At 37.8% G+C, this 72,089-nt stretch overlaps 2 protein-coding genes and 2 long non-coding RNA genes across 7 annotated transcripts; all 4 read right to left on the bottom strand.

Annotated features, from left to right (window-relative positions):
• Positions 1-23,008: 23,008 nt before the first annotated feature.
• Positions 23,009-26,883, bottom strand: LOC110912679 (probable ribosomal RNA small subunit methyltransferase B). 3 transcript variants are annotated; one of them, XM_022157459.2, is made up of 15 exons: positions 26,684-26,883; positions 26,507-26,584; positions 26,272-26,426; positions 26,053-26,166; positions 25,925-25,990; positions 25,761-25,844; positions 25,564-25,650; positions 25,122-25,213; positions 24,926-25,046; positions 24,786-24,846; positions 24,155-24,262; positions 23,970-24,088; positions 23,692-23,763; positions 23,537-23,622; positions 23,009-23,464 (listed from the first exon to the last, which is right to left on the bottom strand). In XM_022157459.2, exons 1-15 carry the CDS (start codon positions 26,796-26,798, stop codon positions 23,398-23,400), a joined length of 1,425 nt encoding a protein of 474 aa, XP_022013151.1. In that variant the 5' UTR covers positions 26,799-26,883; the 3' UTR covers positions 23,009-23,397. The 3 variants fall into 3 exon arrangements, with proteins under 3 accessions (XP_022013151.1, XP_022013150.1, XP_035830476.1); XM_022157458.2 differs by having other exon boundaries at positions 23,009-23,445; XM_035974583.1 differs by having other exon boundaries at positions 23,009-23,445; positions 24,926-25,037.
• Positions 26,884-34,633: 7,750 nt separating this feature from the next.
• Positions 34,634-39,368, bottom strand: LOC118479795. Its single transcript, XR_004860850.1, has 2 exons — positions 38,828-39,368; positions 34,634-37,525 (listed from the first exon to the last, which is right to left on the bottom strand). It is a non-coding gene; the product is annotated as an uncharacterized LOC118479795 (long non-coding RNA).
• Positions 39,369-42,007: 2,639 nt separating this feature from the next.
• On the bottom strand, positions 42,008-45,087 carry LOC110912680 (transcription initiation factor TFIID subunit 6). Of its 2 annotated transcripts, none has more exons than XM_022157461.2 (12): positions 44,785-45,087; positions 44,626-44,712; positions 44,428-44,529; positions 44,244-44,352; positions 44,079-44,170; positions 43,865-44,002; positions 43,671-43,766; positions 43,479-43,603; positions 42,934-43,066; positions 42,698-42,823; positions 42,511-42,625; positions 42,008-42,435 (listed from the first exon to the last, which is right to left on the bottom strand). In XM_022157461.2, exons 1-12 carry the CDS (start codon positions 44,908-44,910, stop codon positions 42,098-42,100), a joined length of 1,587 nt encoding a protein of 528 aa, XP_022013153.1. In that variant the 5' UTR covers positions 44,911-45,087; the 3' UTR covers positions 42,008-42,097. The 2 variants fall into 2 exon arrangements, with proteins under 2 accessions (XP_022013153.1, XP_022013152.1); XM_022157460.2 differs by having other exon boundaries at positions 44,428-44,532; positions 44,785-45,068.
• A 23,837-nt stretch (positions 45,088-68,924) lies between these two features.
• Positions 68,925-70,636, bottom strand: LOC110910630. The gene is made up of 4 exons (XR_002576332.2): positions 70,295-70,636; positions 69,852-70,214; positions 69,518-69,762; positions 68,925-69,385 (listed from the first exon to the last, which is right to left on the bottom strand). It is a non-coding gene; the product is annotated as an uncharacterized LOC110910630 (long non-coding RNA).
• Positions 70,637-72,089: the final 1,453 nt, after the last annotated feature.

The following is a 72,089-nucleotide window of genomic DNA, read 5'->3' as shown; positions in this document are numbered from 1 at the left end:
AGTTATTTTTGATGATCAAACTGATTGCATGTCATCTACATTACCATTTATGCTATATTTCGCAAAAACGATTTCTGTTGACTTTTTAAGAACATCTTTGACTCGACAAATAGCATGCTTAGAGTGGGAATCAGAGAATACCCTTTTGAGGGTTTGTTTCCCACATAAATACCAACTTATAAGTGGTTTCAATTTGAGAAATGACAGAGCCAATTTCGTTTAATCGAAAAGTCAAACTTTATGAACAACGGTTTGACTCTTAACTAATAATCTATGCTAGAACGGACTTGAGGATGATATGAATGCTTACAAAGGTCCTAATGAAGCCTAGAGAACACTTGGAGGCTGCCTTGTCAATCAGATTGCTCCTGGAAAGCCTTGAGAGTTCTTGCAAGTTGTGGGTGTTCTTGTTACTATCACAAGTGCCTCAAAAAATGGAGAAATGAGCTGATTTATAAAGGAAATCAGATGTTGTAAGGAGTCTACAGGTGCCTATACTTGCATGTCCATCCATTGGTGCATTTAGGAGGTGATCCCAGCTGTTTCCCACAAAAAAATGGACTAAACAGCCCCTGATTCGCAAAAAGCTGCACCTGGGCTGCCAAACTTGGATTAAAAATGGCAGCTTTGGTCCCTGTCTTTGCACGCGAGGTTTCGGCTATTTATTTTTGACTCGTAAACCCTCAAATCTGGTTTTTAAGTACCTTGGGACATTTACCAACATGGTAATGTCCTCGGATAACTTTGCGCTCACCCGAAAAGCCATGAAATTCGACGTTGACGCTTTTAACCCCTCAAGTACGGTTTTGGCCATAACTTTCTCATACGATAACGAAACTTCATGAAATTTTTACCACATATTCTAGTGAGTATATTTTAGCATCACAAAGCTTCAGGTCTGCCAAAAGTTCACTCAGAGGTATAAATTCAACATGTTGACACTTTTAGCCCCTATAGTTTGTAATTCCTCACTTTTGTGCAATTTCCGCTTCGTATGATCCATGATCCATCCGTTTAAGGTTATAAACATTATGTAGGGTTATTATAGAGTCTTATTATCCATTGTTGACACTTTGGACCCTTACGTTCCATAGTTTCCACCGTTTGTCAACTTTAGTCCCTCTAAAGTTTGTTTTTGCATATGCAAAGTCTATGACACGTGTCAATGCATCATTGGACGTAAATTTTCGAGGTGTTACATCCTCACCCCCTTAAAAGAAATCTCGACCTCGAGATTTACTGAAACAAATGAGGATATTTCTCTTTCATCGTGGATTCCACTTCCCTCGTGTATTCGGGACCTCTACGGGCATCCCATTTGACCTTAACAATAGGCACGTGCTTCCTTCGAAGCTTCTTCACTTGTCGATCCTCAATCGATAAAGGTTTTTCCACGAACTTCAAACTCTCATCTATGTGCATATCTGTGTGCGGTATATCCAGTGATCCGTCAGCGAAACACTTCTTCAAATTACAGATGTGGAACACATTATGAATAGCGCTAAGTTCTTCAGGCAAGTTCAACTTATAATCGACTGACCCGACACGTTCGACAAATCTCGAAAGGTCCTTTGTATCTCGAGCTTAGCTTGCCTTTCTTACCAAATCGCATCACCTCTTTCCAGGGCGATACCTTAAGTAACACTTTTCCACCTACTTTGACGTGAAAATCTTTGCGCCTTGGCTCCGCATTCGATATGGGTTTATCATTATATCACAAGTCTTCCAACCGTTATGTGATAGTGCTTCTTGACTTATTGGCGAAACATATCCCTTCATCCTTAGGGTGTAATACATTGCGAGCTCCACCAAGCTCCTTAAATAGGTTTTAGCTCATAAGTTATTTGATCTTTATATATTCGATTACTTCGAATGGTTTTATATATTCAGAGCTTACTAGCCTGACAATTAACAGATTGGCACACCTTTCCAGGGTGATATCTATTGTTGAACCTTATTTCTTAACAAGAACTTAGGAGGTTTGCTATTTCCATGAATCCTTGATTCTCTGCCGAATACTGGCAACTTATAGATGGCTATGGATTTGCTCGATCTTATTCGTTGTTTCCAAGGCAACTTTTAGATCCTGATAATTGGACTTACCAATTTTCTGTCTGGCAATAGATGTTTAATATCTTATCTATACAAGGTCTCCCAAGGAGCAGCCTTGACACTTATATCCACTTTTATCGAAAATCTTATCATAAGGTGAGGTGGTTATTCGAACCACTGCTTAAAGCTAATTTTAAGGAAATAGCTAATCCCTTCAGTTAGTCGAACAAATCGACGATCCTGGGCAACTGATAGAATTTCTTAATTGTTGCCTAATTAGGGTTGCGGTAATCAAATGTATAAGCAAATGAACCGTCTTTCTTACTTAACCGAATCAAATATCAGGATATCGAGTTAGGCTATATGAATCCTCTATCTTAAAACTTAGTAAATCAGGGTTCGATTCATCCAGTGACGGTACCAGCCGTCTTGGAGAGTTCATAATAATATGGCCTTAAATGGGATATAAATCTTAATTCTACCTGCCTCTTAGGGTAAACAAGGAAATCTTAGGAGAAGATCGTCACGATACGAGGAGGTTACAGAGATTTCCATATCTCAGACTCCAGTTCACCCATCATTGCTCGTGTCAATTAAGTGACACAATTATGTTATGAGTCCTCATATTCCATTATCAGGGAATATTTATTGGGATAACTCTATTCTGGATATCTTCTTCGAATACTACTAGTCAACTCTAGTACAATACGATCATTGGGATATCTTAGGGGTTCCATGTATTAAACCTCCATACTGATCAGGCATGGAAGTAATCCATGGGACACACTAAAATACGCCAATCCTCATATGGCACTTTTATCAAACATAGTTTGGCATTCGCAGGCGATATAAAACAATGAGAAGAAAAAAAAAGAGAAGAAAAAAAAATATAATTAAAATAACATATGTTGTCGTATTCTATGCGAAGAAAGAGTACTCTTAGATCTTTCGGAAGGATCCCTTGCCGATACTAGAAGAATCGGTTACTAAGATTTCCTTGGTAATTTATACCTTGTGGCTAATATAAAAGTTTACTAGGCTTATGGTTTATGAAGGTTTATTATTATACATGTGCTTATATTTAATCAAAATGGAAGTTTTCACAAACTAGGCGCCTAGCTCGGTTGGCTATGCGCGCGAAAGGGTGCGGCCTAGACCCAGATTCGATTCCGGGGACGGCCGATTCTACCATTTTTGCGACTTATCGATTTCTTACAGGAATGGAAAATAGTCCTGGTAAATTTTCTACTTGTAAGTTTTACCTTACACTTAATATATATATATATATATATATAGTCCTTATGAAGAGTTTTAAAAAACATTTATTATACTTATAGTTTATGAAGGATTTACTAGTATCCGAACCAAAATAACACTCTTAGCATTTAAATTACTGATAAAATGACAAGGAATGTACCTGATGTCATTATTTATGGGCTAGCTTAGGCATTTTAGGCGCTTTCAATTTTTGGCTTTACTTCCTCCGCCGCATTTCCTTTGACATATTTAGGGCGCGTAGTCTTGATGTGGCCTTTCTCATTACAGCCAAAACAAACTGCATTCTTCATGTCCTTACAGTCCAATGTTTTATGTCCCTTAGACCTGCAGATCCCACAAGCCCTGGGCTGCGATTTGGATTTTGGTTCGAACCTGCATTTCCCATAGTGGCGCTTCTTGCAGGTCTCACATACTGGTTTCTTGTCAGACTTTTGTTTGTTCTTTTTCTTAGAACTCTGGGAGTTATCTACCTCCCTTTTCCTTTTTAGTTCATCCTTTGCATTCGAGGCATGAACGAGATCCTCCTTAAGAGTAAGGAAATGTGGTCCTAGATAAAACTTGGACCGAGCAGCATGGGGCTCCTTTAACTTTTTCACAGCCTTCTTCACAGCTTTTCCAACGGCTGCGTCTATCATAGTCTGAAGAACATCTTTGGAAATTCTAAGGTTTACAATTTCAGCATCATTAGCATGCGTCGCGTCATCAATGGCGCGATTGACTGTTATCTTACCCGAGTTTTCCATACTCGATATTGGTTCCTAATATCAATAAAACTATTTCTTAGTTGAAATCCAACAACTGCTATTTTTCACCCTGATGGCCTTAATATATACTAACCATGGTGTCAATCACCTATACAGGCTATTATAGCACTAACATTATTAATGAACGGTTGTTTAAAATATATTAATATTACTTAGCCTAGGTCGCAAAAGACCATCAATGGCATTAAAGATTTGGACCTAGTCCATTACTTTTCTGACAGAGAATCAAAACGTCATATCTGTCTTTATTATATTAAAGAATTTAGGTAGCTTGAAAGCTTGCCATAGGAATATCAGAAAAGAGTGATTCCTATTTAGATATAAAATATCCATCTAAGGTTTGTTGGAGCATTTTCTAAAGTATCCTCGGCCAATTTCTACTTCGTATAAAATGACTGAAGTCCTACTAAGACGGAGACAACAGTTCTCAACAGTGATCGTTCATTATTGAATCACATGTGTCAGTATCAATTAAATTTCTGCATAAACTGCTTGATAAGGAAAAGTACCTGCTATATAGTTATCCTTCCTGGCATTCATCCGGAAGACTCATGCATTTGTTTTCCTGGCCTCTCAGGCTTCTTTATAAGCTTTGGGCAGTTGGTTTTGATGTGCCCTTCCTCGTTACAGTTGTAGCATGTGGCGTTCTTTAACCCCTTGCAGTCTAAGGTTTTGTGGCCCTTGGTCTTGCAAATTCCACACAATTTAGCGCGTGGGTCTATTGTACATTTTCCAAAATGCTGCTTTTTGCAGTTATTGCATTTGGGTCTGTTATCAGACTGACTCGAGTTCTTCCTAAACTCGGAATCTTTCCCACGCTCCGAGCTTCCCTTCTTCTTCTTGTTAGTTTGATGAGAGTTTTCCTCCTCTCTTTCTCTTCTTCTCTCGCCAGAAGCTTTAACAGACTTAATTCTGATTGCATCTAAGGTGAGAGATAAGGATAAGTCCACCGCGGACCTATATGTGGTTGGCCTAGATGCTTTAACATTCCCTTTTATCTCTGGTGCTAGGCCTCCAATGAAACGCGCTATGCGTTTAGGTTCAGGGGTGACTAGATAAGGAACTAGGCGGGACATAGTGTTGAAACTTGTCACATATGCCGGACAATTCAAATTCTCCATGACCAAAGTCAAGAAATCCGATTCTATCTTTTCTACTTCATGCTGAGGGCAATAGTTTTCCTTGACTAAAGCAACAAATTGACCCCAAGATAAGTTGTAGAGTAGAACTTTCCCCGTGGCTTGGAGCAATGATCTCCACCATGCCAACGCTTCTCCTTTAAATGATTGTGAAACAAATTTCACAACATCTTGCTCCGCACAACCGCTGATGTCAACAACAGCGTCCATCTCATCGAGCCATGTCATGCAATCGATGGCCCCATTTTCTCCTGTAAAGTCTCTGGGCTTGCAGGAGACAAAATATTTATATGAACAGGTCTTAACTGGTGCCTCTTGATGAAACACAACTTGTCTAGACGGAATACTCCTTTGATTTGACAAGTTATGGACATCGTCCTCCCTTGACTCATGTGTTTCAGGAGGGGGCTCACTACGAGCCATAGATAGAGTCTTGGAGTGGGTATCATTTGATTCATCATACTGTCGATCAAGAGCTCGAGTAACAGCATAATCTATTATTGCCTGCAGTTCTGCTCCAGTTACACTAATTCTGGTAGTATCATTGCTCTCCTTCAAGTGACTGTTAACCTCATCTAATCTAGCCATGTAGCTTGATTGCTACATAAATATTAACAATGATTTATTCAGAGATTATTATGGAATCATCATCTTTGACGATTTATCAACCATTGTAATATAAACCATATTGGTTGACTTGTTAGTTATATTTAATTAGTATTTTCCATTATAATTTATCCTAGTTATAAAACATTAAGGATATTAAAGTGGCGCATAAGGCCTAGTCACAAGGATAGTTCTAAATTTTTGTAAGCCATGATTTCAGAGAATCGATGCATTAAGGTTTGAATCACGTTCATTACCTTCTCTTGACAGGGAGTTGTAGACTTCAACTGTCGTTTGTCTTTTAGGACAATAGGTATAGCCCGTGGGCATTTCCCTTCTGAGGGGTGTTATTTTCCATTCATTTCATATTTCATGTTTAGAATGAAAACTTAATTTAATCAATCCATTATATGAAAATAAAAGTACAAAATTGACCTAAGCGGGTCTTTGAAGGGATAATGTGTCCTCGAAGGGACCGAAAGATAAATATGTCCTTATAAGGACTATTAAGGAAACGATCTTCAGCAAAAGGAGTTTCTTCTTCAAGTTATTTCTGAATGCTCTCTCCTTGGATGCTCGTTTCACCCCCGCCGCGCTACGAAGCTCAGCACTTAAAGGCTCCAGATTGTGGAGAATTTCTAATACAGCTTCTTCGCTTGGCGACGTATCCAAAAAAAAAATTTTTGGAAGTAGAATTTTCCAGATTAGGATTGGAAGTATTCCTATGTTAAGTCTAGACTCAGAAGATTTAGGAATGTGCAATTGTGTCATTGAGATTAAACACAAAAGCTAGTGTTTAATTCACTCAATGTTGGCTCTGATACCAACCTGTCACACCCCAATTTTTCACGTGTCACCGGTGGGCCCGGTGGGGAGTATAGTGACGTAGTTGGCATCATCATAGACAAACAACACAATATATAAATGCACAGCGGAAGCAAAAGATAAATATATTACATTCCGAATATAAGTAATGTCAAAGTATTACAACGGAAGGTAAAGGATCCACAGGCGGATCAATAAAAGAAAACTGTTCAATAGACTTTAGGCATCTAGAACTTGCAAGATTCCCTAGTGACGCCCCGAGCTCCCAGCCAATTACGCATAGTACCTGTCACTTAACCTTTTGGAAAATACGTCAGTTTACACTGGTAAATACAATTAACTGACTCAATTTGGAAAAAGAGTTTGAAAAGTGATTCGAGTGCAAACGGCACAAAATATCTTGACACATTGATTAAAATGCACAGAGGCAAGATTAATCTTTATACTTGGGACAATTTTATTAATAAAAATCTTGTATCCGATTTACATGGTTGTCCAACATTTAGGGCCGGTGATTATACAATACAAGCCGGACAAGATTAATCGACACACCACAAATATAATCTCACAAGAAGATACCCTTACGAGTGAGTATACGTTATACATATGCAACAGGAGGTGTTTTGCCTACACCTTGTGCTTACGTCGTGGCCATTCACTTTTTAAAATGAGCCAAGGATATCCAGGACACGGTCACTAACCCCCAATGTTATTTGTTATCAATCAATACAGATTAAAACGGGATTATGCAATTTAATCATCTCCGATTAAACGGTTTCTACACCCGACCAAGCGGTATTTTTATAATACCGTATCCCAAGCCCGTATAAGGGAAAATAGTTAAAAGTATTTACCTGAGCTAGCTCCTGTCTTAAATAGCAAGAATAATAACTCAGCCGTATTCACTTAAGTAAGCGTAGGTACAATTTACCGGAAGGCTCTATTCTGGAATAATGGTATAAATAACCAATTAGACGGCTAACGGGTCTTTAATTAAGCCTAAGCTTAGACGGTTAGTCTTAAAGAAATATACGGTTAAGACGCATGATTAAGCGAAAGACCGGATAGAATGTGATTTAGACCCGACAAGTTTGAATACTTGTATAATATGGGTATACTAAATACATTCTGGATTTTGAGATAAAAATGATAACGTTTGACCCGTTGCGGTCAATTTACGCAAACTAGTTACGTAAACCGAACCGAACGCAAAAAGGGCGTTACGGGTAACCAAAAGAGTCATGTGCAAGTTCCCTGAGATAATATGCTTTAAATATGATATAATATCAGCAAGTTATGTCCTATTATGCCCCGAATGTATTTAAACTCAATTTACGCCTTATAAGGGCATTTTGGTCATTTAAAAGATTATAAAAGAGTCAATTTGGAAATCTGAGTTACGGGTCTGAATTATACAGTAAATATAGTTAATTTGTCATGTTATAACAGTAGGGTATGACCCGTAGACAAAACTTATCATTTAAAATCAAACTATGCACCGTAGGGGTATTTTAGTAATTTCACAAGGGCTAAAAACGACAAAACTGGAAATCTGAGTTCAAAATCTTATACTTACTGTTATTATATGAAAATATGCTAAATACATCAGTAGGTATGAGTTTTATATGTTTAATTTGAGTATAACGCTTACAATGCGCTAAAAACGCTAAAAATGCGATTTAGAGCCGTTTCCGGGTTTTTAAAAGAAAGCTGAGATTTTTATATTTCCAGAATGCTCAAAATAATTTATTTAACAAATAAAATCAGTAGAAAAAGTTTGGGGTCAAAAGGATGTATAAAACTCATTTTATGGCTTAAACGGTCAAAACCGGCATTAACCGAATCGACTTAGCGACCTATGATGCGTTCAGCCAAAAATTAAATAAAAATCATAAAAAATCCCAAAATATTATATAACATCAGTGGGTAAAAAGTTTCATATCAAGAAGTGGCCTCAATTAGGTTATACGCTAAATGCGCCGTTTATTAAACATAAAGATATAGTTTTACGCTATCGGCCATAACTCAAAATCTGGACCACCAACTGATCTGAAATTTTCGGTGCAAGTTTATAAATTAATAATAAATATTTCTACTCTTTCACTTTTCCAAAAATCACGTTTTATATCAAAAAGGGCAAAATAGTCAACTTTTAAGCATAATCGGAAACATGCATATACATCGGTTAAGCATAGACTTCAAGATGCAAAAATTCCAGAGAGTTAAACTAAAATAAAAATGGTCAAAAATAAACTCTAATACAGATCTCAACCATGCATGCATGGATCCGAATCGAGAGTCAACGAAAAAGTCGTTTTACAAGACTTTCGGTTCCGATCCGAGTTTATACTAATGATTGTCGAGTTGATTATGATAAAACACATTCTTATATTCATTATAAGTTATTTTTGATGATCAAACTGATTGCATGTCATCTACATTACCATTTATGCTATATTTCGCAAAAACGATTTCTGTTGACTTTTTAAGAACATCTTTGACTCGACAAATAGCATGCTTAGAGTGGGAATCAGAGAATACCCTTTTGAGGGTTTGTTCCCCACATAAATACCAACTTATAAGTGGTTTCAATTTGAGAAATGACAGAGCCAATTTCGTTTAATCGAAAAGTCAAACTTTATGAACAACGGTTTGACTCTTAACTAATAATCTATGCTAGAACGGACTTGAGGATGATATGAATGCTTACAAAGGTCCTAATGAAGCCTAGAGAACACTTGGAGGCTGCCTTGTCGATCAGATTGCTCCTGGAAAGCCTTGAGAGTTCTTGCAAGTTGTGGGTGTTCTTGTTACTATCACAAGTGCCTCAAAAAATGGAGAAATGAGCTGATTTATAAAGGAAATCAGATGTTGTAAGGAGTCTGCAGGTGCCTATACTTGCATGTCCATCCATTGGTGCATTTAGGAGGTGATCCCAGCTGTTTCCCACAAAAAATGGACTAAACAGCCCCTGATTCGCAAAAAGCTGCACCTGGGCTGCCAAACTTGGATTAAAAATGGCAGCTTTGGTCCCTGTCTTTGCACGCGAGGTTTCGGCTATTTATTTTGACTCGTAAACCCTCAAATCTGGTTTTTAAGTACCTTGGGACATTTACCAACATGGTAATGTCCTCGGATAACTTTGCGCTCACCCGAAAAGCCATGAAATTCGACGTTGACGCTTTTAACCCCTCAAGTACGGTTTTGGCCATAACTTTCTCATACGATAACGAAACTTCATGAAATTTTTACCACATATTCTAGTGAGTATATTTTAGCATCACAAAGCTTCGGGTCTGCCAAAAGTTCACTCAGAGGTATAAATTCAACATGTTGACACTTTTAGCCCCTATAGTTTGTAATTCCTCACTTTTGTGCAATTTCCGCTTCGTATGATCCATGATCCATCCGTTTAAGGTTATAAACATTATGTAGGGTTATTATAGAGTCTTATTATCCATTGTTGACACTTTGGACCCTTACGTTCCATAGTTTCCACCGTTTGTCAACTTTAGTCCCTCTAAAGTTTGTTTTTGCATATGCAAAGTCTATGACACGTGTCAATGCATCATTGGACGTAAATTTTTGAGGTGTTACAATAATACCTACCTCACAAGTTCCAAACCAAAGCAAAACTTTGTTCCTCACTCAAGAATCCCTAAATTTCAAACCCTAATTCAAAAAAAAATGGCCGAAGTAAACCTCAACATCCCAATTGTTCAACATGATGTACCTTTCATTGACGGTGATGCATTTCTGCCAATGAAGGAAAACAATTTGCTGATGAATACAGAGCACTCAGAATATGATGTGAGATGTCAACTTCTGATAGAATATCTCATGAACTGTCCAATTACAGGAGCTCTAACAAAAGAGAAAGAAGTACCAGAAAAACTGCTGCAACAATTTGTTCACACCTTTGATGAAGTCGAAGAAAACCAACTCTCTGCCCATGTATGGGAAAATGTTTCCATAACATTAACTCCTGCAAGGGTAAGAGAATGGCTTGAACTACCCATTCTTGATAACTATGTTGAAGCACCAAGCAGGAAAGAACTATTAAGCTTTATTGTTGAGCTTGGTTACAAGAACAAGAAGATCAACAAAATTGGTTCGATCAGAAGAAATGAACTACCAGCAACATGGCAAGTGATGATGGAAGTATTAAACAAATGTCTCACTTCAAAAATTGGAGGAACTGATCAGATTAATCAAGCTATTCTAACAATCATGTATGGACTCATAACTGGGTTCAGAATTGATTATGGATTAGAAATTTTTAACCTGATCAAAAGGTCAATCATCACCAAAAATGGAAAAATAATCTCACATTTGCCATATCCAAGATTAATTTCTATTTTTATTTCTGAAACATTTGCTGCAAGAGAAATGGAAATTCCAATTCTGGAAAATCCGTGGAGATCAAACACAATGAAGGCCTGGAGTTCTAATCATGGATGGGAATCTGACAAAGATATTCCTATATTACCAGAAAGCATGCTATGTTTCATTTCACAAGATTCACAGTTCAGAATACAGCATGAGACTCTTCTAAACAAATCAGACTCCACAACAGAAAGAGCCAGCAGAGAAGTTTTCAAATGCTCTTCATCACTGGAAGGAGATGAAGAACAAAAGTCAAAATCATCAAAAGAAGCAGAAGGAGAGAGAATTCTGATGATTACCAACACATCAAATGATGCTGAAAATGATCAAATTCATGAAGGAAGAATTCATCCAGATTTTGATATACTACAAGAGACAGCACAAGAACATCATGCAGAATCACAAATTGCTGGAAGAATTCATGAAGAAGTTCAATTTGGTGGCACTGAAATTGAAACAACGGAAGTAATACATCATGAGGAATCTCATATCGCGGGTACATCCTTCTCAAGAACTGTTTTAGTTGATACTTACTCAAAACAAACTAATTCAGAAAGTTCAGTAAATGTTTCTTACAACTTAGAACATAAAGAAACTGAAACTTATAAAGAGGTTACTAGTGCTTTTAATCTCAACTTTGAATCAGAAAATGAGGAGGAGTATGAGGTCTCAACAGATAGAGATCAGGAAACTGATCAAGGAAATCTGGAAAAAGGTAATATGTTTACCTTAAAAACTTATGGAGAATCACATCTTGATGTGATTCAAGGACATAAGGAAATCCAGGATGAGAGTATGTCACTCACCACTGGTGGAGATGGTACTGGTAAACTTAAAGCTGCACCAAATTCTGGTAAAGCAAAAGGTGATCCTATCATTTCCAAAACAGCAGCAAATGTGTTTGCAGCTGGTATGTTAGCAGAAACATCTGTTGTTCCAAATATCCCTGAAAACCCCATGAATCAAGAAAATCTGGAAACAATGTTGGAAAAAGGTTACAAAATCTGCAAAAGAAATCCAGTGGAAGAAAAACTTGACATGTTGCTGTCAGAAATACGAGGTCAAAGGGCTGAAATGAAGATATTATCAGAATCAGTGGAAGCAATAAAGAAACAGACTGATGATAACACTGAAGCACTAAAGTCCCTTCAGAAGATGAAAGAAAAAGCACCAGAACTAAACATTTCTGCATCAGAAATTCAAACGATTCTCACAGAAATAGAAAAAATCAAAACACAAGTTGTGAATGTGATGGAGTCAAGACAGTCAAGCAGTAGAAATAAAGTTTTGGAAGAAAAAATTGCCATTCTAAGGGCAAGTAATAACAGTATCACAGATGCCCTTGAGAAGCTGTCAAAAGAATGGGCTGAAAATCAGAAGAAAGCTCAAGCTGAATTCAACCAAGCTCAGAAGAACATGGCCAACAACTCAAAACTGGTGAGAGAAACACAACAACTAATGGAGAGAATGCAATTCAATGTTGCAAGTTTAGCCAAAGTGGATCCTCAAAAACTCATGAAGCAAATTCCTGATTCAAGCTCACATCAGAAGGCTCCAAAGTCAACTCCTCAACAATCAACAACCACACTAATCACCAAAGCTGATACCACAGTGATGGGACCACCTCCAAATATTCCAAAAGAAGAAATGCTGAAAAGATTAGCAGCTGCAAAACCTCATGTCATTACAAATTTGAAGATGTTGGCTGCTGTTCCAAATCCAACAATATCTGATGACTCAGCAATAAGCAAATATATGAATATACAAACAATGAAGGAATGGGAACAAGAAGGTGAGTCAGAAGCAAAGTCAAAGATTGTTAAGAGAAAAATCTCAGAATCCAAGTCTATCATGGTCAAAGAAATTTCCAGAGATGTAATGGTGTTTCCTGAATACAATCTGGTAAGCTACTACTTGACAAAAGAAGATGAAATACCAAGATCACTATCTCCTACCAGACTGGGGTTAAGAGAAGAAAGAATGAAAAGAGGGCCATACAGCATTCACAAACACAATGAGAATCCGGTAAGGAGAATTTTAAAGGTGGATGAAGTGAAAGTTGCAACTGATGATATAGGAGGAACTTATGTACAAAACAGATACACACTTCAAAGAGAAAAGGGGGATGAACAGAAGGTGACTGATGAAGAAATAGCTGACCAGTTGCATCCTTTGGACATTTTGTTCATGAAGGATAACTATGAAAAGGAAAAGAAAAATAACCAAGAAGTCAGAAGAGCATTAAATGGCATATCAAAGGCTGGAATATTGCTGTTTGAAAGAATGGCTTTTTCAGACTTTGATCTATGCATCAATTATGAGCATGTGCACAACAAAAAGGTGTACTTTAGATCACCAAAGACAAAAGTTCCCTCAGAAATACTGGATGATGCAAGATCTGGAGACATCATTATGCAGACAAGCAAATATGGAGAACAAGAATATGGTGTAATCTTCAGAGATCAAGATAATAACAAAGCTCTGTTCAGAAGTGTTGACATATGTAAGTACTCAAATCAAACCCTGAGGTATATCTTAAAAACCATGAACAGAATACAGGAACATCTTCAGAAGATAGAAAAAAACTTGGAAGGAAGCAGGAAAGAAATTGAGCAAATGATTGAAGAATGGATTCAAGCAAGAGAATGGTACAAAGACATGTATGACAGCTGCAACAAATACATCTCCTACAAAAAGAAGATAAAGAAAGGAGATATGCATAAGAGAGTGAAGCTGAATTAAAAATTGTTTATTTTTATCTTTTATGTAATTTGTTTTTCAAAAACTTTAGTAACTGGTTTAAATTTTGCAAGTATTAAGTTTCCACTATTTGGAAATTTTATATTCATGAGATAGTTCATTTTCTTACAATACTTAGCGGGAAATTGTTAGGAAACTTTATTTGTAAGTATTGAAGAAAATCTCAATCAACTGGATCTCTGAAGAAGATAACAGTCCTGAAGAACACAGCAAGATGAAGAAAAACAGTTGGGACAACTAAAAGGCAAAGTATCTACTACAAAGAATCTCAAGTTGATAAAGAGTTGATTTGGATTATCAGAGAAGGTCGTTTCTGATGGATCTGATAATATTTCTGATGAAATATCATCAGTTTCTGACAAATTCTGATCATCAAACTTTCTGATGATTTGTTCACCAGAATTTCTGATGAAGTGGCTTATCAGAAATTCTGATAACGGACCCACTTGTCTAAAATCACAACTCTATCCTGCCACCCATGACCGAAGCATGACATTATTGGTTTTCATGATTACAAATGCAACTTGAACGATGGATTCAATGAATATGTCAAATTGCTACTTTATGCAGGACTTATTGCATGAATAAACAATTGTTTATTCATGTCCACAGCCGTCTATAAATAGAAGGCTCGAGAGGCAGAAGATACTTGAGTTTGAAGCTTAGCATTCACATACAAACATTCAAACTCCAACTGCTCTTCTCACCCACAGAAATCAAGATTCATTTGTATTAGATAATAATCTTACAATCACCTTGTTAAACTAATTTGTTTCAAAGTGATATAAACTTGATAATTCTGTAGGTCTTGTTTCTTGAAAGTCTGATTTCCATTTCCGCACATCTTTTTCACATATACTGAAATCACTTGCCATATTACGTAAAAAGAAGTTGTTAAGGCCATACTGGGTCCAACAATTGGTATCAGAGCAGATTGAATAAATTATTTTCAAACGATCAATCGCTCTTCTTCTTTTTTCTAAATATGGCCAACTTTCAAACATGGAGTAATGCTTTTAACATTGGTTCTATGTCCAAGACTATCGCAAGATAATAATTATAATATATAATAATAATAATAATAATAATAATAACTAAACATAGGAAATGTGTACCCAAGACTATCGCAACGCTCGAAACAATGAAATTTTCCGCACCAAAGACCCAACCGGAATGGCTATCCGAACGGATTGCCATCCGAACGGATGGGCCATCCGACCCAAATCATCACCTCACCTCTACTCGTCTCCCTTGCCTATAAATAGCCTGTCACTTCACTTAAACAGTGATGTGACAGCTCCCACTCGACCAGCTCGCTCTTGGACCCTTTTCTCTCGTTTTCTCGCGATTCCGGTAAGATCTCAAACTAAAACTTGTACTTCTATGATCTACACTCAATTCTACATCATTCTATCTTTTAAAACTCAACTTTTAACCGTGAAATCTACTGATTTGAGGTGTTCAAAGATGATGTCATCAAGAGTTCATATGAACTTCAAAGTGTGACCTCATTTCACCATGAACAACTCAGATCTGGGTGATTTCCACATGTTTTATAACAATCTCACTTAAAAATCTATATATCTAATCAAAGTATTGTGTGATTTCGGGTTAAACATGGAAAACCCGTCAAGAACTGCCAGATCTGATGGAATGGGGTGGTTCCCGGCCGTTGGAACGGGACGGAACTGATGGAATCTCAGTTGTTTAACACGATATCACACCATCTCAGTAAAACCACCTGTATCCTTTCCAAAACTGTCAAGAACAGCTGAACAGGATGTCAAAACAAACTGTTGTCAACCGACCGGATGGGCCATCCGACCGGATGAGTAACATCCGACCAGATATCAGTCATCCGACCCAAACAACTGTCATCCGACCCACACATCTGTCATCTGACCGCATCATGTCATCCGACCGGATCATGTCATCCGACCGGATTATGTCTTTCGACCGGATCATGTCATCCGACCGGATTATGTCATCCAACCGGATCATGACATCCAACCGGATGGACTCATTCGACCAGGTAAGGTCATCCTATCAGATCATGTCACTCGACCTGATTGATATCCGATCGGATCACCACTGGGCCGATACTCGACTCCCACGTTTAGCACACCGTACATCGCTTACGATACCATTCCATGATCAGGCTAACTCAGACGCACTCTCAACCGATCCAATCAAGTTGTGCCCTCGCTAAATACGCGCTGTGAGTATACTCGAACCCCTTTTAATCGCATTTTTGGGTGTAACATACGTTCCTAATAGATTGAACTTATCAAACGAATTATTCAATCAAACTATTTATCACTTGCGAATGACTGTTATGCATATTTACACGTGATGCTAGTTACATATGTGTTAGGACTTATACTCGCGAGGTCCCGCCTTAACTAGTGTAGTACTATAGCACCCGACAGGGTCTAGTTAGGATGAATAGCAATCACAATCGCAGCTCGAGTGACTTAGCTGGTAGTATCTGCCTTTTTGCATGTATGTTGTGGTATCCCGTTTATGTATTTGGTAATTCGCAGCACTTTTTAACTATTTTACGCTACACTATCAAAACTTGTATACTCGCCAATACTTTCGTATTGATGTTGTTTTAACGTATCTTGCAGGTTAAATCGCTATCTACATCAAATCAAGCTAGGAAGTCTAGAAACTCGCCTAAAAATCTAGGTTGTCGGATTTGTATTGTTCGAGAGGACAAGGAATCTGTGATAACTTATGTGATTGTATTATTTGTTAGTATGGGATAACGAATGTAATAAATATTATCGCAATATAGTTGTTATGGATTCTCTTGAGCAATCTGATTCGCCTAGTGCCGCTCCCCGATGATTTCGCCATCGGTTGGGGTGTGACAGTTGGATATTATTTAAATCAATTAAAGGGTGTCAAATATTATGGGAACATATATATCTATCTAATTATATACCAAGTTAGTTATTTGGGGGTGAGTAACTGTTTCGATTTTTTTGGGACTGATACAAGATTTTCGAAAGAAAATAAAACACAAGAAAACGACTTATTCAATATCTTCTTGATACGGTATTTTCACATTCTCAAAATCACAATCCTGTTCTTGTTACGAATTGAGTTTAATCCGTTCGAACTTTTGAGTATACCGATCAAATAGTTCGTTCTGATAGTTCTCATACGACTCTCAATTCAATCCATTCAATTTTATTTTGATTCACTGTGGTCTCATCAAATCCAACCAACACCATATGATTTTTTTAATATACTTAACAAAATCCAATTAATAGTTTATAAATTCGCTAATTCCACTCAAGCAAGACTGTGTCCCTAGCAGGATTTACACAATGATCAAAATCGTAGATCCTAGTGTTGGTGCACTGATGTCTGTTAACTTCGTCTTTATTGAGTCTTGTATTGTATTAGATAGATCAGGGCACGGAAAACGAGAAAACAGGTTTTTAGGTAATTCCGCTTGAAATGGTATTGATGAGATTTCAAACGGAATTAGCAAGTTCAAGCGAGATTAGTAATTCCGCACGGAATTAACTAATTCCGTGTGAACCAGTGATTCCGTTTGAGTTAGCTTCAAGCGGAATTAACCCACTATAAATACCTGTGTGTCATGTTCATTTGGAACGGAATTAGATCATTGTTTCTGAGCCGAGGTGCTGCCGGATTGTTATGTGAATTGTAAAAAGCTCATGAAATCAATATAAGAAGATAATTAGAAAGGAACAAGCTGTTTTACATCAATTACACTGATTCCGCCTTTGTTTTTTGATGCTGAACTCATCGGATTGACTCGTTAGGGTCACACGACGATCCAACACCTAGCCCATGGCCTTATAGCCTAGTGGCATCTTGGGGGTGAGATAAGACTTAGGGATTCCCGTGGTCCGTTACTGATCCAAATTTGCCGCAAAAAATTGTAAATCCTAAATGAGGATATTGAGCATACTATTCAATTCCTTAAACACTTAAAGAGTTCTTTGAAGGAACTTTAACACAAACATGGGTCACTTTTCAAGTGAAAAAAAAAAAAAAAAAAAAAAAAAAAAAAAAACCTCATATAATTTGGATAATCATCACCAAGATCATTAAGTGAAAACCATGACAAGGTATGAAACGTTTCTCTTTATTCAACACTGAGAACATCTTTCTTGTGATGTTTTTTCTAGGAAAATAAAATTCTCGTCAACAAAAATCAAGAGGCGTTACATAAAGCAACACATACATTTCGCAAAATAAGCAATAAACAACATACATAGAATAACATCAATATTGCGTGTTCTTCATGCATCAAGATGTTGCGAGCAAATGTCTCGGATGGAATATCTAATCCTTTAATTAATCCGCGTGAACTCGTATTTCAGCTCCCATCATCCCCGCCACCACAAACTACCAGAACAAATGTCATACCTACCTAACAGACCCATGGTCATGGGGTTGGGGTCATAATGCGGGTCTTGCATCTTGTGTTCTTGAGCCCTTTGATCCTACTAGCCAAAGGCCAGAAGCCTTTGTGCACATATACATATAGGTCAACACCCAAAAGATCCAAGGGGACCCTATAAAGAGTATGGCAGCAACCGCAAACCATGGGTGAGTCGCACGTGGGTCGCAAAAATAGAGAACAAGGAATACACCACCAATAACTACGAAAATGCAGAATAGAGAAGTGAGTATTGATACGCGTATATCTTTACCCTTTCCATCCCCCATCACGCCTTATTACTTCAATCCTCTAATATTAATCAACGTTATTTACTTGTTTGTGTTTGCCTATGTCGCTATGATCGAGATCTTCCTTTTCTACGTGTTCTTTTTTCTTACTTGCATGCCTTAATCCGACCTTCAAGGCCTTGTTAACCGTTGAAAGATTTCCTACCTTATATGTCCAAAAATTATAGGCCGACCTTTTCAATCTTTCACTCCCTTATTTAGATAAATTCACATATCATTAAGACTAGGTCATAAAATTCAAGTTTATCTAACAACTTTTGGTTTTGCGTACAAAATGTAAAATATATACATGTGTGTGTAACACTAAACAAGTTTCAAATGAATCAAATGTTCAATCACCATTTTAGATTAGTAAGAGCCACTATAAAACAAAGGAGTATTATTGTTGGTGAAAAAGTTGGCAATAGAAATCCATTGGTAAATGATGATGGTACATATGGTCGTGTGTAATCTCTAACCCCTCGATCAACGCCTCAAACTTGTCATTCAATTGTTGTCTTCAAAGCTTTTCGTCTTTTGTCTTAGTTATCTCTCCCTTCTAAGTTAACAAGTGGCGTAGCCAGTAGCGGACCCAGGATTTTATTTCAATGGGGTCCATTTTCGGGTCGGTCCTCGTTCGGGTCGAGTTAAAGTGAGGTTTGAACTAGATTTTTTAAAAAAATAAGAAAAATGAGCTTATCAAGGATTGAACCCATGACCTCTTGGTGGAAAAGAGGAAGATTTACCACTACACCAGCTTTCTTTTTATTTCTATGGTGTCCACCTAATTGTATTTATGGGGCCCATATACAATTTAATATACCGAATCTACTTTTTTTTAAAAAAGATTGGGGTCCGGGGACCCCGTTGGCACCAATGTGGGTCCGCCCCTGGGCGTAGCTCCACGGTGGGCGCCAACTTGTTGCTACAACAAATGTAAAACCAAGGATAGTGGTTAGACTGGCTAGGCAAAGGGGTTCAAGAGTCCCGATTAGCCTAACACAGGTCGCGGGGTCTCCCACGTATGCAACACGTAGGGTCGGATCACTCTACTATTGAATGCTTTGAGTTCAGGATTGAAAGAGATTCAACCCAGAACATATGCATGCAATGTGATAGTATTTTGGTGAGTGAAGAATAGAACAAGTAGAGTACAAGTTCTAGAGAGAGAGAGAGTCAGATTTCAGAATCTTTGGCTGAATGACCAAGTGTGGTCATTTATAGGGAAAGAGTGAGCCAAGGAAGGAAACCTTCGACTAGTGATCCGTTGATCTAGTGAGGGGTTGCCCTTTTTGGTAGGTTGAAGGCTTCGGACCTGCGGGCAAAAGAGTGCCACCTCCCACATGCTCTTTTGCGGTTGAGTGGGAGAAGTCACACGTGAAGTGTGATGTGACATGACACTGTTTCATGCTTTTTGTTGTTCACTACAGCTGGTCGTCTCCCGAACCCTTTTACCTTTCAACCCTTTAAGCTATGTTGCGCTTTCAGCCAGTTTGTTATTCTTGAGCTACCCATGTCATCAGCCCCCCAAGTAAGAGGTATTTGTGGTGTAAGCTCAAAGGCTTCTGACTTTTGCACAACATTTTTAATAGCTTAAAGGCTTCAACTTGAAAGGTTCCAAGCTTTGTATTTTAGGCGGCAAAACAGCTGGAATTTGAATTTGAAAGGACGGTTGATTTAACTGACGTGACAGTTTTTGAAGATGGCAGTTATTAGCCCAAAATGTAATTATGGTAACCGTTAGTCCTTATTTAATTACCAATTTATCAAGATAAACAACTTTACTCATTTTTCTCCAAATCCTTCGAGTTTCATCACACATTTTCTCCGTCCAGGTTAGTTTTTCTCCATCTTTTTCGTTTTTTCCTTCAATCATCGCTTATGGGTGCCAGAAAGGATCAGTCCACTAGTTACTCTCGCCTCACCCAAGAAGAGGTTGAGGCGTTTTGTGCTCAATGGGGGATCAATTTAAAGTTTAACCCGGTGGCTCCGGGTTTGGACAAGTCAATCGATCAATGTCTGGCCGGTTCTATTGCCTTGTACTGCCGTCATTTTGAATTTTCGAATCTTCGTCACCCTTTCTCTATTTTCGTTCTTAATGTGTTAGAGTATTATCGTATTTCCTTCGGTCAAATACACCCTCGGGGCCTTGCTAGGATTTTGCACTTTGAGAGTATATGCAGGGCTGCAGGGTATGACTCGTCTCTATTATCCTTTCGCCGTTTCTTTCGCTTGGCAAAGAATGGTGATTGGTTTACGTTTGAGAAGTCTCAAGTTGATACCTGTTTAATTTCATCCATGGTAACTACTCTCGGTTCATGGAAAGATCGTTTCTTTTGGGTTTCCGAGTCAATTATTCCATTCAAAATGATTTGGAGGCATCCAGATGCCGTTCTTAATGAACTTGAACCTTCCGATTCTGAGTTAGATAGTTGGTTTTTAAAGTCCATCAGTGCATGTCCCTCTAGGCTTCGCCCTTTTCCTGAACCTGTGTTGGTCTTGATGGGCATAAGCAAGTTGTGGGATAAACCGGATGTTGTGTTCACTGATGTTGCATCTGCTAAAGGTGAGGATGTTGGTTCGTGGTTCTGAGCATAGGTTTGAAGGGTCGGGTTATATTAGTGTTGCGAATGTTAAGGGGTTTGCGAAAGTTGCTGCTTCCAAGGCTTCCACCCGTCGCCCCACTCGTCGTAAGGGTGCTGGACGGCCTTCTAGTTCCGAAACAATTGATCTTGGTGATGATTTGGAGATTTATGAGGATTTGGAAGTTCCTACTGATGGGAAGAAAGGGGAGTTACCGCTGGTGGTGGCTAAGGACAACAAGGCGCTAGGCAAAAAGGTTGGGGGGGGGGGTTGAAGCCTTCAGGCAAGGCTATTGAGTGTGTTCTTCAAATGTTGACCCGGGGGAAATATATGTGCCTGATTGGAAGGTTACTGTTTCTGATAGTTTCAAATCCCCATCTATCTGTGAAGATGTTCTTACTCACTTTGCCCCTCCAGCTGTTCGTACTTCCTCCGCCTCCATGGATGATGATCAGATGATTGCTAAGATGATCATGGATGCTTGTAACCTCTGTGCCCTACTTCCTGAGGGCTTTTCCCGTTTCTGAAAGAGAATGCAAGAATATGAGGCCTTCTCGAAGAAGAAGAGAGAAGCCATGAAGGTTAGCATGGCTGCCTTAAAGAAAGAAAGTGAGGGGTTTGCTGAAAAAGAGAAGGCTTGGCAGATGAAGGTTCATGAGCTTACCCAGAGGCATGAAGTTGAGGTTGGTGAGTTGAAGAAACAGGTTGAAGCTTCCTCATCATCATTGTCAATTAGGGTTTACAATACTTCCCGGAGATTCATTTTGTATATCTTCCAGAGTTTAGTTTGAACAAAATTGCACCGGAATCGAATAGATACGAGGAAGCCTTCGCAGAGATTTCAGATGATGAAATTGAGACCACTGATATCGGTGATCATGTTAAAGGTTTGATTTTATGAAATTACACATCTTGTTTACGATTTTTCAATTGAATATATGATTTCTGTTGCTCTTTAGTCTTTGTTTAAAAATGTGTGCTTTTTGGTGTTTCTGTTTTATTATTTTGTGTTTGCAGAGTTTGGTTTTGTTGTTATGGGCATGACCAGAAGAAATTGATCCGGGACATGAGGAACTCGAATTGGTTTCTTGAAGAACCTAACAAGGATAGCGATGAAGACGATGAGAAACCAATAAGAGATTAAAATAATCCATGTCATTTAAAATAAGCCATGTCATTTGAGTCATTTAACAGGTGGCAGCCACGTCACCATTTTTATGTAACGACGTTTGGTTCATTTAACGGTGTAGTATTTTACAAAAAAAAAAAAAAAAAAAAAAAAAAAAAAAGTGGACAAGGTCGGATTATTATCAGCTAATAAGTAACTTGTGATTATTATTGGGCAAAATTAGATAGGTGGGATTATTTATTTCCAATTTGCCTTTTAACTTTGTATTTAAAACAACATCTTAGTTACAGAAAAACTCGTTAATTTGAAGAGTTGGTTTGAATGATTCGCTTAAAGTTTGATGAACTTCTTTTCGCTTTCAGCAATTCATTACTTAATATAAGAGTGATTTATGAAGTTTTGAATTATTTAATCAAACAAATAATGATTATCTATAATTAAGTAGGAGAGAAATTAGATATTTTTATTATATTGTAGAGATTGTATATAGTATATATTTTTACTTACTTTTTGGAATGAAATTGAAAGAGACTCAAAACTTGTATAAACTCTGTTTCTTGTTGCTCCTTCCGGACAAAGTTGTTGGCGATGTAGATTTATGTTTCTTCTTCAATGACTTTGGTAAATTGGAAGCATTAGCTTAGCTGTTGTGTTCATTAATTGCATTTGTTAGCACCGTTGGATTGCGTGATTGTTTGTGTAACAAATGCGTTATGTGAGGAGGTTTTTTTAAGTTTCACAATTGGATTTTTAGCACAAGACACATCATAACGATTTAAGATGTCTGAACCGTTGCTTTGAACCAAAATGAAGTGTTTTTTGTTGAACCCAATTGCTTTCTTTGTAAACATTGTTCATTCAAACGTGTCTAGAAATCCAGATCAAAATCCTGTAACTGAACTAAAACGCGATTATCCTCCTCCTCCTCATTCACAGTTATCCTGTAGGTCAGGACTCTAGCAGCAGTTTAAGTTAAGATTGACGAATTAGACGTGCTGCAAAGGCACCATCAAGAGAATTATTCTTGACAGGGCTAGAGAAATAGTAACCCTCTTGTGTCAAAAACTCAGCTGATATATATCTCTCTGCAGAATCTATGCTGTATTCCTGCTGATGCCTGAGAAGAAATGCAGCCACCCTCTCTTCATTTTCTTCAGGGTCAATTGAACACGTGCTGTATACTAGCACTCCACCAGCTTTTACCAACCTGCAAGCTCAAAACAATCCTAACTACATTTCAAAAACAAAAATTACAAGTTTTTGAACAATCAAATACATAAAAAGGTTGTCCGCCTCACTTGGAAGCTGCATCAAGAAGTTGATCTTGCAAATTTTTAAGTTGTTCCATATCTTCTGACTTCCTATTCCACCGCAAGTCTGCTCTCTGCAAGCTACTCCTAATTTATAAAACGTATTTATGCAGGTAGATAAAAATATTTTTTAGTAAGTTGACCTTAGAAAGAACACCAAGTCCAGAACATGGAGCGTCCAGCAACACTTTATCATAGGTCACACAATTATCCTCCTGAAATAAGGAAACAAGGTGAATTTCACACCCGAAACACTACACATTGTGAAAACATGTACCAGTCATTTTTCCAATCTTAAAGTTTCTAAAAATGGAAGAAAATGTAATGGTTGTTTTCCCGAAATTTATAAAAAAAAAAATAATATCAAAATATTAGTTTGCATTCCCATGATCAGTAGAGAGGAATGTTTAAAATTGCTCACAGGAAATGTACGAAGATCGGTATGCACAGTAGTGATGACATTATGAAGTTGCTGCAGTTTGGCTGTCTCTTTGAGGATCCTCAAGCGCCCTTTGTTTATGTCAATCGCAGTTACCATGCCTAGAGACATGTAACGATATTAAAACTATGTATTTCTTTGTTTTACAACTGAATAAGTCAAGTTACCTTGGCCATTCAAACAGGCTGCCATGAAAAGAGTCTTCCCTCCAGGAGCAGCACAACAGTCAAGTATGCTCTCTCCAGGTTGTGGGTCAACAACCGAAACCACCAAACCTGCATCCAGATTTATCATCATCATCATCATCATCATCATCATTATATTTATATATATGTCAACCATGAAAGTCATAGTCTCTATGTAGTTAATATCCTGATATATGCCGAGATAGCGGTACAAAATACTGGTCAGAATATCGGTACCGATAATATCAGTGATATTGTCCGATATTTGACCAATATTTGATCGATAAATCACTGATTTTCCCGATATCAGTACTATTCTTCTTATTTCTACCATTCGTTTTTCTTCTTATTGCTGCTATTAGCGTTTTAAGTCTTAATTGTTAGTTGTTACTGTTAAATGTTAGTGTTTTAAGTCTTAGTCAGTTCTTACTTGTTAGTGTTAAATTGCTATATATATAAATTTAGCATGATATTAAAATTACCGATATCCCACCGCGATATCCGATACTTTACCGCATTAACTACTTAGCACAGTCTTCAAATCTTGTAATGGGTTAACCATGGTGATCTAAAATTCTAGATTGTAATTAATATATTGAATGAAAATGATAACCTGCACTCTCATCTTGGACAGAACATAAGCCCTCTTTTAGTAGCCCACCTTGTATAACACTCTGTAAATATCATCATCCATTACATGCACAAAATCTCATTTCTACACAGCATTCATTGCACAACAACTGAGATAGATACCTGCATTCCCGTCTTGATACGAATAAAATCATCCAGGTGAGGAGACAGCTCATAGGGTACCTTCAACGTTTCAAGTCGTGACACAAGCTCTGATCGTGTAAAACCTTTTCCTCTATTAGCCCTAGCAATAGTTTGTAAGAAATGATGAGATGCTCATTTAAATTAAAAAAGAATGATAATAAGTCTCAAGTGAAACCTCAAACTAAAACTAGGATCACTGTTATTCCACATCATCAGCTGGATAGCTTTTTCATGTCCAAGGTACTTAATCCAGCGCCTCACCATCCACTACACAAAAATCTAAAGTTTTTAGCAGCAATATATTTGAAGAAATCAAGCAGCCATTTACCTGTAATAGATTTGGGTTGTTTTACTTCTAACCGATCCAACGTCTTAAGTAAGTTAAAAGATTTAACTAAAAGTACAACAAATCAAGTGTATTAAAAGGCCCTGATATTATTGAAATGGTATGGTCACTTTAATAGTGACCAGAATTGTATTTTAAGCGTTTACAACCTCTGAAATTTTACAAAATAAAATGGATCATCATTTTTTAAAATATTTGGATAAGCTTTTTATATGTTAACTATTTATGGAAATTAAACAAAACAATAAATAAACTGTTGGGTGGGTCTTACAACTGGATGAGAATGAAGAATAGCAAGAGCACGTGCTTGTGCACGATCATCACCCTCCACCCGAGGTGAAGGAAGAGAGTTAGTTTCCTGCAAAATTTACACATTCACGTTACAACTTACCTAATATTAAATGTCCTTGTATTAATTCAGATAACATGATTTAAGTGATGATATAAGAGAAGGGTGGGTTAAACAACCTTAAGCAAAATGAGGTTCCTAAGAATCCCATTGACCATGTTACCAGCACCCGGCCTAAGGGAAACTTTTGCAAGCTGCACATTCTGCAGTTACACACAGTTCGGTGAAATGCAATAAACAAACAAACACGGTATATCCCAACAATAAAAAAAAAAATTATTACCTCGTCTACAACAGCATAGGAAGGGACATCCAGCTTTACAATCTCGTAGCATCCAATCCGAAGAATCTGCAGACAAGAAGTGGAGTTAGTTGAGTTTGCATGTAAAGATGTTGAAGATTTAAATGTACCTGTAATAGGAGAGGTTCCATACGACTAAATGTGTTTGGGTCATGGCACAAGGACAAAATCAAATAGTCAAGGTATTTTCTCCAACGGATTGTACCCCCGACAATGTCAGTTACCTACACTCCAAACAGGTCACACAGAAGATAGCATAAATTACATGAGATTATAATATATATATATATATTTTTTCAACCTCTCAAACTGCTTAATCTTTCAAATACCAATCTGAGATCTCGATCATCCAAATCTCGAGTGCAGAAGCCGAGCGTTCTTTCAACATACCCCATCTCGTTATCACCTGAGCCCTTCCCTTTTTCATTTAAGAGGTCGGCAAAGGCACCACCAAACTCTATACGCATTAATCTCACTGCGGACACTATAATTATAAAGAAAGCTTTAACTCAACCATATGACTCACTCATTCCATGATTTATGATGACTAGAGGTGGGAAGTACCAGCTCTATGAGGTGAAATATCCAGATTCACCTTGTGGGCTTTGCGTTGTTGTTGTTGTTGTTGTTGTTGAACAGAACCTAGTAGTATGTCACAGAGAGAGAGAGAGAGAGTGTGTGAGTAAAAGATAATCAACCCTTCCCTTCCCTTGATGGGAAATGGAAATCAATCAGGATAACCTTTTCTTCTGTAAGTAACGCTTGATTCCCCCAACTTGGATGGCTTACTCCAACAATCTTTCTTCTTCTCTGCCAAACAACAGAGGTGGATTGAAGCCAACTGAAGAACAACCATTCTAATTCTATGCTTCAATTGTGAGCTCACAACAGATACATACTTTCTAGGAATTCAGATACACGCTCGCTCAATCTATCAATTCATTTTGCAGCTTTAAATTTATTTATTTATTTATTTATTATTATTATTATTATTATTATTATTATTATTATTATTTCACTATATACTATTTAAAATTAAAATATCCAGACCATACAGCACTGCTTTTCCTGCGATACGTATGCGAACATCTCAATCGTGCATCTAAGCTTTCAATTGACTGCGGTGGCAGAATAGTAACTAACTCGGCATAATTACACATATTAAGTATGCATGTTATAATGCATAATTACGCATGGGTTGGATTAAACCCTAATCGTGCACGTTATAATGCATAATTACGCATGTTGTAAAAAAATCAAACCCCGCATGTCACCAAACATTAAAATTACGCATGTTAAACTCAAAATTATGCATAGGTTGTTCCAAACCCTAATTACGTATGTTATACACATAATCACGCACGTTATAAAAAAATAGGGTAAATTACATTTTTTCGTCCTTTATGTTTGTATCAAATTGCAACAGATGACCTTTAACTTCAATAATTACTGTTACAGTCCTTTATTTGGAAAACTCATTACACCTACGTCTTTGGCTCTAAACATGTTAAAATTTTAAGTTAAGTTTATTCACTTAAGGGTATTCTGGTCAATTCATTCTTTTAATTAAATGTTTAATAAATAAAATTAAAATAATTGCATATATACATCATCTTTCCCATTTCCCAATTCCCAATTCCCTAACCCTAGAACCTTAACCACCACCACATCCTGCCACCACCACCACATCCTGTCGCCACCACTTTACAAAATAAATCACAATCTACAACCCAGCTGCCATGTCGGATCCTAACCACCACATCTAGTTTATGTGTTTTTATGATTTTTATGGTGTTCTAGCATTATAACTAGTTTTATATCTCTAAAACAATGCTTATAGTCTATTTTTGGTGTTTTGGGTAGTGTCCGGTTATTCGTTCGGTTACCGGTTCGTTAAAGTGCTAAATAGCGCAGTTTTGTAAGATATGAAGTACCTTTTGTGACAGTTTTCATTTCCGACACTTTACAAGTTATTCTGGACATTCAAACCTTAATTATGCATGTTATTTTGATGTTAAATTGCTGTTTTTGCTGAATTTCTGCAGAATTCTACATTTAGAGTGCGTTTCGGGTACTTTTTAGTGTCAGTTTTAGCTTCCGAAAAGTGTTTGTATTAACCTTTGTTCACCTACTTAGTTTTCAATGTATATTTTATATTGGACCTACTTCTAAGTCCCAAATCTATTGTCTGATTGTTTTCTGCAGACATGCTGACGCAGCTTGTCTAACCGGTGAGCTTGCTAATCAATTCGACGCAACGCTTAAAGTATAGTATAATGTGACAGTTAATATATGAAACACGCATGAATTTAATTGCATATCGAATAAGCACATAATGTTGACGTGTAAACACATAAATGCAGGAAATAAATATTAAATAAAATAGTATGGAAATTACCGGTTTTGGGCCAGTTGTCACATTCTCTTGGGCAATCTGATACAAACTAGGGGTGAGCAAAAGGTAAAACCCGACCCTACCCGACCATTACCCGACCCGACCGGAGAACCGATCAAACATAAAATACAGAACCGATTCACTACCCTAAATATAGGGTCGGTTCCGGTCCATAGGTCAAAGTCGGGTTTCACTATGAAAAGAACCGAGAACCGACCCGACCCGACCCTATTTTATATGAAAAATTGGAACCGATCTAAATACCTAGGTACTTAGGTTCGGGTCGGGTTGGGTATTTTTCGGTTCGGTTCTCGGTTATTTTCGGTCCGGACCTAAACTTGCTCACCCCTAATACAAACTCTTAAACAGTTAAGGACCAAGCTGGAAATGAAGCTAGATCCTTTCAAAAACCTTTTTACAAACCTTCTGAATTCAAACTTAACTGGATTTGAAGTGCATCGAGCTCACAAACTGAGTAAATAGCTGTGGATTCAAGATGTAACCAATTCCAGTTGAGTAGGTGGTCAGTTCAAACAAAACCGAACTGATTTACTGAGAAACAGCCACATCCGTCCGAATGGCAGGCGCATCCGTCCGAAGGGGACATCCCCATTCTTACGAATGCAACTGTTCATCTAGTTCCGACGATTTTCAAGTGTTGAATGATTGTCCAGATTGCTATTTTCCATATAGTTAATTATGGAACATCAGTGTGTGTTCTATGGGAACTTGGGTTTCCAATCTAAAACCACCGTCTCACTTAAACTCGTAAACGAACACCCAAACAACTTCCTAGACCTAGAACAAGTGAACCCGTCCAGCCTCCGACACTTAGGATTACCTTTCATGTCGTGTTGGCACACCTGGGTTGTACATTGTTCGATTGTTTGGTAAACTTTACATTATGTATTTCCTTCTCTGTAATCATGACCAACCGGTCAGTTAACTAAGTTAACTGATATGTGCTTTTGTCACACCCCAACCGATGGCGGAATCATCGGCACTGAGCGAATGTCACGACCCCCGACCCCACCCTTGACGAAATCGGGAGCCGCGAGCAGCCCGTGGTACCGGTGGTTACTTTTGAAAAACATTGCAGCGGAAATTTCATCAGGACCGTGAGTTAGGAAAAATATCAGAGTTTAGAAAACACCGGATTTTATTTAAATAGATGGAATAAATTCATGTTTTACAAAGGTAGCTTTTAATATGGGATAAACCCAAAAACAATATTTCTTAAGTTGATTTAATTAATAAAATAAGCCACTTCTTGAAGTTCTTTAGTGCCGGATCCAATCCTTACTCCAATCTACTGTAATTACCTGAAACGCGTTTTAAAAAGGTTTTGTCAGCGGGAAATACTGAGTGAGTTCATTCAGGTTTTATACAAAAACAGATTCGTTATAATATACAGTATTAAGAGCGATTACAATGTTTCTATATCAACCATATACCCACAGTATTTGTCACTCGACTACCCATTGGCTATCTCGTTGTCCAAATGGTGTCTGTGACTATGGTCAGATCACCCATTGGCTAACTCGTTGTCCAATGGTGACGGGAAATAAGTAATGTATACAAAACCCCACATACCGGCTGTAACTTGGTAATTACAAAGACTTAATCCCTGTAATTATAACTTTGAAAATAATTTGGAGTTTTGTAAAACAGTTGATAAAAAGAGAATGACACACATTATAAGTATGCAGTATTGAATTAACAAGCTTCATGATTCAGATTCTTCTGAGAATTAGCATCTACTTTGATTGTAAGTGTAAGGGGTAGTGTTTAGTCCACTGATAAGTCTGATAACCTAATTTAAGCGATAATGCACACGAAACTAGGTAATTAACTAATACAGCATTTACGATAAACTCACGAGATGAAACCCTCACAACGAATGACAAAGTGCGATACTTAAACATCCAGCGGATTCGCAACGAATGACAGAGTATAGCCCGAGTTCGGGCGACACTCAAACATCCTGTCGGAATCACGACGAATGACAAAGTATAAGCCCAATTTGAGCAGCACTTAAACATCCATTGGATAGTTCCAATCGATCGGAAATTGAATCGTAATAGCGATCGAGTTAATACCCTGTATCGTAGCAGTATCTCACTATATTAAAAGTAAAGTTCGAATTTTGAGCAGCCAAACTTCGTTTTTATGAAATGATTTCGACACCAGAGGAATGCTCGTAGCCTATCCTATTTATAGGTGAAAATTGGGTTTCACGCGGCCCGCGTAAACCTTTGCTCGACCCTTACGCGGCCCGCGTGGCCGCCTAATCTACGCGTAGGGTTGCTGGTTCATCAGTAGGTTTGCCAGGTGAATGTCACGTGTCCCTTAAGCTTATCCGGAGATTTGCCTTGCTGTCGCGGCCCACGTAAGCCTCGGCTTATCTTTACGCGGCCCGCCTGAAGACCAGAATTCTTGATTTCTTCATTTTTTATATGGATTGGGGTTTCAGGGGTCCAGGTTTTTACTTATGGATCGATTTGGGACATTTTTTAATATAATTATATCATAAAGAAAAAAGAATAAAATAGTGAGAAAAGAGAATGGACCCACTTTGTAACTTTAGGGTTCAACTAGAAAGACTCCTGGTATAAATTTTGGGTATAACATTTGAGCTATTTAAAAATATATAATGTACTCGTGTTAAGTATAGTACCCCTAATTCAACCTTGTCCCGAAGTCCCAAGACAGAACCCCAACAAACTTAGTCGGGCAAAGCCCTGACATGTGTTATGGGGCTCAGATCAATCGGAAAGGCTAGCGGTGATCGGGAGTTAAAATACTTAGAACGAGGCAGAGCCTTATTATTATTATGAGGTAAATAAAAATAAATAAATATATATATATATATATATATATATATATATATATAGAGAGAGAGAGAGAGAGAAAGAGAGAGAGAGAGTGTGAGATCGAAAGGAAGAAAGAAATAATCTCAACATTTGTTGGAACTTGTTGGAATGTCTATATATACCATGCAATGTAATGTAACTTAGGGATTACGAAAATTTGGGACACGTAAGATTTCTTCATAATATGGAACACGTAGCCATTTAGAATTCATTGGTTTTATTATTTTATTTTGATTCCTATCTTGACACCTACACCAAATTTCACAATCTCAATTGTTAGTTTTATTATTATATTATTTATATTTTTACACGTAAACGTATATGATTTAAATATTAAGTTTTAATTATTTTATTATTATAATTAATTCACCTGCTTTACTTATTTGGCTCGTATAACTTCTAAAATATGACGTTTTATAAGACAATGAATATGTCATTAGAATGAGAATATTTTTGTTTATATTTTGAACCAAGTTTCATTAAAAACGGAGTAGGTTCAAATACAATGTATTTTATAATTTAATTATTATACGGTCACTAGTTTCGTCTAGGTACTTTATATTTCTAACAGTCGACTTACCCGTAATATACCTGTCTAATAATATAAGTTTTTATATACTTTTATTTTTATTAGACAGGTCACCCATACATAGGCCAATTAATTGGTATAATATTTCAACCAACTATATAAAATAGTGTTTAAAACTATTTGGGTTGAATATTTATATTAAAAATAAACTAGTTACTAGTTATTAGTGGTTAATAAATTTAACCAAACTTATAATTCTTATATAAAAATAGGAATGTTACAGCGAAACAGATTGTCCAGAAGTTTCCATAACAATTATCATTACTATTCAATTTAAAATAACATGTCCCATACAATGTCTCAAACAGTAAACAAATTATTAAAGACCAAATGTAGGCAATTAATTCTGTTCCGACAACTCAGATTTAAATATAGCAATTGTTTATCTGCTTCTAGAGACCCTTGATTCAATTACTACAGACAACTATTTATTGGACTCTAGAGCTTTATTCTAGCCTCGCTTTCCTAGCAGATAAGCATCCTAAACACCTGTCACATACATTAAAATAAAAGTCAATACACATAGTGTAAAGGCGAGTATACAAGTTTGATAATAGCATATAGAGTTCGAAATAGTTTACGCATAACCAGCACGTACACAGAGGAAAATAATTGCCCGAGGCAGTTCGTGATACATGATCACCACTGTAATCCATGCAAATAATTGTCCTTAACAACCCCCGCATGAGCGGGTGCTGAGTCCAAACTATAGTACTATCGTCGTTAAGGCAGGTAGACAGCATTCCATGTGTAAACACAACAAACAAGCATTCATTAAGTCACGTATAACATGCGGTAACAGTTAGCGTTTAAAAGTATTGCGTAGTGTGTTCGATGTGTTTTCGTATAAGTAACGTATGTAACACCCAAAAGTGCATAAAGCAAAAAGGGATCGAGTATACTCACAGCGGTTGATAGATTGAAGGGAGCGCTTGAGAGTAAGGTTAGCCTGAACAGTTCGATAGTATAACGATAAGCAATGCGTAAAACGGAAACAAGTGTCGATGGATCGGACAGCTGGTCGACCGGACGGTAGTCCGATCGGACGGCTGACCGTTCGGTTGACAGTCCGTTCGGACAGTTGTCCGGTCGGACGGGAGTCCGATCGGGTGGCTGTTCGAGTGGATTGTTTCTTCCTTTGAGTAGGATGTGTTTGTGTATGATGGTTGTCTTTTGAAGTTTTCGTTGTAGCATTTGAAAACCTTAAAGTATCTTCGCCTTTCAGGTCGGTCGATCGAACGATCGTTCGATCGGTCGGCAACCCGGTCGGCTGGTACTTCAGTGAAGAACATGTCCTCAGCAAGAGGTCACTCGATCGGACAGTAGTTCGATCGGGTGGCATTTCCGTGCATCGAACATGTTGAAAAATCGATTAAGTATTTAAAGTCAAGTATCTCATGATCCGAAGAGTAATCCGATCGGATGGCAGTCCGATCGGACAGCAGTTCGTTCAATACTCAATCTTCAAGATAGGTTGGTTAAGTGTGGGACCCGTGTGCTAGCCTATCGGCTGGCCAGTCGTTCGGCTGTCTGTCCGTTTGGCTGGCTGTCCGTTCGGACAGCAGTCCGATCGAACAGTGCCTTGTCCTGGTCGGCCTGTTCGTCTAACACTTGGTTTTTTTTATTGTTTGTTGTTTTATCGAGGTATTTTGATAATGAGTCAAGCAACAGAAGTCGCATCATTACTTAGTTCCCCTAATCGGACATGAATCACCCAAATCTGATTAGTGAACGATTCGGGACGGTGTTTCATGTTTAACCCGAAATCGGTTCGTTGTGCGATATCTACATACAATCGTCCTTGCTTCGTATTCGATTTGCAAGTTCGATTCGTTGTGCAATTGAGTTCGATTGCGTTTCGATTGCGACTCGATTGATTACTGATGTGCTAAAAGTGGGTTAATTAAAACAACTAAAATTACCCTAAACTAGACTCTCTAAGCTTTAAATTTATAAAACTAAGACTCTCTAAACCCTAAACCACACAACCGGCAAGTGTACCGATCGATGCAGTATAGCCTAAGGAAGTCCGAGTATCGAACCCAAGAGACTCTACTAAATTACGCTAATGACTCTATCTAGACTTAGACTGACACGACTTACTAATTATTTATTTGATTGGGGGGTTTCTAAAAATCCTAAAAATATAATTAAAATTATACTAACTAGACGAACTAGACGCGAATTAGGATGAAGACTTAACTCAGAGGCGATGAAGACTACCTAGGCTAGACGCAGGTTAAACTCAGAATGGATTTCTATTCGATAGTTTTGTGGTGTGGAACCGGGATCTTTAGATACTAAACCTATTAAGACACCACTAAGCCCCTCAAACACTCTCAAGACGATTCTTGTGGCACTACCTAGGCTGTTACGCTTACCGGTTTTCTAGATTTCCTCACAGTCCTCTAGTTTCTTGAAAGTGCCTATATAAGACGCTCTACCTCACAGCGCGAACGTCTAAAGCAACTACGGGTTTTAATCTTGGTTTAATAGACAATGGAATGTTAAGGACTTATAACCAAACCGAGACCTATTAATAACCTCGAGCCTCACAGCGACAAGTTTAGCAGAACACTTGATTTTATTAAATTACCGAATATTACTTCTAAGGTTACTTACTCGATTTTCACCCTAAAGGATTAATGATCTATTACGTGATAAAGACCGTCACCTAAATCAAGAACCCTAGCACAACCCTATTATGTGATAAAGACCATCACCAAGGATTATACGAAGCAATAAACAGTGATAAAATAATCGTCAAGCACACATACGCACCAAGTTAAATTCCCATAACTTTTACAACGCAAGAAAAATCCACAACCACGCCAAAAATCAAATAAAAATCCAAACTTTATTTAACTATTGTCATTACCTAGGTAGTTAAAGAAGTCTAGCCGATAATCATAATCTTAAAAACGATCAAACAAGATTTCAAACAAGAATTCATTGAAGTAAATACAAGAAACTCGAAAATAAAAGAAATCGTAACATAGAACCCGTAAATTCCTTGATCTCTGAGCTTTCCACTTGACCCCAATGATTCCCGAACTTGATTTCTTGCAAAACTGATGTTCTTCGTGCGTCTGATCTTGTCTTCGAATCCCCTCTGATGTCGACTCCGTGCGTCCCAAGTTCGTCCCGTTCCCCCTCTCTCTCGAATAATAGCCGCTTTATATAATTTTATGTCAACCAAAATTGTTTCAAGCTGGGCCTTGGCAGCGAATCACATAAAAAGTTGAAGTGGGCTTGCATAGACTAAAAGGTAGTCACCAAATATTATACATAGTCAACGAATCATGGATCTGCTTCTTTTTTCTCATGAGTTGAGAATTAATTTCAACTTTAAACCACTTGACAAGATTAGTCCTCCATCTTTGGTTGGCTATTTTTAAATAGCTTATCTCTAATTGCAGTTCGGCCCTCCAAGTCTCACTATTATTCCTTTTTTTTTTCTTTATGCACCAAGAAAAATACGGCAATTTTACTTCGGTCACTGGCACCCCATTCTACCCAACTGGTTGGTCATTTCCATATTACTCGTTTTCGCTCCATTTGCACCAAGACCTGACAAAACACAAAATAATTTAAAATAACACTTAAACTAAATAAAAACAAATAAAAATATACAAAAAAATACACTTTACACGGGACAAATATGTGTATTTTACCTCACATCAAATATCCCCACACTTAACCTTTTTTCGTCCCCGAAAAAGAATTATGCAAACGGAATCATAGTCAAGATAATCGTCCGGGACAAAGCTTATGTTACTTTATTAATACCGAAACTCGTGTTAGCCGCGATTGCAAGTATTTTGATCCTCTTAAACCCAAACCCGGTTCCAAGCCCTCATCATGCAATTTAGTTCAAGTATGGGTCAATCCACCTAGGGTCTCACACTAGAAATTGCAAGCTCATCTACTCCCACCTCAAACTTATAGGACAAAAGGAACGATCACTGGACCAATTCCCAACCGCCTTATATCAAAGCCAAGAGAGTTCACAATCAGATTTTTTTTCTTTTTCTCTTTTTTTTTGTTTCGTGAGTCTAGACGGTGCTTTCCCGACACAAGAGGCAATCCGGCTGAAGAGTCGCTATCCCCAACCACAGACTACTTAGTTTCGGTACTTTTTATTATTTTTTACTTTTTATTTTTATTATTATTATTTTTTTTGCACGGTCGATTTCACACACCCTAGAGGCAATCCGGCTGTAGAGTCACTATCCCCAACCCAGACTACATAGGAATGGCTACTTTCATTTAGTTTCTAGCTCACTTTTTATTCTATTTTTTTTTCAAAACCACAAACTCTAACGGCTCTAACTTATAACGGTGCCCCTTATGTTATTTTTGGCGGTTTCAACTTCCCACTTTTCCTAGATGAGAACCCATTAGTAGACCAACAATTTGGTAATTTTAAGATCAAAGGAACCCAGAACCGAATCGAGCCTACCCGCACATCCCAAACTAGACACAAGCTCAATTATATTAATCTCATATTATTATTATTTGAACCCGAACAAAAACTCGACTTTTCTATCATTTTCCGTTTTTATTTTTGCAAACTTCTTATTTCAAAAGACATTTTCTGATTTTTTCAATTTTTTTTTGAATTTTTGAAATTTTTTAATTTTTTTGTATTTTTCGACTTTTTAAGACTCTACTAACTAGACACTAAACGATAGTTTTATGACTCAAGACTCTACTAACTAGACACTAAACGATAGTTAACCATCCCCACACTTATACTCTACATTGCCCTCAATGTAGGATGGAAACCGACTCAAAAGACTAAAATAAATAAGAAATAAAAAGACTAAGGGCATAAATGGAAAGGACTTAGCTGGTTTTATAACGCGTATGCTCCAAAACTCTTGTCCAATCCAGCTCGATCGTATAGCATTTCGGTCGCGATCGGCTTTGACTCTAACTGATATGCTCAGTAAATGCCTGATATCTGCTAAGCAGCTCCAAAATCACCCGAATGGAGATTGAGTACGGGTGGTACATATCAAACCTGCATAAACAAAAACAAGCAAAAACCAAAGCAGTACCGACTAAAAAAAAACGACTCAAAAACTACTAAGACTCAATATCAAAAACTACGACTCTATACAAACTCTACAAAACCTCCCCACACTTGAACTTAATCAGGAGGCTTTTCCTTGACTTGAACCTGGTCTAACCCATTTAATTCCACCCGTTTCTCAAAAATAGTTAAAAATTTACTGGTGGAATAATAAAATATTTTGAAAATTCTTAACGGGTCAGACCACCAAAATTTATACTTACCTGGAAGGAACCAAATGCGCGACATGTAAAGCGAATATTGATCGTGCGCCAACGGCTCCTTCTTGTACCAGCCTTCAATCCTCTTCCGTTTCCCATCTTTTCTCTTTCTTTTCTTTGCCTTCTCCCGTGGTTTCGATTTTTTAGTCGCATTCGTTATCAGTACCACGGGCCAACTATGGTGTTCTTCCTTTTCCACCACCACTTCTTTTTTATTGATGTCCGTCATTGGGTTTACTGCAAGTAAAGCTTCTAAGTATGCAAGGTCACCCTCCGGATCAAACGTGCCTACTTCTTTATCTACAGGCAAACCCTCTAACTCATCCGCAGATTCTCTCTCCCAAAACAGCTCATCTCACTTTCCTCATCCTCTTCATCTGACAAATCCCATATCGGTTCGGTGGGATAAGACTCATCATCAGAGACATCTAGGTCAATAAGATTACCTGTCATTAAGAGAGTAGAAAGAGCAGAACAAGGTAGAGAGAATAAAAGAAAACTAACTAAAAAAATTACACAACTATACAACTAGCACGGATTTTTCAATTAAGTCTAATCAAAGCTAATAAACGCAATCGCCAAGAGTCCCCGGCAATGGCGCCAAAAACTTGATGTGCTAAAAGTGGGTTAATTAAAACAACTAAAATTACCCTAAACTAGACTCTCTAAGCTTTAAATTTATAAAACTAAGACTCTCTAAACCCTAAACCACACAACCGGCAAGTGTACCGATCGATGCAGTATAGCCTAAGGAAGTCCGAGTATCGAACCCAAGAGACTCTACTAAATTACGCTAATGACTCTATCTAGACTTAGACTGACACGACTTACTAATTGTTTATTTGATTGGGGAGTTTCTAAAAATCCTAAAAATATAATTAAAATTATACTAACTAGACGAACTAGACGCGAATTAGGATGAAGACTTAACTCAGAGGCGATGAAGACTACCTAGGCTAGACGCAGGTTAAACTCAGAATGGATTTCTATTCGATAGTTTTGTGGTGTGGAACCGGGATCTTTAGATAATAAACCTATTAAGACACCACTAAGCCCCTCAAACACTCTCAAGGCGATTCTTGTGGCACTACCTAGGCTGTTACGCTTACCGGTTTTCTAGATTTCCTCACAGTCCTCTAGTTTCTTGAAAGTGCCTATATAAGACGCTCTACCTCACAGCACGAACGTCTAAAGCAACTACGGGTTTTAATCTTAGTTTAATAGACAATGGAATGTTAAGGACTTATAACCAAACCGAGACCTATTAATAACCTCGAGCCTCACAGCGACAAGTTTAGCAGAACACTTGATTTTATTAAATTACCGAATATTACTTCTAAGGTTACTTACTCGATTTTCACCCTAAAGGATTAATGATCTATTACGTGATAAAGACCGTCACCTAAATCAAGAACCCTAACACAACCCTATTATGTGATAAAGACCGTCACCAAGGATTATACGAAGCAATAAACAGTGATAAAATAATCGTCAAGCACACATACGCACCAAGTTAAATTCCCATAGCTTTTACAATGCAAGAAAAATCCAAAACCACGCCAAAAATCAAATAAAAATCCAAACTTTATTTAACTATTGTCATTACCTAGGTAGTTAAAGAAGTCTAGCCGATAATCATAATCTTAAAAACGATCAAACAAGATTTCAAACAAGAATTCATTGAAGTAAATACAAGAAACTCGAAAATAAAAGAAATTGTAAGGTAGAACCCGTAAATTCCTTGATCTCTAAGCTTCCCACTTGACCCTAATGATTCCCGAACTTGATTTCTTGCAAAACTGATGTTCTTTGTGCGTCTGATCTTGTCTTCGAATCCCCTCTGATGTCGACTCCGTGCGTCCCAAGTTCGTCCCGTTCCCCTCTCTCTCGAATAATAGCCGCCTTACATAATTTTATGTCAACCAAAATTGTTTCAAGCTGGGCCTTGGCAGCGAATCACATAAAAAGTTGAAGTGGGCTTGCATAGACTAAAAGGTAGTCACCAAATATTATACATAGTCAACGAATCATGGATCTGCTTCTTTTTTCTCATGAGTTGAGAATTAATTTCAACTTTAAACCACTTGACAAGATTAGTCCTCCATCTTTGGTTGGCTATTTTTAAATAGCTTATCTCTAATTGCAGTTCGGCCCTCCAAGTCTCACTATTATTCCTTTTTTTCTTTATGCACCAAGAAAAATACGGCAATTTTACTTCGGTCACTGGCACCCCATTCTACCCAACTGGTTGGTCATTTCCATATTACTCGTTTTCGCTCTATTTGTACCAGGACCTAACAAAACACAAAATAATTCAAAATAACACTTAAACTAAATAAAAACAAATAAAAATATACAAAAAAAAAAAATACACTTTACATGGGACAAATATGTGTATTTTACCTCACATCAATTACCACATATAACATAAATAAACACGCACAAGTAACACATAAGACACACACACACGTAATACAAACACCAAAATGCGAAACTCGAGTTTGCGAGCGCGATGTTGATTAGATTAGTTCGATTTGCGTTTAATTAACTTTATTGCATACTTTCTATTATTCACAGTCGTAAAGCGGTTCGTAGTGATAAACAAGTCGATTACTTCGATTGTAATTAATTACTCCACATAATACAACTAACGTAAAATCATAAAATAGATTAACTACAGTCAAAAAAGTCAAAACAGGGATTGAGCAAGGAGAGACAGATTGCAAGTTAGCGATCTTTTCCTCCTTTGACTTCAATCTTGACTTTGACTTTGACTTTCAAAACACTGGGGTGTTACAGCTTTGGTGATCAGTAACGAGGTTAAAACCTCCATACATAACTTCTATGAAACTTGTGAACATACTTGACTGATAATATATTAATAGCATAACTAATAGACTAAAACGGAATCACGAACATAACTGTTTAATAGTTAAAATGTTCAAAAACGAGAATCTTTTGACCAACAGTCCCATACGTACGAATGGCAAATCCGTCCCAGACACACTCGTACGAACTGTTCGTATTTCCATTCTCATCATTCTGGTTTTGTGTTCCTTATAAATGATCCTGTCGAGCAAGCTTGGACCCGTAAAACCATAGAACAATCAGTGTCGGGACAAGTGCACGAACCGACTACGCTTTCTGTTTATCTTTACTTAATTACTTTCATATTATACTAAGTATTTAAATGTTGTAACTTAATCCTCCAACTCCGACTCACACCTTCGTTTGCCCTGTAGGGTAACCTCGGTGTTCCTTTACTAATTCCATCATCCCTTTGCTCGCGGGGTAGAATAACCTCGGTGTTCCTGTACTACGTCCACCTACTCCTGCCAAAACTATTGCTCACAGGAATTCTAACGAAGAATTAGCAAAACTGTGAGTATACTCGAACACCCTTTTTTTCATTTTTTACACTTTGGGTGCAATATGTTATCTTATAAACTTACACTTAGACTTTTATAGAAAATGCACGAACAATCCAATACATGCATGCATACGTTATACTTGATACTTTGATCTGGGTTTGTACGTTTTGTGTTGAACTTGTCATTAACTTCGTACGAGCCTACCCTTAACATGTATAGCGCTGTAGGAGTAACGCACCACCTGTGAACGTTGGGTCATGTTAAGATCTTTTCTTACGTTAAACTTTGGGTTGACTAGTTTGTTCACATGCCAGTTTATTGTTTATCTTGAATAACTAGTTTGCCATGTGGATTCGTTTAAACTTAGTTACTTATGCTATGTATCAAAAACTTGTATACTCGCCAATGCCTTGTGTGTTGATCTATATTTTATAACATATTGCAGGATGATGCTGATGATAAAACGGGCGTAGTGACGAGGCCTTAGATACACATCTAGAAACCATAGATTATAATTGTTGTATCAATTTTGTACTACGCTATGTTGTACCTTGTTTTGCTGTATTGAATTATGTTGTACTTGAATCTCTTGTATTGTAATCCGGCTTTTGAAATGAAATGAAATCAGATTATGTTAATTCTATTGCACTTTTAGTGTTGTGTGCAATGAGCAATCTTTTTCGTCTCACTCCGATGTTTCCGCCATCGGTTGGGGTGTGACATTAACGAAAACCCGAACGCTTTTACATTTATGCTTAAGATATCTTAAGTTAATGTTTTGTATGTCTTTTTAGGCTTGACGGATGATGCAATGCATGTTTGGATGATACATTGTGCGTTAAAATCGAAGGCGTTCTGTTAACTGAAATTGTTTCGTTTAACGTGTTTGCTACATGTTAAGGCCACCAAATCCCTATGTTATAGTCTAAGGATCATGTTTACGTAATTCCGTACCCTCAGAATCGTTTACGGCACATACGGTCGTGTTTAAATCGTCAATGTGTTGTCAACCGGAATTCTTCCGTTTAACTTGTTTTCTGCATTCTAGGGCACCAATATTACTGTGTTAATTACCAAGGTTCGTATGTTAGCTATAACATGTCCTCGGATTCGTCCACGACACAATGAATGTTGTTTTGTTAGTCGTGTAAGCCATGCGTATCGATTAGGGTATACCTGGTTTTTTCACAGATGTCATATGAAGAGTTCTAATTCACCATTGATTGGTTTTGCCGGGTTTTACCTCGTGTCACGTGGTGATTGGACCACTTTTTTTTTGTTAGCCAGGTTTTATTGTGCATGTTAAAGAATTATTGCAGGGAATTAAATACAAAAATATTGTTAGTCTACTAGTAGCTCATATCTTTCCCTCCCGGGTTTGAGCCCTGTTAACCCCACCAATTTTCCCCTTTTTTATTGCTTTTCTTTTTCATTTTTATTTTGTTTAGTGTTATCTTATGCTGGTACAGGTTCTGATTGTATGTTTTCTGGATATTGCTGATGAAATACAAATACCCCACTTTTTCTAGTTCCTGGTGATGCAAGGAAAGGAGTTGAAGATTGAAAATTAAGAATACGTTTCAAATTGTGATGCATTACATTTCATATTTATTTATTACCTAACAACAATTACAAGTGAAAGTTGCACAATTCTGGTGAAGGTACAAAAGGAAACATGCTTTCACCAAAAAGATCATATAGTTTGGGAAGCAAGTGTCCAGCATTCGTCTCCTTTTTCCATGCTCGGGACACAGCCACCGAAGACATTTGACCGAACCTATCCCTTCTCCCACCACCTGGCATGTTGTCATTCGGTAAAAACCTTGGTAACCCAGTATCCGAGCCCCCACGCGTTATTGAAAACCCACTGCTGCCTCCTTGCATCTCTACCTTAACCAAATGCGACCCCTCAGGTGTTGCTACTTTTTTAAGTGGCTGATCCATCATGCCCGTCGCCTTCCGTTTGTCTTTGATAAACACAAAAATAAATGAGCAAAAACTTCACAATCATAGGTTTCATAATATCACAAAAGAAGCCATACTTGGGTTTGCTATCCCGAGTTTCCCATTTCTCTTCCAAGTGCTATTATGTAGAGGTGGAGATAATAAATTGGGAATCATCTTAAGTTGATGGTAAATGCATAAACCGGCTGCACACTGCAAATAGTATTACCTTACCACCAATATAAGCAGAAACATAAACCAAAACTGCAGTAAAACAAAAGTTACCGTTAAGGCCCCATGCACTCGCCATGCCTCATGTCTCCTGCTCTCATTTTTTTGCTTCTCTAGTTGCATTTCTGGTTCTATATATTGTAGATACGGGTCAAGATTCGGTAGCAAAAGCATACGAACCTATGACAAAGAGAAAAATCAGAATTAAATGAGCTGAAACCGATAGTGTGCAGTATGGTATATACTGTGACCCCCATACAGTAGTAGAAAGGGAAAACAAAAAAGGATACCACTTGCGGTCCGATGGCAGTCATCCCTTTTATAGCACCATAATTCTGGGGAAATGCTTTTGCTGGATCCAAAAAAGAATGAAGAAGAGTCCTAGTCACACGTAATTGGAGATTATGATAGCCATACCCAAACCTATACCATCAGTTTACGCACACCTGTCAGATATTTAGGTAGCGTTCGTTTCATGGAATGGAATGGAATGGAATTAGAAAGTTTTTCTTTGTAAAATTGATCTTGGTTGGGGGAGGGAGGAATTTGAAATCCCATGAATTTCTTTAATCAATGAAATTTGTGACTATTTCAACATTCCATTCCATTCCTTCATTAGAGTGAAGGATTTCTAAGGAATGTTGAAATAGTCACAAATTTCATTGATTAGAGAAATTCATGGGATTTCAAATTCCTCCCTTCCCCAACCAAGATCAATTTTACAAAGAAAAACTTCCTAATTCCATTCCATTCCATTCCATGAAACGAACGCTACCTTATAAAATACACATATGCTTTTGAATGGAATTGTATAATACATAAAAAGTATGCATACCTTCTGAATATTAAAGCCACCAGATTAGCTGTAAAGTTTCTAAGTTCCCAGTGGTTATCAGTTAACTTATTCCCCAAGCTTTTTGCAACGAGGCATGTCATGACAGACGGCATCAGTTGGTGCAGCTGAAAACAAGAAGCAATTAGATACTGCAAGCAAAGCCTTTCAACACACGACCTCAACTATACTTACATATGGTTCAATGTGCAGGTATGGATTCTGTAGAAGACTCCTCACAAGGCGCATTAAAGCAAAAAGAAGTTGGAAGTTGTTTAAATTACGAGTCACCTGAAATCATCATCAGTTATGAGCCATCGTGGTTAAGACCTTGCTTTAAAGACGGATAGATGCACAATAAAACGATGTAAAAATTGCAAAACAAGTACCTCTTCAGCAACAAAATATATGAAATAAGGAACCAAAGGATGGAGCCCTGCATCAGTCGCCAAGCTCAAGAGCGCTTTGTTGAAAATAACTGAGTTTGATCGACTTACGGTGAGGTCCGTTATCTTTTCAAAGTAAAGCTGCACCATAACCAAAAAGCTGCAAGTTACAACACAGGGCGGGATCATGTGTTGATGACAACAACAACAACAATACCTGAAGCTCTATCGAGAGCACATGTTTGACAGGAGTTTTAATGTCGTCTTCCTTGCAATCAGGTTTCCTATTGTCATACGGGGCTACGAGCACTGCACACAAAGTGACAACGGACTTCAATAGTTAATTCATAGAAAGAATATGATAAGGTTCGGGATAGGACACCTTCAAGTGGAGCATTTTCAGGAATAGCAGGTTGTACCCCTTCAATAGCCAGCCAGTGATTGACGACTGTGGTATCTAGAGGGGCTTTTGGAAGAGGGGCTTCAATCACCTGAGATTGTTAAGCAAAACATATGAATCAATCTTGAATTTCTTTTAAAAAAGAAAACAACACATGAGTACCTACCTCTCTAAATTCAAGATCCTTGTCCTCAACATAGAACAAATCCCTACTCCTGGTGGCTCTTTTGAATCGCAAAGAATTCCCAGATGCAGCAACATATATGGGCTGCTGAGACAAGGTAAAAGATGAGACTAGGTAGATGCACAGCCGTTGAAGCTGCAAGTAAAATTGTAATCATTACCTAGAGTTTTCAACACCTACCTCCATTTTTCTTAATTCGAGAGCACTATCAACATCATCTGAAATCATAGCAGTCCGCTTTGCATGATGCATACATTTTATAGCCTCCTGCAACCAAGCAAATTCAAAACTAGCACGCACTGATTATCAATCAATGAATAATTTAGAAAAAGGTAAAACCTGCATGATCTCGCGAACTCGGTATTCGATATCGGCGGCGAGAGAAGGCAAGACATCGGGGGATAAATTGGTCACGCCGATGCTTTGTGCGATGACTTCAATGCTTTCTTTCTCTACCACGCTCATCTTCCTTCCTTCCTTCCTTCAATTCCCCTGCAGCAGATCCTTTCTTTCTCCAACAAAATCTGCCTCTCGCTTTTGGGGAAATTCAATTTGGGTATATTTCGATTTGGGGATCCGACCAGAGCACAGGAACGGCCCACCCGTCGGTCTCTTTATGCACTTTTAAAAATACTACTATTTAGCACTCGAGGTTTACGACCGAACCTTTAAATAAAAAAATTTACATAAAAACGTTAAATTATGCACTCGCGTTAGAACGTGCTAATTCATAAAAGATAGAGCGAAACATAAAACATAGAAAAAACTAAGTCGACTTAGTACCCACGCGTTGCGACGTTAAAATTATAAGGCCCAAAGTTTGAAAGTAGAAAAGTACTGAGATTAAAAATGGAAAAGAATTTATGATAAGTTTGTAAAGCTTGAAAAGCATGAGGTTAAAAGTAAAGAAACGTAAAACCAAAATGAATAGTAAATGTGTGAGGGGTAGAAAATTTGATAAATTATAGATAGTTAATTAATAGATAATTGTAGATAGGTAACTAGACTCAAACATGCTACGATTCCCTCGCGCAATGTGAAGGCTATTCTGTCACACCCCCAAAATACCACATGCGGAATCACCGCGAGGCATGTGACATACCAGGATCCAAGCCACCAATCACGTTGAACTTATAAATATAATTAAAGAAAACTTTCATTCATTAACGTAAAGTGTTACAAACATTACATATCATTCCTTGAATACAGCGGAAGCATAACTCATTTGTTAAGTGTTTCGTAAACTATGTATACATAAACCAGTAAGTTTGTATTGAGATTTCCATGTATCTCGTCCCATGACCACTCCAGCCTCCAAGACAGCAAGTTCCAACAATATGCACCGAAGGGCCTGCAAGGCATGTAACAACGAGTCAACAACAAAGTTGAGCAAGTTCACAGTTGGTTGTCCATTTTAAAGTTGTTCCAAAAACCACGAGTTCAATCAAAAACCATGAGTTATCCAATTCATTGTTTCCCAAACCATAACCAGTGGGGGCTACCCCGTGTAACCACTAGACTCGTTACCATATCGACAACTGACTGGAGTATGTTGTGCCCTACGTCAATGTCTATCATCATTGACTAAGTGCCTAGATCCATTAGTCCACTCCCGTCCTCTGCAGCACGGTGTGAGGCTTGTAAAACCTAATAGCGCTATTTAACTAATGACCCGCTCGCCATTGGCCCGGCGATTAAGTCGATATAAAAAAATGAGGGACTTCATGATAGAGTTTTGTCTAGTAAGTTATATGTTGGTGTCCTTCCTATGGAGGACGGAGGTACGCAATCTACCCAAGGAGAATACGCAAGTTTAATGTTGTCATCCCTCCCAACGAGGATGGAGGTACATATTCTACCCAAGGAGAATATGCAAGTTCCGTTTTAGTTTCTTAACCCATTCCCAAACCACCGGGAATCCCATGCCTTATAGAAAGTGTGAACTCACCTCGGTTTGCTCGGTAAGATTATCTACTTGTTTCCCAGTTGATCAAACACGTCCTAACATGGTTACCGACACAATCAGTTTCGGGTGCACATATTCCACATACTACACGTACAAGTAGTTCATGCATCCCCTATTCACATAACACGCCATTAAGTTACATGTAGCACACACGTGTAATTCGTGTCATAATAGTTAATCTATCAACCTAGTGTCAACAAATAATCACTGTTCAATCAAAAACCATGAGTTATCCAATTTATTGTTTCCCAAACCATAACCAGTGGGGTATACCCCGTGTAACCACTAGACTCGTTACCATATCGACAACTGACTGGAGTATGTTGTGCCCTACGTCAATGTCTATCATCATTGACTAAGTGCCCAGATCCATTAGTCCACTCCCGTCCTCTGTAGCACGGTGTGAGGCTTGTAAAACCTAATAGCGCTATTTAACTAATGACCCGCTCGCCATTGGCCCGGCGATTAAGTCGATATAAAAAATGAGGGACTTCATGATAGAGTTTTGTCTAGTAAGTTATATGTTGTTGTCCTTCCTATGGAGGACGGAGGTACGTAATCTACCCAAGGAGAATACGCAAGTTTAATGTTGTCTTCCCTCCCAACGAGGATGGAGGTACATATTCTACCCAAGGAGAATATGCAGGTTCCGTTTTAGTTTCTTAACCCATTCCCAAACCACCGGGAATCCCATGTCTTATAGAAAGTGTGAACTCACCTCGATTTGCTCGGTAAGATTATCTACTTGTTTCCCAGTTGATCAAACACGTCCTAACATGGTTACCGACACAATCAGTTTCGGGTGCACATATTCCACATACTACACGTACAAGTAGTTCATGCATCCCCTATTCACATAACACGCTATTAAGTTACATGTAGCACACGTGTAATTCGTGTCATAATAGTTAATCTATCAACCTAGTGTCAACAAATAATCACTTAGCACGAACTCGGTTCATAAGGGGATTCATCTCATGGTCTCATATTTACAAGACATTTAGCACTTAACTCTTCAACACAAGAACACGTCAAGTAATCAAGTTAATAATTCACAAGTTAACATTTCACCTAGGCTTGGTGTGGCCTGTGATAATATTATACCCATTATGATTTGCTTGTGGCCCATTCCCTTAATACCCAAACCAACCGATTATAACCGGGTCCACTACCGTTAACAGTTATTATTCAACCGATTGTAAATCATAAAGTCATCACTTAATTCACAATATTCATGTGGGCTACCTACAATCTCGTATCACTAGCATACAAGACAAGCAACAACTTAATCAGCCCATCCCGATAATCCAAACTTGGTGCGGCCCAGTACCAAATTCAGAAAGTGTGCATGTGTGTGCATGTGACCCATCGAAGCCCAAACAACATGCAATAACTCAATAATATACGACGAAACTCCCATGTTTCGTCTTTACCGACTCCGACGAAACCCCCGTGTTTCGTCATCACAAGTTCTGACGAAACTCCGACGAAACCCCCATGTTTCGTCGCCACCAGCTTCGACGAAACTCCCTCTGGTTCACGTAACCGACAGTTAACAATTTCCACAATTTCAACAAGCATAAATCATTCTACGATTATGCCTATTAATCACATACTTTTGTAATCGTTCAAGATCCTTGTTCAACACAAACCGAAACATATTGCGACTCAGCAATCACTCAACATTATACAAGTTTGAATCATCACATATCAATTTATCAGGTTTATACTAACAAGCAACCCTACATTCTAATTTAGTTTCATGGGTAACACAATAACATCAATAAGTATAACACAATCCACAGTCACAAAGACGATCAACGTAGGATTTAGGATCAACACACATACCACGAAATAGAGGGTGCATGAAAAGGAGATCTTCTGATCTGCAAAAAGCTTCGACAAAGAGAGGGGGTGTCTGCCGTCGCAAATTAGGGAAGGAGTGAGAGTATTAGGGTTTTGTGTGTTCTACGTGCAACTGAATACAAGGGGTTTTAATATAAGGAGGTTGGGCCGAAACCACTTTGGGTCGAGGCCTGTTGTGGCGACGAAACAACATGAGTGACGAAAGTCACCATGTTTCGTCGTGTGTGTGTGTGGGTGACGAAAGTCATCATGTGTGATGTTTGCCATGCATTATACAATGAGTAATACTTACCGTTTCTTGTATCAGTCAATGAGCAATACACCAATCATTATAACCTAACAATGCATTAATACAATAACACATTAACAAAGTATATTAATCACATATCAAACGTGCACAATTTTTACAATGCAAACACAATTATGAAGACACTGGTGTGAAGCAAGTAACGTGTCAAGGAAAGACCTTGAAAGTTCGGGTTGTCACATATTTGGTGTGTTACGCTACCCGCACACGTAGTAAAGTCGTCTAAGTATTGTCATAACCTCGGTGCTCGGTGCAATAACAATACTAATACTAATACTAATACTAATACTAATACTAATACTAATACTAATACTAATACTAATACTAATACTAATACTAATACTAATACTAATACTAATACTAATACTAATACTAATACTAATACTAATACTAATACTAATACTAATACTAATACTAATACTAATACTAATACTAATACTAATACTAATACTAATACTAATACTAATACTAATACTAATACTAATACTAATACTAATACTAATACTAATACTAATACTAATACTAATACTAATACTAATACTAATACTAATACTAATACTAATACTAATACTAATACTAATACTAATACTAATACTAATACTAATACTAATACTAATACTAATACTAATACTAATACTAATACTAATACTAATACTAATACTAATACTAATACTAATACTAATACTAATACTAATACTAATACTAATACTAATACTAATACTAATACTAATACTAATACTAATACTAATACTAATACTAATACTAATACTAATACTAATACTAATACTAATACTAAAACTAATACTAATAATAAAACTAATACTAATAATAATAATAATAATAATAATAATAATAATAATAATAATAATAATACTAATACTAATACTAATACTAATACTAATACTAATACTAATACTAATACTAATACTAATACTAATACTAATACTAATACTAATACTAATACTAATACTAATACTAATACTAATACTAATACTAATACTAATACTAATACTAATACTAATACTAATACTAATACTAATACTAATACTAATACTAATACTAATACTAATACTAATACTAATAATACTACTAATACTAATACTAATAATAATAATACTACTAATACTAATACTAATAATGATAATAATGATAATAATAATAATCAAAATCATAATCAAAATCATAATCATAATCATAATGATCATGATAATGATAATGATAATGATCATGATGATGATGATGATGATGACTGTCACACCCTCAAAATACCACCTAGGGAGTATCCCTGTTAGGCGTGTGACCCACTAGCAACGAGCCACCAATTACATTGAATCCATAAGTTTAAAATAAACTTTCATCATTTAATATTAAAATCCAAACATAAGTTATTCGAAACAAGCAAATTCAGCGGAAGCGTTAACGTATCACAATATAAACATTTTCCAACAAATGTAAGAACCAATGTTCAATAAATAAAACCAATCGGGGTGAACCATGACCACTCATGCCCTCCAGCCAGCAAGTTCCTGTTCCAAGATACCTAACGACCTGCGAGCATGTAACAAGTGTATCAGACAAAGCTGGCGAGTCCACAGTTTAAGAAGACGTTTGTTACCAGTTGAATGTAAAACAGTTCAATAACCAATGCAAGTAATATTGTTAGTATCTCAATTCCGAACAAGACGGCTCCTGAAATACATGACTGCCCTTCCCACGTACTCCTATCTAGTACTGGGCCACGACTGGGTCATTAGTTCACATCCGTCCTATCTAGGAGCGGTGTGAGGGTGCCAAACCTAAGTAGCGCTACCAACTAATACCCGTTACCTTCCAGGTAACATAATAAGGGACTTACAAGAATGATAGGTGAGAATATTAACCAATATACCCGTTTTTACCCAAACCACCGATTGTCCCCAACCACTGGGACGCATGCTCGAATGTAGTGAACTCACCTTCGGTTTGCTCGGTTAAGCTAAATGCTCGTTAAATAGTTGGTCCATCAAACCCTATCGTAGTTACCAGATACAGTCAGTTTCATGAATTCAGAATCCTCGTATATAGACACACGTATTGCTCAAGCAACAACGACCAAACATGTAGTATCAATACCGACACACATTCACATTGCAAGTTAGGGTCGTACACGTACGTTTTATTTTATTACATTTAACGAGTTTGCCAATCACAAGAGAATAAGACTCAAGTCAGTTAACATGCAACTCAATTATTACTCACACAAGTGTTTCAGCCCACTCTAATATGTTGTGAATTTTCATAGAATAGTTACCATGCTACCATACACAATACATGTGATCTATTTATCTAATACATAACACCATTATCATCAACAATAACGGTATAATGAAATCAAAGCAAATATTGAACAACATGTCCTTTCTACAACCATTTGATTAGAATCACCTCAACAATTATTACTATTACCTTAATCAATCTACTCTATCCTAACCGTGCATACACAAGAATCATTTTGTACTCGGCCCACAAGTCTAATACATTTTCAGCTTACATCAACTCGCCCAATGATTAGCCTGCTGCTTCCAAATGCAGCCCAACACCTTCAGGCCCAACTACCCCCTACACGTGCAGCCCGGTTTATTTTTGTACCCAGGAGTCCAATACCCATTTGTATAACCCAACCCTAAACCATTCCAATACACACTATAAATACATTCAGATTGCAATACATATGGTTGAAATTATAAACATTAATCCATTCAAAAAATCAAGGCATCGCACACAGATTTCTTACATATCAAAATAATAAGCCACCTAATTAATATGTGACATCATGCATAGGAAGTCTTCTAAGTTACTGACAATATTATTAGAATTTTCCACTTTGTCTGATTTGATTGAGACAACACACATGGCCGCCCACTTCCCTGTGCAAGGTTATCCTCATTATAAAACCATGCAACCCTAATCTAATCACATAATCACCAATACAGTCAATGATTATCGGCACTCAACAAGATCACAGATTGTATACCATTCATAATTCCGAGTTCTATTAATATTAGATCTAACCCACCATAGAACGCATGGTTATTAACATCGATATATCTAATAGTCACCCTAAATCAAACAAATCTACACGTAGCAAGAGACAATCAATCCATGATTAATACTAGGGAGATAACACTGACCGAGTAATGCATTAACTAGGCAAGAGGTAATCTTCGAATCTGAGAGGGTGCTGGTATTCCTGCCGTGATCCTTCGCGTACCCCAACACATCACTAGTTCCGACGATATTCCGATAACGAGAGGATATTCGTGGCAAGGTTTGTTGTTTAGATGAACTGGAAGAGTGCAAGGTCCAGAACATGATGGTAAAACGATGGGGGGGGGGGTAAAGGGACTGCCGCACGCATACAAGGGATGAGAATAGGGTTTTGTTTTGAGATGATGTTAAGCAACATATAAGAAATCACATATAAATTCTTCCTGCATGCGTAATACCTACAACTCCAATATGTCCGGCCCACTAGTAACCTTATTCGGCCCACACTAAGCTATTTTTGTGCACCACTAGGCCCAAGCCAATTGGGTATGTGTATGTACTCGGAATAGGCTTGAGTCCATTCACTTGGGCCGACACATAGTGTTACGGTTTGGGGTGGGCTACAGTTGTCATGTGAGCTACGTTCATAGTGTGCAATTTACAAATACATGTAACATTACATAAAATATCATGTAACATAAAATAGGGGTGTGTGGGCTCGGCTCAGATTGGACTTCAAGTGTTATGAGCCGAGGAAGTCAAGCAATACATGAGGTATTTTCAGTCCGTTGTACAAAGTGTGCGATACAGAGATCATGTGCGTCTAGACAATATTATACATACTTAAAACATTTACATAACACATTTATAATTCACAATTGTTCAAATACACTTACCATTCCAAATAGCATGCCGTAAATACATTGAAGCATAAAGCATGAGAAGGGATCAGTGTAAGGGAAAGACTCTACAAAATACAGGTTGTCACATCATCCCCTACTTGAAAGAAATTTCGTCCCGAAATTTGACTAGTAAACACAAAGAAGCGAAATGACAAATTAAGATTGCTGTGGATTTTGCTCAGGTGCCACATCATCCCCAACTTGAAAGGGAATTTCGTCCCGAAATTCACCAACTTCACCAGATATAGATTAGTAATTAGGAAAGAGTTAAGGACATTTGAACTTCATCTGATTCTCGCGCTCCCACGTGAGCTCCAGTCCACGTCTTGAGTTCCAACGAACACTCACGATTGGAATTCGACTAAGTTAATGAACCTTGACTCCCTGGTCCAAATGTTCGATGGATTCCTCCAGTAAAGGTGTTGCACGTGTTTCATCAGACAACCACTTCCTTAGATCCGAAACATAAATGACATCGCGTGCGTTACCTGATTCGTCGGGTAACTCGAGTTTGTAAGTTACGCTACCGATTCCTCCCAGACTGTTGAATGGTCCATCGTGACATCAGTTAAGCTCACTATGCTTCCCAAGCATCCCACACCCTCCCAGGGTGGGACTTTCAACACGATACGACCGCCTACAGCGATCTCCCAACGTTCCCCAGGTTTATCAGCTTTCCTGACGGTCACGCGTTGCCGCTGATCGACTCCCGATCCAAACAACCTTCCCAAGAGTTTCGAGTACCAGTCCTGGACTAGTAACTAAGTTGTCCACCATCTCAACCTAACAAAAAGGTTGACACTATTATCTATGTGATGTCTTAATAGAGCTGTCTGATTACTCAGATGATAACTTCCGCAGTAGTACTCAACCATTGGTAAAAGTCCTTCCAATTTGCACCAATGCCAGTCCCAGACATGCTCGCAGCATGTCTTCGAGTGCCAGGAGAGCTCGTTTTCTCTGATCGTTTGCCTAACGGCGATAAGCAATGCTCTGGTCCTGATGTGAGTCAAAGGTGTTGTGTAATGGCTGTCATAAATCAGGTATAGATTAAAAATCAAAGATAACAGGAGTTGGCTCCTCATGCCTCAAAAGGCCGCATCTCTCAGAGGGATATTCACCGGTTGTGAGGACTCGTCAGTTTCCTTGATTGCAAGAGAGTGTACTGGTTGCATGAGATAATCAACGATCACCCAGGTGATATTGTTTCTGTTCTGAGTTTTAGGTAGACCAGTGACGGGATCCATGGCTGTCTGTTCCAATCCCCAAATAGGTGTTTCTAATTACTGACACAACCCAGAAGGTTACTGATGTTCCATCTTGACTTTCGCACAAGTCAAACGTCGTTCACATGATTTACTGTGTAGGCCTTCAAGCCCAGTTGCCAGTACAGGATCCTTAGATCCTAATATATTCCATCAGAAACCCGTTAGCTAGAATGTCGAGGCTGGTGTGCTTCGCTCGACACAAGTTCTCTACAGTTACCGAATAAAGAGATCCACCTTCGTTCCATGAGGTAGCGAATATCGTCTGACTTGCCAAAGGTTACTTCTCCATGCCCCGCATGGGTCAATCTTGAAAATCTCTTCCTTCAGTCCTCCAGTTTGAACAGAGTGAGTCTGATCAGGTAAGTTAGAGTTGATAGTGGCCTGCAAAGCTCGTGCACGTTCAGGTTTCATAGTCGTAATCAGTCAAAAGTTCCATCCAGCGACGTCATCGCATGCTTTAGCTCGCTTGAAACAAGGGTATTCGAAAGGCCCTTGTGATCAGTCTAAACAACGCATCTGGTACCGTTCAAGTAATGCCTCCAATTTAAATCCATAGACTACGGATTCCACCACAGGTCGTGACTCGTGCAGTCCTTCCTGTAAGTCCAGCACGTGGGCCATCTCCTTCTCAGGTTGCATCGATGTGTAACTGGGACTCTGATTCGAACCGTCATGGTATACCACTAAGTCACCCGCACCCTCGGGTAAAGATGATGCTCAGTGCATTGTGGAGTTGAATTCCAAAAGCTACAAAGACGTTTTCCTGTTTTGTCTTCCACGAACACAGTACCCTGCTGTGCTAAAGAGATTAGAGCTGCGAAATCCTCGAACACCCTGTGATGAATCGGTAATAGTATCCCGTGTGACTAAGAAATTACTGTATCCCCGAAGGACTCTTCGGTGCCGATCAAGTTCCAGTGATATGGATCTTAGCGAGATCCACGTGTATTCCCAATTCGTTGATTACATGACCAAAGATGGTACCTCTCGATTCCGGAAGTTACATTTAGGGAGACTTCACGTGGAGTTGCTCCTCCCCTAGGAGTTATAGAACGAATTTCAGGTGCCGTTCATGGTGTTCCTTTCTCCTGGTAGTGATTCTAAACATCATAGATAATCGCGGTCGGTGAATCTGGTGAGACGAGGTTGACACATGCTACTCCTGTGATCTCTGAGGCTGCTGGTGTGTTGGATATCCTAGATAACTTGTCACCACCTGGTCGAGGCAAACGGTTCTCGACCGTCACCTTGTTAAGTTCTTGATAACCAGTACACGTATGGTAAGGCTTGTCTTCATGGGTGTAACTGGGGCTCCCCAAAGCGAAAGGCTAGATCCGCCAAAACTCATGTTCAACAGTTCCTGTAATTGATTAAACGGCTCTTGCAACCCTCCTGGTGCAAGACGGTAAGAATACGAATATTCGAATGTAATCCTAGAAGTCCTTCAAGTAGCTCATTGGAAGGAATTGTAAACAACTGGTGGATCCTCGATCCTCTCTTCCTTAGCCTTATCATCAGTAATCGTTGTTAACAATGGCGAGATAATCCCTCCGTAGACACTTCTGGGCCTTCATTGCTGACATGATGCTAACCTTCCCACAGGGTATATCTACGCGGTATCTAGATAATCAATCTCCACAACTACTAGATTGAAACCATCAAGGATAGCAGAAGGAAGGTCGGCGTTGAACACTTGTCCTACAAGGTCGAGTTTGCACCCCAAAAAAAACATACGAAATTTCATTCGACTTGCCATCAGCCGATTCTACATCAGGTTCGGTTTCAAGTAGTATCAGGGTCAAGCAGAATAGAGACGAAGCGAACAACTACCCATACAAGCTACCATGTTGCTGCTATGCCTGGCGTCGCCCATGCCAATCCTAAATGCCCTTCCACTAGCATCGTTTCCAATGTTGTTGCCTTTATGTTACGAGCATTTCCAATACTGTCATCATTCCCTTGCTTGTGTGTCGTCTTTGATTTAACAATGGCCGATCCATGTCGTAGACACTTCCATCTTCCATACTGTAGGTCGTGACTACGAGTACCTTGTTGTTGCCACGACTGTTGCCTCCAATGCCGTTGCTTGAAACGAAGTCCTACGATTTTTCACTATCAAAGTCCATTTTTGCACATTCTATGCCACACACTACTCACTGTGCTGGTAGCCACATATTCCATACTATAATCTGTTGTCATCACTTATGTCCCGATAGATTTGTAAGAGTCAACTCCCATGAGTCGCTCACTAGGATTAAGGATTGGATTGGAGTCAATTTGCTGGTGTTAGTTGCTGATACTACGCTCATCCTCTTGTCCATCGATGCTGTAAGTTGTTTGAGTAATACACGGTATGTTGCTCGAGTGTTGCGGAAGTGATCGCACTTCGGGATCTAAGGCGTCAGTACATTGAGCTCCAGTAAACAAAGAGGGGTGTGAGAGGTATAGACCAATCATTGATGTTGCAACATCCAACTCAGGGACGTTCGTACAACCACCTAACATTCTACACAGCTCCCTAGACTTTCAAATGGGTGTTCAGGTAATACTCGATAGCATCGAGATTTGAAAGGATTCAAAGAGAAATGAAAAGATCACATGCGAGGAGGAGACAATCACTGCTATGACTCCTATAGGTTTATTACGTTTCACATCGATCGAATAACAGAGCAAAACCCCTTTTTCACTTGTTAAGCCTCACTGGGACTCGCATGCACCCCACATTATTATTATGTGTGCACCCACAATAATATTGTGATTTGCATGCTTATCTCAGCTCTTCCTAACTCATGTCAAATGGTTCCTCAAACTCAAGTAGTAAGCAAAGAACATCACAAAATACGAGTCATGAATGTCTAAGGAAACACCACACTACCAATTACATATCACGTGCAAGTAATGAATTCATACTGTTGTGCTTAACGTGCAATCACATGTAGTATCATATGTCAACGTTCACTAGCTATGCAGTACAATGAGTAAACGAGAGACGAACCTTGCTATCTGGAGCTGAGTGTCATGGTCGTATTCTTGTTGTCAAAACAGTTCGGTTATAGTATGGTTTTATAGAAAAACGTTTTAAAACCAATTTCACTATAACCAGTGGCTCTGATACCAAACTGTCACACCCTCAAAATACCACCTAGGGAGTATCCCTGTTAGGCGTGTGACCCACTAGCAACGAGCCACCAATTACATTGAATCCATAAGTTTAAAATAAACTTTCATCATTTAATATTAAAATCCAAACATAAGTTATTCGAAACAAGCAAATTCAGCGGAAGCGTTAACGTATCACAATATAAACATTTTCCAACAAATGTAAGAACCAATGTTCAATAAATAAAACCAATCGGGGTGAACCATGACCACTCATGCCCTCCAGCCAGCAAGTTCCTGTTCCAAGATACCTAACGACCTGCGAGCATGTAACAAGTGTATCAGACAAAGCTGGCGAGTCCACAGTTTAAGAAGACGTTTGTTACCAGTTGAATGTAAAACAGTTCAATAACCAATGCAAGTAATATTGTTAATATCTCAATTCCGAACAAGACGGCTCCTGAAATACATGACTGCCCTTCCCACGTACTCCTATCTAGTACTGGGCCACGACTGGGTCATTAGTTCACATCCGTCCTATCTAGGAGCGGTGTGAGGGTGCCAAACCTAAGTAGCGCTACCAACTAATACCCGTTACCTTCCAGGTAACATAATAAGGGACTTACAAGAATGATAGGTGAGAATATTAACCAATATACCCGTTTTTACCCAAACCACCGACTGTCCCCAACCACTGGGACGCATGCTCGAATGTAGTGAACTCACCTTCGGTTTGCTCGGTTAAGCTAAATGCTCGTTAAATAGTTGGTCCATCAAACCCTATCGTAGTTACCAGATACAGTCAGTTTCATGAATTCAGAATCCTCGTATATAGACACACGTATTGCTCAAGCAACAACGACCAAACATGTAGTATCAATACCGACACACATTCACATTGCAAGTTAGGGTCGTACACGTACGTTTTATTTTATTACATTTAACGAGTTTGCCAATCACAAGAGAATAAGACTCAAGTCAGTTAACATGCAACTCAATTATTACTCACACAAGTGTTTCAGCCCACTCTAATATGTTGTGAATTTTCATAGAATAGTTACCATGCTACCATACACAATACATGTGATCTATTTATCTAATACATAACACCATTATCATCAACAATAACGGTATAATGAAATCAAAGCAAATATTGAACAACATGTCCTTTCTACAACCATTTGATTAGAATCACCTCAACAATTATTACTATTACCTTAATCAATCTACTCTATCCTAACCGTGCATACACAAGAATCATTTTGTACTCGGCCCACAAGTCTAATACATTTTCAGCTTACATCAACTCGCCCAATGATTAGCCTGCTGCTTCCAAATGCAGCCCAACACCTTCAGGCCCAACTACCCCCTACACGTGCAGCCCGGTTTATTTTTGTACCCAGGAGTCCAATACCCATTTGTATAACCCAACCCTAAACCATTCCAATACACACTATAAATACATTCAGATTGCAATACATATGGTTGAAATTATAAACATTAATCCATTCAAAAAATCAAGGCATCGCACACAGATTTCTTACATATCAAAATAATAAGCCACCTAATTAATATGTGACATCATGCATAGGAAGTCTTCTAAGTTACTGACAATATTATTAGAATTTTCCACTTTGTCTGATTTGATTGAGACAACACACATGGCCGCCCACTTCCCTGTGCAAGGTTATCCTCATTATAAAACCATGCAACCCTAATCTAATCACATAATCACCAATACAGTCAATGATTATCGGCACTCAACAAGATCACAGATTGTATACCATTCATAATTCCGAGTTCTATTAATATTAGATCTAACCCACCATAGAACGCATGGTTATTAACATCGATATATCTAATAGTCACCCTAAATCAAACAAATCTACACGTAGCAAGAGACAATCAATCCATGATTAATACTAGGGAGATAACACTGACCGAGTAATGCATTAACTAGGCAAGAGGTAATCTTCGAATCTGAGAGGGTGCTGGTATTCCTGCCGTGATCCTTCGCGTACCCCAACACATCACTAGTTCCGACGATATTCCGATAACGAGAGGATATTCGTGGCAAGGTTTGTTGTTTAGATGAACTGGAAGAGTGCAAGGTCCAGAACATGATGGTAAAACGATGGGGGGGGGGGGTAAAGGGACTGCCGCACGCATACAAGGGATGAGAATAGGGTTTTGTTTTGAGATGATGTTAAGCAACATATAAGAAATCACATATAAATTCTTCCTGCATGCGTAATACCTACAACTCCAATATGTCCGGCCCACTAGTAACCTTATTCGGCCCACACTAAGCTATTTTTGTGCACCACTAGGCCCAAGCCAATTGGGTATGTGTATGTACTCGGAATAGGCTTGAGTCCATTCACTTGGGCCGACACATAGTGTTACGGTTTGGGGTGGGCTATAGTTGTCATGTGAGCTACGTTCATAGTGTGCAATTTACAAATACATGTAACATTACATAAAATATCATGTAACATAAAATAGGGGTGTGTGGGCTCGGCTCGGATTGGACTTCAAGTGTTATGAGCCGAGGAAGTCAAGCAATACATGAGGTATTTTCAGTCCGTTGTACAAAGTGTGTGATACAGAGATCATGTGCGTCTAGACAATATTATACATACTTAAAACATTTACATAACACATTTATAATTCACAATTGTTCAAATACACTTACCATTCCAAATAGCATGCCGTAAATACATTGAAGCATAAAGCATGAGAAGGGATCAGTGTAAGGGAAAGACTCTACAAAATACAGGTTGTCACAATGATGATGATGATGATGATGATGATGATGATGATAATAACTAGTGGGCATGCCCGCGTGTTGTAGCGGTTTTTTGGTCGCACATTGCACGGCGAGCTTCAGTATACATGTAAGGCCCTTGGCCAAAATTGAACGGGAGAATTAGCATTCACGACAAATAAAAAAAACAAGCAACATCATGTAAGACGCCTTGAATCTATACCTTTTATGAATGGTAGTTATGTGAGAGAAGTTAACTTTGTTTGATAAATGTAATATAATAATTTATTTATAATACTTGGAAGTTAGTTAGTTTTGAAAAAATAATTTAAAAAGAGTAAACTGCGGTTTTGGTCCTTGAAGTTTGGTCACTTTTGTCACTTTAGTCCAAAACTCAAACCTTTTGAATCTAGGTCCCTGTGGTTTCAGTTTTATTGCCATTTTGATCCAAAAGTAAAATCAGCTCATATTTATCTAATAAAATCCAGGTATTTTGTCCTTTTCCTTAGGGGCAAAATGGTCATTATTATTTTATTATAACCCAACTGAGAACATCCTGCAACCATCATCAATGGTGATATGCACATTTCCAAACCCTCATCTTCCCCACAATAAATCCTCTTTCACCTCTTCATACACACATACCAATCACACACCCCACAATCCACAATCCACAATCAACAATCATGAAGCCGATTTAGCCGCCACCAACCACCAGCTGGAATCTCAACCGTCCACGCCGTCGCCCTGACCTCTTCCACCATCATCCTCTCATACAACCGCCTCTCAACACCTCTCAAACTCCAAACAACAACCGCCACAGCCGTTTAACCTCTCCGAACTTGACCTGGTAAAATCGAAGACGACGTCCGTCGTCATATCTGCCGTGAAATCGAGATCCTCTGTGACGTTGATAACCTAAACATCGTGAAGATTCGTTGTTCCGATCACCGTCAGATCTACCGTGAAATCGAGATCCTCCCTGACCTCTTCATCACCACCACCACCGTTACCCCAACAACTCCCTACTAGATATCCTACCCTCTTCATCACCACCACCGTCACCCCTACCAGATCCCCAACGCAAGTTCGAACATTCGGTGTTCCGATTACCTCCAATCGTTACCTGGTTGACAACCGACGACTTTAGCTGTAGTAATAACAGCGACGGTGGCTGTATATACAGAGGATAAAACGAGGTCGATTTGATGGAGAAACATGTTTTCATGTGCCTTCTTTGTGGTTTTTTTACAAGTTCAAGACTAACAATTGATTTCCAGGTTTGATCGAGTTATAAAATCTTCGTGGTTTACAACCAAACATAAATTTGATGTTTGTTCAGAATATGAAATTGAAGAGAAATTAGGGTTTGATGGAGTTATAAAATCTTCATATTCATGGATGGAATTTGGTTTAAAATTCATGAGCTTTGATTCTTTTGATAGATTTTGGTTTAAAATTCAAGATAAACTTGAACAAATGGTGGGGTTTATATATTAATGACTAAATTGCCACTCTAGATCTAGGTCGTATCGGGTCTTAACTATCGAGATCGAGGTGGTTGATGGTGGTTGCGGTCTAGAAAGAGAGAGGCAGAGGTGTTACAGGTGGTGTGGTGGGAAATGGTTGTGGTGGTGGGTGGTGGCGGACTGGCGGCGTTGATGATGGTGGTTGCAGTTTAGAAAGAGAGAGGTAGAGGTGTTATAGGTTGCAGTTTAATTAATAATTGGAAATAATAAAACTGATAATGACCATTTTGCCCTTCATTAAACTGTGGAAAAAGGCAAAAAAATCAGATTTTTTTTTTGAGAAATATGAGCTGACTTTGCTTTTGGACCAAAATGGCAACAAAATTGAAACCACAGGGACCCAGATTCACAAGGTTTGAGTTTTGGACTAAAGTGGCAAAAGTGACCAAACTTCAGGGACCAAAATGGCAGTTTACTCATTTAAAAATAATTATTGTTATATAAGATAGTTCCTTACTGCAGAGAGTTATAATTTGTTGGTGCATATGTCTATCGACTTCGTCTTGTATGGAGTCTTGTAATAAATTGGATAGATCAGGGCACGATATTCGAAAAATCATGTTATAAGCTTATTTCGCACGAAATGGATAAGCTATTTCGCATGAAATGACTTTGTCATTTCGTACGAAATAGACCTGGCCATTTCGCTTGAGCTATTTCGTGCGGAATAGGTGTGTCTATAAATACTAGATCGTGCCATCTCATTTGTAACTTTGTGATTCCGGTACCGAAGTGCTGTCGAAGTGTCTACTCGCTGTAAAACGTTGTGTTATCAATCAAAAAGACAATTAGAGTATATATCAAGCTGTCTCATAGTCTATACGTCTGTTTCCGCCTTTCGTATGGATTAGAATTCTTCTGAGCGACTCGTTTGGTCGTGCGAACGATCCTACAAGTGGTATCAGAGCTCAGGAGGAAGAGTTCTTACCAAATTCAGCTTGATTTCTTCAAATTTCTGACTTCTACACCTTCTTTTTCAAAATTAACAAGATTTTACGGATAAAATGGCTTGAATTTCACACATTATCAGCGAAACATTGTTTTAACAAAGCCTTGAGAGAATCAGACCTAAAATCAATCTAAAACCTGATTAATTTGACAAAAATATGGCCGAGATGATGACATCAGCAGCATTTCGTACGAATTGAGATTTCCATTTCGCATGAAATCACCCTATATTGTCATTTCGCTTGGATCAGCAGTTTTCATTTCGCACGAAATAGCTCATTTTGTGTGAGATCATTGTCATTCCGTACGAAATCATCTATTTCGCACCAAAGTTTTCATTTCCCTTGAAATTTAATTCATTCCGCACGAAATAATCTATTTCGTGTAAGTCATTTCGTACGAAGTCATCTTGCAGGTTATTTCGTTTGAATAGGGCATTTTGCTTGAAGTATTGTATTTCGCTTCAAAAGGCATTTCATTTGAGTTGTCATTTCATTTGAAAGCTGTGTTTGTGGATTTTTGCGAACCGAATCATGGAAGAAGAGTTTTATAACGCATTTGCTACTGCCCCGAGTACTCCTGTTACCATTGCTCAGAGTGTGAACATGGAAAATGAAACATGAACTTTGCAAAAACCCCCAAAGTTAATGGGTATTGAAGAATACTATGGTTGAAAAGACCGTTTTGAGAATTGGGTTCAAGCTAATCATTTGAGGTCTTGGGAGTGTATTGAAAAGAAGTATGTTAAACCTCGTACAGATATGGGAGTTAACAAAACAATTTCTGAATTGACGGACAAAGAGAGAGACATGTACAAAGCTGAGAAAATGATGATTAGTTTACTTCAGCAAGCTGTGAAGGAAGATATCTTCATATTACTTCAACATGATGGTACTTCACGTTTGATTTGGGAAGCACTTTGAATTAAGTTTGAAGGAAGTACAGATATGATCAGAAGTAAAAAATCATTGTTAAAGAAAGAATTTGACTTGTTTACAAGTTTACCGAATGAAACTACAAAGATGCTCATTGAGAGAAATTGTCACTTAGTGCGATCAATGTCACTGGTAGATATCAACAAAGATCGTGAAGAATGGGTTGACAAATTAGCTGATGTTTTACCTCAGAAAGAATGGGGTACATATCTGATGATCTTGAAGAACACTAGAGAATATGATAAACTGACAATTTCTCAGTTTATTGAAAGCTTGAAGGTCAAAATCTTGAACAACAAAAGATTGCGAGAATGAACAATTCAAGTGGACAACAAGATGTCAAAATGTACTTCAAGGGTGGTGTTCAGAATATTGAAGCAAGTCTAAAAGTCCAAACTGCTTTCAGTGCAGAAAATTCATCTGGACCAGTAAATCAAAGTCCAAACAGTAACAGTGGATTTTCTTCTTTCTCAAATGGTAGTCCAAATGTTTCAACCTCAAGTTATCAGTCTCAAAGCTCAAATAATGGTAAAGGTTATGTGATACAATGCAACATTGCATTGAATCTGCAGAATGGTCAAAATTTTTCTAAAGAAGTGGCTAAAAGTCATATGGCATTGCTTGCTACAGTGTTAGAATCATATGAAGGATTGGTTGCAGGAAGAATCGGAAATCCTATGTTGACAAAAGAGGATTACGATCAGATTGATGCAGAGGAAATGGAACTTATGGATATTAAGTGGTGTTTAGCGAGTGTGTTAAGGAGAGCTGAGAAGTTTAAAATGATCACAGTGCAAGATGACTTTCATGATGCTAACGTTTCTACTTTGGGTTTTGATAAATCTAAAGTTACTTGTTTTCGATGCAGGGAAAAAGGACATTTCAAGAGGGAATGTACCAATCGAGAAGCAGGAGGAGCTAAGAATCCGTTCGGCAACAATGATTATTATCAAAAAGCAATTTATCTTCAAGTTGCTCAACGGCCGCATCAACAACAACCATCATCATCAAATGCAAACAGATTGATGATGGAAAGAAGAAAGCTTATTATGGGATAATAGATCAAGACGATGAAAAGTGGCAGAAGGTTTTAGCTGGGACAAATACATTCCACCTGAATCAAAGTTAGGAGCATTAATTGCACAAATAGTTGAAGAGCCTGATTTGATGAAGGAATGGATGAAAGTGTTTGATGATGATGAGAAGAATCAAGTTGAAGAATATGTATCTTCGGAAGAAAGCTCAACAACAGTGTTTGATCAATCATCAACTGATAACAGTGATGATGAAGAAGAAATACAGATTAACATTGGCAAAACTAGTTTATCTCCTGAAAGTTTTAAATTTTATTTTGCAGATAGAATGGAGAAACTAAAAGAGAAGCAAGCAGCAAAGAATCAGAAAAAGGTCAAATGCGAGAATGTAACTCAGAAAGAGAAACATGTACATAGTGAAGAAGTTCAAGTTGCTGCAAAAAGTGATTGAAGTTGAGAAGGTAGTTGAAAAGATAGTTGAAGTGGAGAAAATTGTTGAAGTCGAGAAGATTGTTGAAGTCATTAAACCTTGTCTAAAATGCTTGGAATCATGCAAACTCTGTGAAGAAAAGGATGAGAAGTATAGTGAGTTGGAAAAGATGAAAGAAAAATTATTGTTTGATGTTAACTACATGAAAGAGTCGTATGATGTGTTGAACAGGACAGTGAATAGTTTGTAGAAGACTAACTCTGAAAGAGAAGACGCTTTGATCATGTGAATGTTGTGATGATGACGAAGCAGAAGGCTATCAATCATTACATTGAAGAATGTGCAAAGTTGAAGCAGGAGTTGGAGACAGAAAAGATAGAAAATGAAAGAATAAGGCGTTTACTGCAAAGTTATTCTAGTTCTGATTATTTGATTGATCGAATTTATCCAACTGTTGCAGGTTTTGAAGCATTTCAAGAAGAGAAGCCGGAGAAGAAGGATACTGGTAAGAAACAAAGTGCGAGTTATAATAAGTGTCCGCCTCCGATCTGGGAAGGTTATTCTCCCAGAAAACCAAATGAGGAGCAAGTCAAAAAGGCAGTCAATATAAAGTTAAAGTCTGAAACAACTGATGAGTTACCAGAAAACATTGACGTCACATTCACATCGTCTGACAATGATCATGAGTCTGAGTTAATAAAGAAAGTGGTCGATCAGGTGTTGGATAAGGATGAGGAGCCAGAATCAAAGTCTGAGTCAAAAAATTCGAGTTCGTCGGTCAACAGTTCAAAATCACCGGTCAAAAGGATTTACAGTAAAGAGTTTCTGTTTTCAAAATCTAATTTGAATGACGAATCAATCAAAGTGGCATATAATTTGAATGATTCAGACAAATTATATTCTGATGAAGAATTTCCAATAAGAGGTGTTAAAACTGAAATTATCAAAAAGGTTTTCAAATTAATAGAAATTAATATTTCTGAAATAAAAGATGTAAATCTTTCTGAAAAACCAAGACCTTACACCTCAAGAGTTCAACAAAGGTTAAACAAGAAAAAGGGTTACAATTCTGGTTTTGGTTTTCAAAAGAAATCAAACCATAACGGTAATTTCAAAAAGAAGGGATTGGGTTTTATTCCACCCGAAAATTATAAAAATGTGAAAATTTCTAAAACAAAAACAATATTTGTTTCAGGGATAAGTGCTGAAAAAGAAGTAAAGAGTTCTTTCTGGAAACAGTCAAACAAAGAGTTTCTTGCTAATAAACAAAAGTTTGAAAAGAATGGAGTTCATCAGAGAAAGGAGACAAGAACCTGTTACAGATGCAATGAAGTTGGTCATATTGCATGGAACTGTCCAAAGGCAACAAAAACAAAACAGGGAGTGTCTTCTAAACTCAAAGAGAAAGATGTTGATAAACCACCAAAAATTTAAAGTGTTTAAAAATTCAACATATGAAGTTGGTGAATGCTCGAAAAAGTTTTACAAAAGAAGAGTGAATCTTGACAACCAAATGTGGATTGTTAAGAAATCAGATGTGAAATCTGGCAATGAATCTGACTCGTCAAAGTCAGAGGAGCCTCAAGTTGTTAAAAAGAAGAAAATTCAGTTCCACCAATGGATGATGTCAACTTTCCACCATTGAGTACTGAAAATTTTAAACAAAAAGTTGGTAAAGTGGAAATTTCGAATCAATTCTATTCTGAGAAGAAATAATTTGATGTCGAAAAGGCGTTTAATGGGAAAGTGAAACATATTTTTGGGAAGATGATCTATGGGAAGGTGAAAGGGGCTAAAGATTTTTATGAATCGAAAAAGGCAACTTATACCCCGAGTGAAGTTGAAAATGTTACATCCAAGTTTGGTCAGGCTTGGATGTCTGTTTTTCATATGTAAAAATTCTGACATGCCGGAACTCCCAGGTTGGTAATTGGGGAGTAGGAATCGTCATCTGTCTTGAGAAATTCACAGGCTGGTAACGGTGATATTTCGACCTTCAAATGGTTACTCAAGGATATTAAGTTGTACTTGAGGTAATTTTCTTACAAGTGATATTGTTGATTGAACCTACAAGTGTTAAATTTTTTTCAAATGATTGAAAGAACAATGTGATGAACCCCTAACCTACAAATGGTTTGAAAAAATTTCAACAAAACTTATTTTTCGGAAAAACCATTTTGATTTAAACAAACTTAAGTGTTTTGAAATCATAATGGGAAAATAGTTTGTTGTAAGGGGGAGTTCTGATTGTTTATGCCAAGTGGATGGAGAATTGAATCAATTCACAACAGTTGTCACTTTATTTGTACAGTTTGTCAAATTTTTTTATGATTTTGAATTTTAGGGGGAGTAAGAATTTTCAGAAAATCCAAAAACATTTGAAAAATTTGAAAAAGCCAAAAACATGATAAAAAGCAAAAATGAGTTTTGTTGTGAAAAGGAGGAAATGATAGTACATCAGTGGACTATCACAGCACGCTAAAGATTTAGAAAGTCAAAATGTGATAAACGATCTCTCTGTCGATGTGTCAGTAGGTTTTTGCACATTCAGTAGATTTTTTTTCGAGATATAAACATAAAATATCATAACTTACATATCTCGTGGGGAACATCTCTTGGATATATGGGTAACCCCCGAAATCTTGTTTGAAAGATTTTCTATTTCTGACATTCTAGGTCTTTGTGCGGTGATGATATCTGGGGTATTATACCAGGACTTCTGATTTTGCGGGAGCAATAGCCTAGTCCTCGTATAATACTTTGCGTTGCTTTATTTTTAAAGCACACCCTCAGCATAAAAAATGATGAAACATTGAAAAATGCAAATCATGTGCTGTTGAAGAAAAGATCCCCAAACAGGACACACCTAAAGTCGAACCATCATCTCTCTGATTTTGCGGAATCAATAGCCTGAGCTCTCATGGTCTCGCATTTAACCCGTTTACAGATATCATTAGTGTACACTCACCTGTAAGACTGAATATAGAAGTCTGGATACGTGAGTATATTCTGAGGTGGTACACGCGAATAAGTTTAAGTGCTTAAAACACTAATCTCGTATCTCGTAACAATTGAACTTTGTGTGAAAATTTAAGTGGATCAGTATATTGACAATCTAAATGAATCGTTTAGAACTTAAAATGATTAAAGCTTAACGGTGTTAGTGATTTGTCTCATTATCTGATATGATCCTCTTACACAAACTCACAAAAATATTGTTTGTATATATTTCTTTACTACATTTCCTTAAAAAAAATCCCAAAAAGATTTTCAGTGTGTTTTAGCATAAAGTTTTTGAAAATACAAAAAGATTTTTGACAACTGATGTTGAAAAGCTGATTTTCAAAATTACAAGTACTAAACATGATAAACAGGTTTGGGAGAGTGTGTTTGAAATTGGTATTCCTACAAGTGGTTCATCAGAAATTAATAATGTTAAATCTGTTTGTTTGTTCAATATCTGCATCTGATATATAAATTTGTCAAATTTTAAATTTGTGAAATTCATGTTTTAAGGTTGAGATTTGTGCAGGATTCTGTGTTTAAACGTGAGCAGAAAGTGAGCCAGGTTTTTGATCTCGAAACAATTTAAGGGGGAGTCTGCTAGTAGATCAACATCCGAGGGGGAGAAGAGTTGATAATGCTGATGAAATTAAGGAATCAAGAGATTTGATCAAGAGAATTAGAAAGCTCAAGATCCAGATTGCAATTCTAAATTTGAAAGAAAAGAGAAAGAGAAGGGAAGACAGAGATTGAGGATGCTTACACTGTCAGATACTTTGGAAAGAGCGTGAGAAGACTGATAAAGATTTAAGATTTCGAAGACTCGACACTGAAGACTTCGTCAACATCCAAGGGGGAGTCTGTTGGTGCATATGTATGTCGACTTCGTCTTGTATCGAGTCTTGCAATAAATTGGATAGATCAGGGCATGATATTCAAGAAATCATGTTATAAGCTTACTTCGCACGAAATGAATAAGCTATTTCGCACGAAATGACTTTGTCATTTAGTCCGAAATAGAACTGGCCATTTCGCTTGAGCTATTTCGTGCGGAATAGGTGTGTCTATAAATACTAGATCGTGCCATCTCATTTGTAACTTTGTGATTCCGGTACCGAAGTGCTGCCGAAGTGTCTACTCGCTGTAAAACGTTGTTTATCAATCAAAAAGACAATTAGAGTATATATCAAGCTGTCTCATAGTCTACGTCTGTTTCCGCCTTTCGTATGGATTAGAACTCTTCTGAACGACTCGTTTGGTCGTGCGAACGATCCTACATAATTCAACAATATTGTTGTTATATAATGTAAAAAAGAATAAGTATTTTTTTTTCATGGGATGAGATTTGAGTACACAGACTCCACAAAAATCTAAATGGCTCAAATAAAAAAAAAACTCTTTTATCAAAAAGAAATATAGCAGGCCCTTCTTTATCTATACATTCATATTTTTAATACATCTCCTTGCTATATATGTTACTACATCTATATGTATGATTATGATCAGTCACAGTCTAACCCACATACCTCCAACAAGATCCCACCTCGGTCCAGAAACGGATTAACGCACACCGGCTAGAAGGATTAAGCATACAATAAGGATGGTAGACTCATTGCTCTGCTTTCCCATCCTAGCATTTAGGAAATGATACAAATGATGGATCACCTATTCACCCATATGGCCAAACACTCGGCCCAATGACTCGTACTCATTGTGGATTGCATCGAGATGCATACCACCACCTCGATTATGTTGAAGACAAGCAGGGTTAGTGTCCATTTGAACAGGCACAACTCCGCAAATTCACCATCATCCCCTCCCTTTGATGTCAAAGTTCGAATTTCCTCTCAAACTTTTATCTGAGGCATTAAGGATGTTTTCCACTATTAATTCCCGTCACAAATATAATAAAACTCGCATTTGAACAACAACAAACAACAAACAACAACAACAACAACAGTAATAATAAAGTTGCTAAAAGTTGTAATTACCTTCAATTCCTTCTTCAATATTCTCGAGTGCATGTATTTGGGTTGAAGCTTCCTTCATCTTCTTACTTTTTTTGGTTCTCCTCTGTTTTTCCTTTGCTCTTCTATCCAAAATAACAGCAACACGACTTTGGCAAGCTGTTGCAGGTTTTGCCAGGAGGTTTAGGTGCATCATATCTATACAACGCTTGTCTCCTGAAGACACACCATGTTCCCACACAAACAGGTCCTTGGACTTTCATGTTGATCTAAACAAACACAAAAGAAAACAATACGTTACAAAAGTTCACAAAAAGATGGACATTTAAAATCAGATCTTTCTGTTATATGTACATACCTAAAAAAACACAACATTGCGGTTGGAATATCGATCGTGACGATCGATTGCGCATAGCCAAAATACACCTCTTCATCATTTGAATGAACAAGACACTCAAGGGCAGGTAATGTTGGTTTTGTCGACAAATTAAAAGAGAATGTTTTTTTTTAGTTTGACTTGCCATAGACAAAAAAAAAAAAACTAAATTACACATCAAAAACGAATATAATTATTAGAGAAGAACAAACAAAAACTGAAATTAATCACCTTTGTGTTCTTCTGTTCTGAAACCAAAACTTGACTTGCTTATTTTCCAAATTCTGTTTCTTACGCAGTGCCAATCTTTCTTTCTCATCAGGGTGAGGATTATCTTTAAAGGAACTAATTCCACAAACAACAAGCACTAAATCAAACTACGCGAGAAAAACTTAAAATTAATAAAAAAAAGGTTAAAAGATTACGCTTCAAGTTCTTGAACTTGGTAAGGAGTATGCCGATGATATTTCTTGTGTCTGCTGCGAGAACTGGAAGACGGTCCAGCAGGTATGTCTTGTTCATCACCAGATGCACCTTCAATATTATCACTTCCACCTGACCAGCAACTCTTCCAATACTACCCTCAAAGTTTTCACCTATTACACCAATGCCTCCAAGTCCCTCCATCTTGGGCTTCTGCACATCACAAGATCAAAACTTTATACAAAAAAACATATAATCACTACCCACATAATCTTTTTTTTATAAAAAACACATGGGTTTTTGTTAAAATCATCAAAAGATCAAAACTTTATGCAAAATCATGATAGATTAACATAAGAAATAAAATATACAGCAAATAAGTGCCTCACAACCAGCATTATTCTTGTTTTACAACCACATATTACATAAAGATTTCATAGTAGGACAAGACCCCAGCTGACCACACATTACTCACTGTACTACAACCATAAAATGAAAAATGTTGCAAACAAGAAACATGGGTTGGACATTAACTATTAAGCATTAAGATTGTTATGGAGAGTTACCAAGTCTAGAGTAGAACCCGATGATCTATATAAAGCATCAGCGCACAATCCATGCCCATCATCAGCCATTGGCATTCTAACTTCCATCAGTGGAACCACTGGATTTTTTGTTCCAGATCCAGGCATTACAACACCAGCAATAACTCTCAGCATATTCGAAGCATCGATGTCCATACACACATTAATTTCCGGTACCCCTTTTGCGGTCAGAGGTATCCCTACAACCTTGAAATACCCTAACAGTAGCTGCTGCTTCTCATCATCTCCTTCTTCAGTGGCGGAGCCACACTTTGAACAACGGTGTCGTCCGACACCATTGAATTTTGTGTAGCAAATACAACGTATAATAGGAAAAATTCGATCGACACCATTGATTTTTTACGAGCGACACCATTGTCTTTTAACAAACGACACCATTGTTTTGTTTTCTTCTAAAAGAATTACATGATAAACAAATTTGTATTTCAAAAACTAAGCCCACTTACTTGAATTTAATTAGTATACTTTAAATCATTAAAGGTCCATGCTTAATTTTTATTTTTTCTAATCCAGTAAGCATTATAGTCCCATGTCTAATTGATTTTGTTTCAATTGTTTAACCTAACAGGATGTTTGATGATCATTTGAATGATGCGTGCACTTGTTTGTTATAATGAAAAAGAGGTTTTTTTTTTGCAAGTTGCCATTGAAAACATTATGAATCGTCATCAAAACATGAAAATGCGTACAGAGCAACTATTAAATACATTTTTTTATATATTTCAAATGACTGTGTAATTTTATTATGTGTTTTTATTCAGTAACATTGTACTTTTACTGTGATATCTGCTTTTATTATGTGTTTGACCCGACTAGATCTGAACCGATTCAAAAAGTTCGACTCCGGTTTACTATAAACTGAGGTATCTATAAAAATGACACCATAAGAAAAAATTTCTGGCTCCGCCACTGTCCTTCTTCATACACCACAATCAAAGCCTCAGTCTGGTTGTCATGGGTAGTGGTAAAGAGCATCTCTCTCCTGGCAGGTAGAGTTGTGTTGCGATCAATGATGGGTACAAAACTGTTACCATCTGCTCGAATTCCATGCTATGAGCATTTATTTGAATCGGACCTGTTGACAAAAATTGGATGAAAATAGGGTTATATGTGTTCCGATTGTATTCAACAATGAAAGGAATCGGACCTCTTTGTTATGGACTAATACCAATGCAAGGTATGGGACTTGTCC

The sequence above is a fragment of the Helianthus annuus genome, chromosome 6 (assembly GCF_002127325.2).
Source record: "Helianthus annuus cultivar XRQ/B chromosome 6, HanXRQr2.0-SUNRISE, whole genome shotgun sequence".
NCBI classification, from domain to species: Eukaryota; Viridiplantae; Streptophyta; class Magnoliopsida; order Asterales; family Asteraceae; genus Helianthus; species Helianthus annuus.
Note: the sequence above shows the minus strand (reverse complement) of the source record. Positions and strands in the feature narration are given on the sequence as shown.

Bases quoted from the DNA above. Each gene is read 5' to 3' on its own strand.
- LOC110912680 (XM_022157460.2), bottom strand. From the start codon at position 44,910: ATGAGCGTGGTAGAGAAAGAAAGCATTGAAGTCATCGCACAAAGCATC. The intron at 44,171-44,243 runs GTGTCCTATCCC...CTTTGTGTGCAG, and splicing joins TGAAAATGCTCCACTTGAAG to TGCTCGTAGCCCCGTATGAC. The intron at 43,604-43,670 runs GTAAGTATAGTT...TCTTGTTTTCAG, and splicing joins ACCTGCACATTGAACCATAT to CTGCACCAACTGATGCCGTC.
- LOC110912679 (XM_022157458.2), bottom strand. From the start codon at position 26,798: ATGGTTGTTCTTCAGTTGGCTTCAATCCACCTCTGTTGTTTGGCAGAG. The intron at 26,167-26,271 runs GTATTTGAAAGA...TTTGGAGTGTAG, and splicing joins ATGATCGAGATCTCAGATTG to GTAACTGACATTGTCGGGGG. The intron at 23,764-23,969 runs GTGAGCAATTTT...TCCTTATTTCAG, and splicing joins CCGATCTTCGTACATTTCCT to GAGGATAATTGTGTGACCTA.